The 72,089-nt window shown below is 36.0% G+C and overlaps 2 protein-coding genes across 2 annotated transcripts; one reads left to right on the top strand and one right to left on the bottom strand.

Annotated features, from left to right (window-relative positions):
* Positions 1 to 16,323: 16,323 nt before the first annotated feature.
* Positions 16,324 to 17,145, bottom strand: LOC125491936 (uncharacterized). Its single transcript, XM_057390814.1, has one exon. The coding sequence runs from the start codon at positions 17,143 to 17,145 to the stop codon at positions 16,324 to 16,326; it is 822 nt and encodes a 273-aa protein (XP_057246797.1).
* A 1,170-nt stretch (positions 17,146 to 18,315) lies between these two features.
* LOC104899318 (uncharacterized) lies at positions 18,316 to 23,018 on the top strand. Its single transcript, XM_010686487.4, has 8 exons — positions 18,316 to 18,606; positions 19,188 to 19,400; positions 19,491 to 19,682; positions 19,959 to 20,159; positions 20,546 to 20,626; positions 21,336 to 21,459; positions 21,929 to 22,021; positions 22,612 to 23,018. The coding sequence occupies exons 1-8, from the start codon at positions 18,502 to 18,504 to the stop codon at positions 22,680 to 22,682; spliced, it is 1,080 nt and encodes a 359-aa protein (XP_010684789.2). The 5' UTR covers positions 18,316 to 18,501; the 3' UTR covers positions 22,683 to 23,018.
* Positions 23,019 to 72,089: the final 49,071 nt, after the last annotated feature.

Raw genomic sequence — 72,089 nt, forward strand, 5'->3', positions numbered from 1 at the left:
AATAATAATAATAATATAATAATATGATAATAATGATGATAATAATAAAATAATGATGATGATGATGATGATGATGATGATGATGATGATGATGATGATGATGATGATGAGATGATGATGATGATGATGATGATGATGATGATGATGATGATGATGATGATGATGATGATGATGATGATGATGATGATGATGATATGATGATGATGATGATGATGATGATGATGATGATGATGATGATGATGATGATGATGATGATGATGATGATGATGATGATGATGATGATGATGATGATGATGATGATGATGATGATGATGATGATGATGATGATGATGATGATGATGATGATGATGATGATGATATGATGATGATGATGATGATATGATGATGATAGATAATATAATAATAATAATAATAATAATAATAATAATAATAATAATAATAATAATAATAATAATAATAATAATTGTTGTTGTTGGATCCTAGAAATGAAGGGCTGACAAAGCGAACACGTGGACCAATCAGAGGTGTCCACGTGTCCTTGAAATTGGAGGAGAACTTAGTATTTTCAACTATTTGATTCCCCTGATATTGTAAAGCCCACTTTTGGACGGAAGGAATAACCAAAGGTCAATTCTCAAAAAACGACTGCACATAATTGGCTGAAATTCAGCCTCCAATCATTGTCAGTCACTTGTCAAACTCTGATTGCAATGCCAATCAAATGCCCCCATTCTAGGATGACATCAAGTGACAACTTTCAGTTTCCAAACACCATAAATAGTTTTCTCAAAATTAGGTAAAAGGTAAATCATTGAACAATGTGACATTACTCAGCTAAAATATTCTCTCTCTTTTTATCTCAACACCTGATTTCATACCTAAACTAATTAAAGTTTTGAAAGGGGGAACCGCTACCCATACCTCCAGGGTTGATTCCTTTTTCTACAAGCTCGGAGTGCAGAGCTAAGGAATCATTGCACAAGTCTCTCCAAGAACATTTTGAAGAAAGAAGTTGCTTGAGCCACAAGTAAACAACAACAACAACAAGAACAAGAATAAGAAGAAGAAGAAAAAGAAGAAGATCAACAACAACAAGAACAACAACAACAACAACAACAACAACAACAACAACAACAACAACAACAACAACAACAACAACAACAACAAGAACAACAACAACAACAATAAAAAGAACAAAAACAATAAGAACAACAACAAGAACAAGAACAAGAACAGGAACAACAACAACAACAACAACACCAACAACAATAATAATTAATATTAGTATATTTATAATAATCATAATAATTAAATATAAAAAAATGTCAATAATTATCAAAATTATAATTAATATTAATTAATAACATTATGATACTACTACTACTAATAATTGATAATGATAATAATATATATTAATAAGTAATTATAACAACAGTTATTATTATTGATAATTAATATTATAATAATAAAAATAATAATAATTAGTAAAGATAATAATAATTAATTATGATAATAATAATTATGAAAAATAATCATAATAATAATTAATATTATTAAATTTTTAATAATAATAATGATGATGATGACGATGATCAGAGTCCGAATGAAAATCGGATGGAACTAGGTGCTATTTGGTACAAGAGAAAAACAACCAGAATGTAGTGAGCAATGGAAGATGGACTAGAACTTGGTGGTTAGGGCCTAGGATGATCAGAGTCCGAATGGAAAGCGAATGGAAATAGATGCTCGAGAATATCTGGAAGCAAAGAAAGCTGCTGCATTTCAACGGTCGACCACATGGTCTACACCGTATATGAGAGATCCCTCTTTGAAGATACTTTCTTGGACAGAAAGAAAAATTCTAGGTTAATTATCCCCTCCTTCGTCCAAGGCAAGAAAAAGCAGTAGTGCAGTCGATTTTCTATCGACGTGCTGCCCCATCAAACATTTCATCTAATCATGTTTTTAAAAAGTACCGTAAGGAGTTCATACCCACTAAAGAGCAGTTGGGAGCCCTCCGAATCAACTCATCAACTCCCTTCTCGGCAGATCATGGAGGCGCCCCCTTCCCAAAGGTTAAACTCCCTAAAATTTAGCCATTTGATGGAACGATTGATCTAGACGATCATCTTTCCGCTTACAAGCATCAAATGTATGTTCAAGCAGGAGAAAATGTTATTTGGTACAAGAATTTTCCGGCTATTCTGAAGGGAGTGGCTCGTAAGTGGTTTCGCAATCTTTCTCTTAATTCAGTTAACAATTTTACTGAACTTAGTTAATTATTTACCAATCACTTTGTAGCAAACCAGCAAGAACAAAAGATAAGCATTCATTTGGGTAAGGTCATTCAAGGTCCAAAGGAAGCTCTTTGGAGTTTTGTTAAGAGGTTCCATCTAGAAGCTTTGCACATTCAATATCTTAATGTTGGAGTGGCTTTTAACGCCTTTATAGAGGTCCACAATTTAAACTTAACCAGCAAAAAGCACGTGCACTGCTGAACTGTCTAGGCGGCTTGTTCACCAGGCCTGAAACCGCTTGCCCGAGCCCAACTGCTTTGGAAAAACCAGAACTTCTATGGAGGTAGGGCGCCCACCCGAGCCATAACACACCTGTGTGAGTCTATAACTTATAGACCCTCCAGGGTCTATAACAGTCACCCGCCCGGGCCTACTGATGCCCCCTTGGGCTTTTGTTGTTTGCCTTTGCTTCTTCGCACTTTCTTCCTTCCTTGCTTCCTTCAACATCTCCAATTAAATCGAAAAAATCTTCCACTTAGGAATCTGTTTAAGAAGAGAACATCCTACCCTAAATATGTGAGAACCATCATCGTCATCTCTCCATACATTGTTTACAGCCAAACTCGCTTCCTCTTCACCAAAGAATGCAACACCGATGTCTCAATCAACCCTGATCCGTCATCCCTCCAAACACGTCACGCTCATACTCCCACCTAGATGCAAACTCAAGAATTACCACCATGCTTCCACCTTGACACAACATCCTCCACGACTTCACATTGTTTTTACACCAAGGAAATGTCATCGAAGTTTACAACAACTTCGATAGAAAGACATCAGTCTACATCGACTTCGTTTCTCACCGGCAACACCTCCAATCAGTTGTACCATCTCAACAGAAACCTACACACCCTCCTACACAAAGATCAGTTTATCTAAAAGAAAAACACAACCAAATGAAGATCCCTTCATCCTCCATCCAATGATGATGAATCACTTCCTTTCTGACCAAGGAAGTACATTGAAGTCTCATCCAACTCTAACAAAACAATCACATGTTAATTTTTTTTATCTACTCTAGAAAAATTATAAAATATACAATTGCATTATTAATTAGATAAGCGTGGGTTAAGTTTTAGTACGAATTACCTTTATACATGATTCGTTTTGCAAACTGTAGAATGACTATAATTGCACCATTAGCTCCCTCAGCATTGATGTAATTTATCATCTCATCAGCATGTGTACCCCATAAAACACATGTTAAGTTGTCGTTCCTATTTCGAAATAAGAATACAAAAACAGCCTAATTGTTATATTAAAGCTACAATAAAATACAAACTATGGAAAAAAATTATATCCGAAACTAAACATCTATATATACATACTTTGTATTAACCAAATCAATAGTCATGCATTTCGGTTTAGCGGTCTTGGTTACTTCACCATATGCAGTCAATTGGCCAATTATATCTATATGTAGATAAAAAAAAGTTACAACTTAAGGTGTACATTTGAAATGAACTAAAAGTAATAGGAATAGAGAAATTAGTAATAGAACAAATTAAACATACCAATGAGATAAACATCAGAACCTTTTTTGGTCAAAATATCACCAAATGGAACAAATTCTAAACCATATAGTGGGATATCCGAAGGATTGCAATCCACTATAGATGATCCATAATTCATTGATATGGTGAACTTATGTTGCGTAGTTAGCTCGTATACACCATTATCACGTAGCAAAAAGTTTGAAATTTCTCTAAATCCTCCTTCCTCAAACCTTGGCCAAAAAGCAATAGTTAGGTTCCTTCGAATGCTAGCATGTATTTTTGTACCGTATATAATATAATTAACAATTAGTATTGTAAATGAATACGTATATAATATAATTAACTATTAGTATAATAAACGAATACAGATATTAATATACATCATATAATTACAGATCACATACATGTACATCCATCAAAATCATTTCAATGCTACCAGCTTCGAGATTGTTCATAAAGTTTGGCTTTTCATAAACCCAAATTATCCAAACTTCAATACTGATATACTTTGTTCCCTTAACCAAATCAGAAACGTTAACTATTTTCTTAACAGGTGCATCATTTCGGGATGCCATTTGTAAAGCAAAGATATTATATTGAAAGATGGAATAAAGTGGAGTAAAAGATGAATTAAGATTAGGGCTATGAGTGTGTATCTATATAAAGTAAAGTAAAAGATGAATTAAGATTAGAACTATCTTTTAAGATGCAGCTGTTTAAGGAAATGATTTGGTCCATGCACGTCCCAATTCATACCGTGATTGTAGGAATTAGTTACCTAAAATCTGAATCTTTCATAATCAATGACAATCTTAATATAATATATCATCGGATATAAGATTGCTGACAATAGTTTGTTACCTTAATTTAAATCCTTAAATCACTCAAAATCAGATCAGAAACTACAGCAATGAATAATATATCTATCCTATTTTAACTTCGAATAACCTATATATTCCTGAAATATAATTATTACGAATAATGGTATTATGATTCCTTCTCTATGAACGCTGAGAATTAATATATTTTCATATGTTAAAGATTATACGCCTTAAGTTAGCCATAATATATTCCCATATATAATAAATTAATTGAATATATTTCCTTAGTGATATAAATCTCCCATATAATTTCATACCCCCAAAGTCGTCATATTTTTTTATAGATATAAAATATATATTATAATGCACAATGTATCTTACCTAAATTGGTGTGATTATATTATTTGATTACCTTACTTACAATTACATATTCACTCCAAATCTACTACTAATTTAGCACTGAGAAAGATATTTTGAATACTTAATATACTAATAGATTACCATGTATATGTAAGTATATATATTCTGAATCTTAACTAAGCCAACTATAAAGAGTACACCTATTTGTAATGTAATCTCATGTGTTACAGATGGGAAGTTTAAGGATAACTATATAAATTATTGTGATTTAGGCTTGTAAATAATAACTTTGAATTAAGTAACTACAAAATATTAAATTTAAATCCACCATTTACATCGGTTACTATAGGTTGTTCGTGTAATCATTATGGGTATTATTTGCACCATGGTAAATTTAAATCCACCATTTAATGAAATGATCGCTAGAAATTAGTCATCTATAATCAACAAAAATAATAAAGATCAACTATATAACCTATATATAATTTATTAAAATGACATAATCTCTCTCAACTGCAAAAAGCTTTTAAAAATGTTTTGATACTATCACTCACCATGTATAGCGAGATAGATATTTTGATTCTTAATTAAGAATAAAATAAAGATTAGGCCTATATATAATATAATCTCACGTGTTCAAGATGGAAATCTTAAGGATACATATATCATAATTGCATTTAGTAAAACAGTATCAGAGTGAAAATATTAAATTCATAATAAACATAATTTGCGACAAAGTATTTATTATAAGTGTTTAATTAAATCTATGTGCTATACTTTGATAGGTGGACAAAGTGAACATAAGTTTCACAACACTAAGTATGCGTCCCTTGTTGTGTTAGTCTCATTTAAATAATATGCATAATAGTATTAACATTAGATATTATGTACTTGTATAAAGTATGGAAGATATATAATAATAATAACATATCTTATTGAAAATAAAAGTCTTATTATGAAAACAACCTTAATACAACTGAAATAAAACTATCAGTATTAAATAAAGCAAACAACTTAACATAACTATTTCATATCTAAAAAAATCTATTGGACCAATGATAGAAAAAATGCTGCTTCGCGATTACATAGGTATGCATCACATAAACTATTGAGATCATCGGCACCCAATGTGAAGTAATCTCATGTGTCGAAATTGTTGTGATATGCATGAAGGTGTCCCTTATCACACTTTATCACTTCATCTGATTCAGTAAAAAATTTATTATTTAACCAAGGGGAAACCATCATCTCTCATAGAGTTTGTCTTAATTCAACCAATTCATCTATTCCATGATGGCGAAAAACATTTAGTAATAAGGTTACACCTTCATTTTTACGATCTTCATTCACATTGCATATGAGCAGAAGTCCAAATAAATAAGTAGCCAAGACATTGCCCTTAGAATGTGCCAATTCGATGTTCTTCATCCCTTCATCTAACAACACATAGGTAAAATATTGTACCTATGAAAAATTAGTTAGTTATGTTGATAATGTAAATAAATAAATATACATGGCATAACATTTCATTAACTAAAAATTTACCAACTTTACCATGCCATAGCACAAAAGTGCTCCGGGGTTCTTGTATTGAAAGCACAGATCAAAAATTTTGTTCTATTTTCATCAATTCGCCAAGAACACATGTATAATTGTTCAAAAGACACTTTCTCATAAATCTTCTCATCATATGACATATCATTAATAGCCTTGCAACTGAAAAAAATAATACCATAAGATGACAACAAAATTTATACATGCGTCGAAATGATACATAATGTGTGAAACACTTATATAATTAAGAATTATAAAACTTACGTCAATTTGCATGCAAATAAATCAGGTGCATTTGCAGCACCGACGCGTGAAAAAATTTCAATAATTATCTCAGTAGGAAGGGCGTGAATAATGTTAGGCTTTTTTGGGTTTGGAAATGCCATGCTTGAGAGTATCTGAATTATAACTCTGTGGCGTAATTATAAGGGAGTGAGTAAATTGTAAAATATATGCATGTACTCCCTTCGTTTCCTAAAGATCTTCCCTCTTTCCGTTTAAGTGCATTTCGAAAATATCTTCCCTCTTTTACTTTATTCCTTATTTGGAATTTTTTTTACCCTTTTTACCCTCTCATGTCCCTATCATATGGTCCACCATTACATTATTAATTCAATTGTACTCCCTGTTTCTCTCCTATTTTAACCCATTTTTATTTGTTTATTTATCTTAACTCCTTTCTCTCTCCTACTTTACCCACTTCACACCCCACACAAATGGATCATCCTTGATATTTGTAGGAACAGTAACAAGGAAGATCTTTAGGAAACGGAGGTATTATATATAGGCTATATATAATATGTATGAAAAAGGCATGATTGGGGAAAATGGAAGGATGTGCCTTTTGGCAAAAAAAATTTAAAAACGAAAAGTAACAATTTAATGGCATAGATTATAAAATTTCATAATTGTCAAATTTAACATATATATTTCCCAATTAATAGAGTTATTATTATAGTAATTTTTACTAAATTCACTATACCATATTTCCCACTTAATATTTTTTTAAAAAAAACGTGACTAATGATTGGAATATTTTCTTTGTAAATCACTATTTATTTACATAATAGATTTGTGTATTAATGTATGTGTTTGGTAATGAATCAATGTGTAACAAGGTTAATGAAATCAAAATCTTTAATACACATAAGAGTATCAAACGCAGAGATTCTCATATTTGAATCAGAATAATGTACCAAAGAGAACAATAAAATATTAGTCACATTTTTTTTGATAGATCTGAAATAAGAAAACAATAAAGTAAATCTACTGTTTACCTATTTTTATATATACACGTTAATATATTATATAAATTAGCTTATTTAATTTTGTTTGTATTAACATTTATGAAACAACGAAGTGGTGGAATTATATGATTTTACAATGCATTACAAAAGTAATAAACTTACAATTTCATTGAAACAATTTGTAAATAAGAAAGAAAAAATACACAAACTTGAAATGCATAACAATTATGTTTTGTGATCCATTCATTTGCCATATGTAGGAAACTTGCAAGTGAATTGATAAGCACACTCTTCGGCCCAGTAAACGTGTGTAACATCTACAACTTCATGAACTTTTGATTTCAAACCTAGCAATGTCGCTTCAAGTACGAATACATATGCATCTCCAATATGGGCGATAAGTTTGTTCCGTAGGTTGTCCGTGAAATTAACCTAAAAAAACCATTAAATTATAATGCGAAACTTAAATTACAAATTGGTTGTAATGTAGAAGTTTATGCTTTTACATACATACCTCTTTACGTTTTTTTGGTAGATCAAGAGTGGACATTTGTAATATAAAACAAATTTGCTTGTAAGATAGTCCAACACATAATGACCCACTTATATCCTTAATTTTAATATGTATCGATAGGCAATCCGAAGTATGAACATAAATCTTTTCTATTCTCCCAATAACCCTATACTTGCATTCCTACAATGAAATAGTGAATCTCATTTTAATATAGTTATATAAATTAAAACGTAAAAATACCAATAAATGTAAAGAAAATATGAGATAGGACATACTCCGCTGTAGTTGTGAAAGTCAGAAATGGATAAACGCATTGAATTTGAGATGCATAGTAATCTATTGAGGGGAAGAGGAGTCCTATTTATCCATATCGTCTTGTGTCGAACAAATTGATCAGTACAAAACCTAATTTATACAAATAAAACATGTATTTAATTGAAGTTATAATTACGCACATGATTGAAAAAAGCCCAAAATGCATAAGTATACATAATAGCTTACCATTGCTTTAGCTTGCTTGCAAACTTTGTCCTAGGATTGATCATGATTTGTGTGCTTTCAAGGGCTAGCAAATAAATGCATGTGAAATATAGTGAAAAAACAAACAGTATCTGTAAGCATGAAAGAAAAAAATTGTAAACCTGTGTTACCTAAATCATTGAATTTATATGCTTACCATCGTCATTTTCAAAACCACTCCTCTTGCTAAAACAACCATCGGTTTATCACAACTAAAGTTTTCTACATGGTCAAAACAATTGTCGACTACACATAGTTTCATAGCAGTGTAACTGATATCCGTAGAATTAACAAATCAATATGCTTTAATGGCCAAAAAAAAACAACTACGATTACATGAAATATAAATCGCAGCAATATAGAACTACATCTTGTCAATTATTATGATATATTGTTTGTTGCATTGTCGATCTATTTTTGCTTGAACACGTCCCATATAGATGAGCACTCCAACAACAGCTAATATTCAGACATTTAAAGAATTCCACAGTCAAACACGTGTCTATTTCATATGTATTACAATAGTTAAATTAATACTAAAAAACGTGAAAAATGTTAAAAAAATATTGTTGCAACAAATGAAAAAAATATAAGATTTTAGATTTATTTAAGGGGGAAATATACAATATACATATACCTTTCTCCATATTGTCAACATCAACTTGCCCCTTCAAAGAATTTAGCAATGTGAAATCCTCTTTTCGCACCCTATTGGTATGAGGATGCATTTCACAAAAACTTGTGACATCTTAAGACAAACAAACTATCACAATAGGAACCAACTCCATGTTCAATATATATAAGACAAAGAATAACGCAAATAAAAGTATGATTCTGCTAAAATCAATTTTTTTGGAATAAATCAATGAAATTTTTTTTGGAATATTTGTTTGTAAATCACTATTTATTTACATTTTAGATTTGTGTATTAATGTATGTGTTTGGTAATGAATCAATGTGTAATAAGGTAAATGAAATTAAAATCTTTAACACACATAAAAGTATCAGACGCATTGATTCCCAAATTTGAATCAGAATAATGTACCAAAGAGAACAATAAAATATTAGTCACGTTTTTTTTATAGATTCGAAATAAGAAAATAGGCCTTGGTAAATTAAAATATTAGTCACGTTTTTTTATATAGATCCGAAATAAGAAAACAAAACTGAACCATATTATCTATTACATCATCTATATTAAACTAAATTCATGGCCATGAAAAATTAAAGAGAGATAAATGGTACTTATTATTTAATTTGAAAATTAAAGACAGTACATGAGAAAAAGAAAATAAGTCATTCTTCATTACAACATCTCATTTCTGGACTGCCATTCAAGCCAACACCTCTAGTTACATTACTGCTTTATTAGAGAATCCAAATACTCAACTGTTTTCTTAGCTTCTTTTGTAGCAAGTTCAATCTTATTACGAAAGGAGATAATCATACCAACATAACCCATGGTTTCTTTATCGATCTTCTTCTTCTTCTAATTTATCTAATGCTCGTAGAGAATTTGCAATCTGCTCATCAATGGCAGACCATGCTTCAAAGAATTCCATCATAGCCTCATTAACATTGTTGACATGTTTAGCATTTTTACGATCCATTGTATGAATTATTTCAGTTTTTCAGAAAATAGAGGTTTACTTAACTTTAAAAATTTGAGCTTGCAATTTTGTGAACCGTTTTTTTTGGTTTGGTAGTGCAAAAAACCGAATTGCAATGAATGCATTTTATAGGCATAAAAACGCCACTTAATGTCTTGCATGCATTAGTTGGTAGTTCATATTTAATGATTTAGGTTTGGTCAAATCAGAGGAGTAAAAATTGAATTGCAATAAATTGGCATAACATTTACTTTCTCCAACCGTGAATATGCAATTTCTGTTTTTGTTATATTAAGTTTGGCAATTAAATATTGTATTTGTCATGGCATTTATTTTGTATTGCAAATAAGAAAAACATAATACTGCATTAATATAAACTTGCTTGTAGACAACTTGAACGACAACCTAGCACAAATTTCCTAATCATTATTTGCAATATAACCCAACAAAATTTTATTTCTAAATCGAAGAAGATTTATGTCGACCAAATTCAATTCATCGAAACACTCATGGCACACTTTATGAAGCCTTGGAAGAGAACAATGTAGGTAGTACAATATCATATTATCACAATCCAAGTACGTCATAAACCCAGTTTTTGATGAATAAACGTCTTCAATAGTATGCCATATAAGCGAATCCAAACATATATCTTGTGTGAATTCAGTTGATATTTTATGACATGAGAGACGACCTGAACGGAACAGGGTTAAAACCATTGCATCCACATCAAGGAAATTAGAATGTGCCAATTTGGGGTGCCACCCTTCTTCACACGTTTGTCCTTCTGATTTAAGAGTCGAATCTTCAATTGAGGCAGATTGTGCTTCAAAGGAAACTTGATGACTTTCATGTTCAATTATGGACGTATCACATATATGGTTGTTTGATTTGTGTTGTTTTTTTATTTTTACAGGTAATTTCGTAAATATGCACAAATAAACTACAAAAAAATTGTTTTATGATGTGACATGGCCAACCTAAAGACATCATTTTTACTCTCTTCTAAATTCTTTCACTCTCAATACGCTAAGTTACTCATCCAAAGGCCATTACCAATCGTATTTATACTAATTATGTCCATGTATAATTAAGGTCTTTTTTGAATTTATTTATGTAATTTACTCACAATAATAACTAATTGTTTCCTTAATATTAGCCTAGCTAATTGGTTTATTTGGGAACCTAAATAATTGTTTACTTAATTATATCGATTATGTATCAATTACAAAGTGTGATTGACGTCAAGGTACACTACTAATTGACATTTTTTTTTGAATTAAACGTGCAATTTGATTGTGAATCTTATTGATTTCCTAATTTAGTGCAATCTCAAATCAATTATATGTTCAATTATATGTGTGATTAAGGGCAGATTTAATCTAATTGTCCGGTTGAGATTGTTCTTTGATTGCCTTGCCACGTGAACTATCCCATTGAGCTTCGAATCAATCTAAACAATGGAGCATGCCACATGGGCAAGAAAGCTCTAACTGAACGCCACGTGACCTGAAGGATTCTATTTTAAATATATATATATATATATATATATATATATATATATATATAGATAGATAGATAAGTAAAATTGTAGTATATTGAAATAAATTTGTTATATAAGATAATTTTTTGAAAAAAAATTCAAAGATAATTTTAAAAAAATTGATTATTGTTGTAAATAAACTGAAGAGAGAAGAGAGAAGAGAGAATCGTCTTGTATATCTTATTCCATGTAGTCCGGAGTATATATATATAATACAATAGTTAGGGTTTGCTTGGAGAACAAAACCCTAGAATATCCCGGATATACTAACGGGGGTATAATGGGCATCCATATTATATTTCATAGCACTCCCACTTGGATGTCCATTATACAAAATAAAAGTTCTCTCTTAAAATAAAATATTTCCTAATGCGCGTAAGATGCTGCCTCATTAAAAACCTTACTAGGAAAACCCAGTGGGAAAAACCATGGTTAAGGGAAAAAGAGTGCAGCGCGCATCTACTCCCCCTCATGTTACATAACTTGAGATCTTTGAGACGACGTAATCCAATACGGTAAACTAATTTCTTGAAAGTAGCGGTGGGAAGTGCCTTGGTGAATAGGTCTGCCAAATTTTCACTTGAACGAATCTGTAGAACCTGTACATCACCATTCTTCTGCAGTTCATGGGTGAAGAAAAATTTTGGTAAAATGTGTTTTGTTCTATCACCCTTGATGTATCCTTCCTTGAGCTGTGCAATGCATGCTGCATTATCCTCATACATAACTGTTGGAGCTTCTTTCCCTGTAGATATGCCACAATCTTCTCGTATATGTTAAATTACGACCTTAACCATACACATTCACGACTAGCTTCGTGGATAGCTAAAATCTCTGCATGGTTGGAAGAAGTGGCGCAATGGTTTGCTTCATGGAACGCCAAGAAATGGCAGTACCACCACTTGTGAACACATATCCTGTTTGTGATCGAGCATTATGGGGATCAGACAAATACCCTGCATCTGCAAAACCAATTAAGTCTCTTTGGGTTGGTTAGAAAAGAATAAACCCATATCTTTTGTTCCTTGGAGGTAACGAAGTACATGTTTTATTCCATTCCAATGCCTTCGAGTTGGACATGAGCTAAACCTTGCTAGCAAGTTCACAGGAAATGATATGTCAGGTCTCGTATGGCTAGCAAGATACATCAATGCCCTATTGCACTTAAGTATGGTACTTCAGGACCAAGGATTTCTTCATTGATTTCTCGAGGACGGAATGGGTCTTTATCAACATCAGTGATCTTACAACCATTGGGCTACTCAACGGTGTGTTGATCCAAATAAAACCTTTTTAACACCTTTTCCGTATATGTTGTTTGATGCACAAGGATTCCATTCTTTAGATGCTCAATTGTAGCCCCAAGCAAAATTTTGTCTTTCCAAGATCTTTCATCTCAAATTCTTTCTTCAAATATTCCACTGTGTGTGAAATCTCTTCAGGGGTCCCAATAATATTTAAATCATCAACATACACTGCAATTATTACAAATCCTGCCCCAAATTTCTTTATAAAAATGCATGGACTGATAGGGTCATTCTTATAGCCTTCACTTAATAAGTACTCACTGAGGAGATTATACCACATACGCCCTGATTGCTTCAATCCATAAAGAGATCTGTTTAATTTTATGCAGTAATGTTCTCGAGAATTAGAATTTGCTGCTTTAGGCAGTTTAAATCCTTCTAGGACTTTCATATAAATGTCATTGTCCAGTGGCCCATATAAGTAGGCTGTACTACATCCATTAAACGTAAATCAAGTCCTTCTCTTATTGCCAGACTGATAAGAAATCTGAAAGTAGTTGCGTCCACCACAGGGGAGTATGTTTCTTCATAATCAATTCCAGGTCTTTGTGAGAATCCTTGTGCAACTAAACGTGCTTTGTATCTCACAATTTCACCATCTTCATTCTTCTTTCGCACAAAGACCCATTTATGTCCCACTGGTTTTACACCTTTAGGTGTACGGACTACTGGTCCAAAGACTTCTCTCTTTGCAAGAGATTTTAATTCTGCCTCAATTGCTTCCTTCCATTTTGGCCAATCATCTTTGTGCACACTCTTCAATAGACTTTGGTTCATGATCCTCATTTTCTTCCATAACATCACTGCTACATTGCATGCAAAAATTTCATCGACGTCGATTTATTTCGGTTCCATTTTATTCCAGACATGACATAATCAGTTGAGATCTCTTCATTGTCAGGTACCTGAATTTCTTCCTTTGCCATGTCTAAAGTCTCTCCTGGAGATCCTTCAAAATTCTTTGTTTCCTCGGTCTGGCCATTATCAATTCCTGCTCCTTTTCTTTTCCGAGGATTCTTATCTTTGGAACCAATAGGTCTACCACGCTTCAGGCGTGCTGTAGACTCACTAGCAGTTTGATGTTTTCCTTCTGGGACATCAATTTTGATTGGAGCATTCACAGCTGGTATATGCGACTTGGTTACTCTATTTGGGTCAGTAAATGCGTCTGGCAATCGATTTGCTAAGCTTTGTAAATGAATTATCTTTTGGACTTCTAATTCACATTGTTTATTACGAGGATCAAGATGAGATAATGATAATTCATTCCAACTGATTTCCTTCTCCAGCTGTTTATTCTCTCCCCTAATGTTGGAAAAACTGACTCATTAAAGTGACAGTCTGCAAATCGAGCCTTAAATAGATTCCCTGTGGATGGCTCTAGATATTTAATTATTGATGGAGATTCATATCCAACATATATTCCTAACCTCCTTTGAGGACCCATCTTAGAACGATGTGGTGGAGCAATTGGAACATATACAGCACATCCAAAAACTTTTAGATGGGAAATATTTGGTTCCTGACCAAAACCAATTGTGATGGGGAGAACTTTTGATTACTCGTTGGCCTATGCGAATTAATGCTGCTGCATGTAATATAGCATGTCCCCAAGCAGAGATTGGGAGTTTAGACTTCATAAGCAGTGGTCTAGCAATCAACTGGAGACGCTTTATTAATGATTCAGCTAGACCATTTTATGTGAACATGTGCTACAGGATGTTCAACACTTATCCCAATAGACATGCAATAATCATCAAAGGCTTGAGAAGTGAATTCACCAGCATTATCAAGGCGGATTGCCTTCATAGGGAAATCTGGAAAATGTGCTCGTAATCTAATCAATTGAGCAAGTAGTCTCGCAAACGCCAGGTTGCGAGTTGATAGCAAGGATACATGTGACCATCTACTCGATGCGTCAATTAAAACCATAAAATATCTAAATGTTCCACATGGTGGGTGAATTGGCCCACAAATATCTCCCTGTATACGTTCCAAAAAATTGATAGATTCAAAATCTATTTTGGTTGGTGAAGGTCGTATTATCAACTTGCCTTGTGAGCAAGCAGCACATGAGAAATCATTAGGAAGAATCTTCTGGTTCTTCAATGAATGTCCACATGAATTTTCAATTATTTTTCGCATCATTATTGAACCAGGGTGGCCCAACCGGTCATGCCAAATAGTGAAATTATCTGCAAACTTCCTGTTTACTATGGCATATGTTTCAATTGTATTGATTTTAGTATAGTACAGACCAGTGGAAAATGCAGGTAATTTCTCCAAAATATTCTTAGTGCCTTGGGTAATACTCGTGATATGAAGGTATTCAACATTTCCTTCACTTATTGTCTCAATATGATATCCATTATGGCGAATATCTTTAAAGCTCAATAAATTTCTTTGAGATTTGGGAGAATATAGTGCATCAATGATTTCAAATTTCGTTCCCATAGGCAATAATATATTTGCTCTTCCGGAGCCTTCAATTATCTTGTACTACCTGATATAGTACTCACACTATGTTTCTTTCATTGTCAAATAAGAGAAATATCTCTTGCTTTTTAGTATGGTATGAGTAGTTGCACTGTCTGCTAGGCATAAATCTTCACCATTCATTGCTAACTGAACTTGAGGGGCATTCATATTCTTCAAATAAATGAAATAACAATAATATATAAGAATAACTAAATAACCAAAATTTAACAATATAAAATCATAGTACTAACAAATAAAATCTAAAATAAAATAACATAATCCAAACAAAAATCTGTAGTAATAACTTAATAAACGAAAACAAAGTTTTATTCTTTAAATGACTATAATCTAATCTAAGGATTGATTATTCCCTTCAGGGATGGTGAAGAAATCAGCAACTTCCAGGTGAGTTGTATTGCCACAATCAAAGTCACCTTCGCCATCTTCGTACACAAGATTTGTTTCTACTTTCTTTCCATTTTGCTTCAATGATTGTTGATAAGGTCAACCAAGTGTTTTGGTGTACGACACGTACGAGACCAATGACCTTTTCCTCCACATCTGTAACATACATTGGTCACGTTCTCATTTTTATCTTTCTCTTGTTTGTTATCATCTTTATTGTCCCCTTCTGGTGGGAATATGAATTCTGGAAAAGAACACCTCGGCCTCGACCTCGACCATATTCGTATCCACGTCCACGTCCACGACCTCGACCATGTCCGTATCCACGTCCACGTCCACGTCCTCGACCACTATTGTTGGCATGATATTTTTCTTTCCCATTATGGGATGTCGCATTCGCTTCAGGGAATGGAGCAGAACCAGTTGGACGTGATTCATGATTTTTCATCAGTAGCTCATTATTTTGCTCAGCCACAAGGAGACAAGATATAAGTTCAGAATATTTCTTAAATTCCTTTTCACGGTATTGTGTCTGCAGGACAACATTATTCGCATGAAAGGTAGTGTATGTTTTCTCTAGCATTTCTGCATCAGTGATTTTCTCTCCACATAATTTCAACTGTGAAGTAATTCTGAACATAGCTGAGTTATATTCACTTACAGACTTAAAGTCTTGTAGTCTTAAATGTAACCAGTCATAACGAGCTTTGGGTAGTATTACAGTTTTCTGGTGGTCATACCTTTCCTTTAGATTACTCCAAAGGACTTGTGGATCTTTCACAGTCAAGTACTCAATCTTAAGACCCTCATGGAGGTGGTGGCGAAGAAATATCATAGCCTTAGCTTTGTTTTGACTTGTTGCTTTATTTCCTTCTTTGATTGTATCACCAAGGTCTTTTGCATCTAGGTGAATTTCAGCATCTAGCACCCAAGACAAATAGTTCTTTCCAGTAATATCAAGAGCCGCAAATTCAAGTTTTGTAAGGTTCGACATAGTACACTATATACAAGTGAATATTGCGAAATTAGGACTTCATATCAAATTGTAATTCAAGTAGACTACTCAAGTCAATAAACGAAGGATCTCAAAGAGAAAGCAATAAAGGATCTCAAAGAGAAAGTAATTTCTACAAAATAAGTTGAATGGTATAATTTTCCATAAAAAAAAAAAACATGCAATGCCCACTTAACAGTGAATTAAGTAAATCGCATAAGGCTAAATAGATCGAAAATAGGTAGCAATCAAAATTCACAACTCTATCATAAAAATTAAGAGCAGAGACTAACATATAATAATCGTTTAAAATAGAACAATATATCAGTATGATATAGATCAATGAATATAAGATCCACATACCTTAACAATGATGAATCGGTGTAACGAAAATAATGGTCGCTAATATAATGTATTGAACCAGTTTTCATTTCAGAAAATTAACTACCAAATTATCAAATAAATAAACAGATTGCGGCACAATAATTACGAAGTACAACTTTAATAAGAAGTTGGACGTAGTGTACATGAGAGCGCACAGATATGATTTAAATATTACAACAATACAAGACTCTGAACAAAGTGGAAAATTAATTATGCCACATAGGTTAACGTGATTAAACCAAGAAACGCTAAAGTTAATCGAGTTCTATGAGAAAAATTATCGTAGACCATAGATATATAGTGAATAATGTAGATCCAAAATCTAATTTAGAAGTAGAAAGAGATCAAAAAAACATGAGGCAATACATTAATACAAACTAATCCACCGAACAAAACATGCGGCAATACAAAACCATAGTCAAAATTTTATACAGTTCCTTTGTTTATAATAATTAAAATCCAACAAATAAGGGTAGTCGCTAATAACAAAAGTGATAAAACTTTACCTCAACGATATGATTTTCTTGGTTTCTTGTTTGCTCAGTCGGCTAGGGTTTGGTGCTGATAACGTGTTGTAAATAAACTGAAGAGAGAAGAGAGAAGAGAGAATCGTCTTGTATATCTTATTCCATGTAGTCCGGGGTATATATATATATAATACAATAGTTAGGGTTTGCTTGGAGAACAAAACCTTAGAATATCTCGGATATACTAACGGGGGTATAATGGGCATCCATATTATATTTCATAACAATTATAAAAAGTCATTTTATGAAAATTTTCCAAAATATCAACTCCGTTTCAAGGTGTTGCTAGGATTCTAGGAAGTTGAAAAACCCCACCTAAAATCTTGAAGCTCAACGTTATAGGGGCTGGCCGATTTCCCCTCTTTTGCAATCAGTTTCGCTATAGCACCCGCTGCTGTAGCTAATCCCTCACACACAAAAATTATAGCGGAACAGTAAAGCGAAAATGGCGTTGTGGTTGGACTCGGGTGCAGAACCCCAAACGGAAAAGGAGAAGCTTGATTTAGAGGCCATTGTTGCCCTCAAAGAGTCTGCTGCTTTTGAACTTAAGGTTTTCTCTCTCCTTCTATTTCACTTCCTCCTTTTACTAATTTCTATAATTCTACAATTTCATAACATTATTTTTCAGATTCTGCAAAGTTTAATGATTCAGCAGTACTTTGTTTCCTCTTGATTTATCTATTTAAAGTGGTGACCCAATTCATTTTATGCTTGCAAATTTATTGTTGAGCCATCTTTGTCTCTTTTCTTTGGAATTTAAATATTGTGTTGGGTTGATATTTTAGTGTTTATAGAACAAGCGAACAACTTTAGTGTTCATATTCAACTACTTGAGATATAGGACACTTGAACTTGCAGTTTTCCTCTATGCACAGCAAAGTTATCTGAATTTATTAAAGCTTATCTCATGAGGTGTTAGAAATTATTAGAACTTATATGAAGTTATTAGGCCTATAACTTATTATTGTTGTGAAAAGAGCGCACCTTTATTTTGCTGAAGACCAATGCTGAAGTTAATCACAAAGACCAATGTTTGTTTCTTAGTTACAACTTCTGGTCTTATCTTATGCCATGTTAGAAAGTTGGGAGTTTTTTCTGATTTTCTTTCTTTTTCTATGTTGGCTGTTCTAGGATCAGGGGAATGATTATGTTAAGAAGGGGAAGAAGCACTACAGAGATGCTTTAGATTGTTACACTAGAGCTATAAATCAGAAGGTTTTAAGTGAATCGGAGACATCGATTTTATATTCGAATAGAGCCCATGTAAATCTTTTGTTAGGGAATAACAGGCGCGCCCTTGAGGATGGGGAGCAGGCCATTAAGCTTTCTCCAACAAATATCAAGGTTTGTCATCCCCTTGTTATTTTGCTTGCAGGAATATTTTGCAGTTATTCTTCTTGTTGAAGCTATGACAATGTGTTTAATATATGATAGGGATTTTATCGTGCTGCTAAAGCATCGTTTGCTCTAGATTTGGTGAAAGAGGCTATATCATTTTGTGAACAAGGACTTGAACTATCTCCTGATAATGAAGAATTTAGAAAGCTAGTGAGGCTAGCTAGTGGCAAATTGGCAGAACGTGAGAAGCATGAGGCTGAAGTTTCTGATTCTTTGAATGGCGCTAAGGTATTTAGTTATATTTGTAAATGTTGTGGGGATTATGGTACCCATGTCCAACACGGGTACGTGTCCAAGTGTCCGACTCGGCTATATTTTGGAACTTTTGCAATTTTTTGGCCCAAACCGAATTGTCCAAGTATCCCACCCATGTCCGAGTGTTGAGGATCCGAGACGGGTACTTGAGGTTAAATGAAGAGTCCGAGCAACATAGTATTTATTGCTTTTGGAGACGGGGGTAATTTCTTTTGACAGATCTTGATCCAGTTGTCCTTGAATATGCAGGACCTTCTTTCTGCATTTGAAGATAGAGGATTGAAAATCGGTGCAGCAATGTACCGGGAACCCACTGGGATGAAGAAACCAGTTATAGACAAGAGCAAGATTCTTCATTGGCCTGTGCTTTTACTGTATCCAGAGGTCATGTCCAGTGATATAATTGAGGACTTCTGTGAGACAGACATGTTTACATCACACCTTGATATAATATCCTTTCTTGCACTCTTATCTTTGTTATTTTAATTTGTTTCTAGCTTTTTTTACACATTTGGTGCGTGATGGAATCCATAATAGTGTTTAGGATAAGTTCGTCATATTCAAGTCATGACATAGATATTTCTAGGAATATCTGAGGGCAGTTTGTTTGTTTCTATGACGGATGATGAACTATGTTATGACTTACCCTCCCCCCCTTGGCAAAAATAACAACAAGGGTAAATGCAAAGCTTTTACTTCAATTTCCATGTTCTTATATTCAATGGGGGAATTCTCCAGTAAGGAACCTCATAATTCTACTGATGATGCTTTCGTGTTTATTTTCGCAATTTATCTTTCTCTTTCCATATGTATGATAATGTCCTTAGCATAGAAACATGTTTTCAGAAAGTTGTCTGCCGCTGCCATGGGATAAAGAAAATGCATACACCCGTGAAAATATTGAATTGTACTTTGAGGTATTATGCCCTTCCTGCCACTCTTTGATTTCATTGCTGTCTGAGGGATATTCCAATAAGTTGGTTGGCTATATCTTGAACCTTTTTGGTTGTTTTGGTTGTATAGGCAAAGTTGGGTTGCATATTATTATCCTAAGTGTTTCTAAGCTTTTGAGATTGGATCAAGTGCATGCTGGTACCCCAATGAACTTTGCAATTAGTTGAAATAGGATGACCTTCTTTATCAGAGGATATTACTGTGCCATTAGAGCTTTTTGTTACCTAACAGCGATAAGTTTCTGGACTTCATCTTCCTAGACCTTGGCTAGTTCTCACTGCATTTTGTATATTGTGACGATTTTTTATCTTTAGTTTTAGATTGATGGATGAGATTTATGTTGTGAAAAGTAGCACTTAAGAGTTGCTATAAGCTTCTTATGCATAAACAAATTCTAGTATTGGGATATATAATTTTTGTTTTGGAACTTGGTGTGCTTGGGAATTGGTTGTAGAAAAATCAAAATTGTGCAGGACTGCGGCATGCAATGTGGCAACTTTAGTGATAAAATTCACTTGGATTAGTGGTTGGTCACTTGGTCTAGTATGCATGTCCCTGAATCCTACAAACTGACATGGTTTCCGGCCTATTTTTTTATTTATTTATTTATTTTTGTTTTTTCAAATATTCAATTCTAGAATACCACTGACTCATAAATTTGTAACTCTTTAGGTTGGCTCATCAGTTTGCTTGTCAAAGACAAAGATTCTGCATTATATTTTGGAAGGCACAGTAGGTGCTGGTGCAGTGAGCGTTAGTGAAGAAAAGGATCCTCCAAATTATGGGAACCCTGCAGGTAGTGTGTACTATTTACGTTATATTATCTGATAGTTTGATGGATGTATATACTTTCACGCACTTGATTAGCAGAAATGTTGATGGTTGTCGATTTACTTAGTGCCGGAGTACATCAGTTCAGCTCTCTAACTACGTATGGACTATTAGCTAGGACATGAATTACTTCTACTGTAATGTAATGGCGATTTAGGTTGCCATTTCAAGCTTCTTTCATTGAATTCCTTGCAGTTCCTTTGCAGTATACTCCTGTCATTTTCTTTGGGGCTTCAGTATACCCTCAGAAGCTGAATCTCCTCTCCCTCCCTAAATGTTCAATTTTTGCTTGTTTCTGATAAATCAAATATGTCAATGCTTGCGCGGTTGCTCCACAACTCTGATTTATAAATGATCTACTTTTACTTCTCACATTTCTTTGGAGGATACAGAAAGCTAATGCCAGCTATCTTCAATATGTGATTGTTTGCCAGGTAGAGACCCTTCCAAATGGGTGAAAATCAATGAGAAAAGGACACTTCATGATGTTCTGAAAGAACCAAATCATGTCATTCCTGGCATACCAGGTACATTCACTCTCTATCTGCTACTTCCCTGCTATATATGATTGTGGCATGGTCGAGGACCACTACCCTGTCTATTGTGATCCTGATCAATAGAAATGGCAATCAAAATAGTTGTCCTATCGGGAAAGGTAATATTACGTGTGTCAGTTTATAACTGGTTAGACAACTAATGGCATAATAGTTCTGGAGCACCTGATAATTTTTCGGTAGATACAAAAGCATTCAGAATTTAGAGAATAGGGTTTGGCGGGTCCTTTCGGGGGTGGAAAAGAAATTTCGAATAGGCTTCTGAAAAGCGAGGACGAATATCAAAAGGTAGCATTGCTGCGTTACAGGTGGTCTTTTGTCAGGCAGTATGATCAGACGTTTTTGGTCTTACCAATTAATATTTTGCGTATTTTTACTATCTATGTATTTTTGTATAAATTTCTTAATAGACTATCTTTTCATCTTTTTGTGTGCTCGTGTGTGTGTATAACTTCTGCTGCTTTTTGTGTAACTAATACTTCGTCTGAGCATCAAACATCTGAATCAAGAATTTGCGGAAAAAAAATTCTCTGCCCCAGCTAATTTAATGTTGATATATGCAGTTTTTTACGTTGTGTCGAAGAGCTCTACCTTCTACAACATATTTAAATCTGGCAAGTGGACACCCCCTTAGTTGCGGGTTGAAGATAGCAACTGAACTAGGTACCACTCCAATAATGTGCTTGAGTTTTGATGAGATATTGGCTGCATGCAAGGAATAAACCTATAGGAGAGGGGCATCTAGGGAAGTGCAAAAGAATTCTGTTATAGGAGTTTCTTGCATAAGTGGAGAGTTAGAGAATAAATGCTATAAATAGAGTAGTATACAGGGGAATCATGATGAATATTTTGGTGTTTCCTTTAGTTTTCGTTTGTGAGTGAGCAAGCCTCTGGAATTTTTGCGTTTATCTTATGCAATTTTCCAGTATAAGAATTCAGGTCATTTTCATTTATTAATCATCTTCACTAATCTGTCTAAGCTATGACAATTCGTAGCACTGCATTTCTGTTGCATGAACCATCATATCAATGGTTGCATGGCTCGAGACATGTTGAATGAAGATGATAAAATGCCAAGCCTGTTCTAGTGTGAATGTCATTATGTTTCTTAATGACCCCAAAGCTTATTGATACAAGAAAATGCTTGTTTTCTGGAATATGTTGTGTTTCCAAAAGTTCGTGAGAATGTACCCTAGACACCTTAGTGGAAGAATATTGCTTGTTTTCTTCTGGTTAATCCTCCATAAAGGCTGGCTTACAGTGGATATTTGGTTTGAGAGATGAAAGAGACACAATGCCTAATGGAGACTTGACCAATACAATGACGACCTACTGTAGGCATAAATATTTTATTATATGCCACATCACACATTTAATTGACCCATTAAAATTTTAAAGTCAAATGTTGACTTTATTAATGGTGATCATCTAAATTAATTAATTTGTGCTTATTATTAAACATGACTTATTTTAATTAATTTATTTATTGTTGGGTCATTGACTCATTAAATGAAAATTGGACTCTTAAAAGGGTTATGTCCATTAGGCCCAGGAGGTAGGATAAGTGGAAATCCTAGGGTTCTCCTAACTCTATAAATAGAGAGCTCCTCTTTATTTGCCAGGAGAAAAACAGAAGATTAGAAAGAGAGGGAGATAGAAAGTTGCTCCAGAGTTCAGAAACTCTCTAAGTCTACACATCCAAATCAAATCATTCAACCTAGAAGAAGAACAACAAGCATCAAAGTTGTTCTGTTCTAGAAACTATACTTGAAGGAGATCAAGTCCGGAGGCCCTCATTTAAGAAAATCAAATCATTGTTGGAGATCGAATCAGTGGATATATATTAGTGATTGTAGTCAAATTTTTATATTAATAAAATTATCATTTGTTCATATCTTTTGATTCTATTTTGCAGACATCTAAAATTTGTGTTTACAAATTTTTGGTACACTCGGTGGGACTATCTCTATCACTCATCTCTTTATCCAAACAAAGTTCAAATCTTTTCCAAGCAATGGCACCAAAGAAAAACATCTCTCATCCTGATGTGGAGAACACTGATCAATTCCAGCGGAGATCCATGATTGGGTGATTTTATTGATGATGTAACCCTTGGTTTTCATACTAGGGGGACGAAGAACGCTGCTATTAGGAGTGCTGCTTCCAACTTGCAAGTGACATCTATACCTACCAAATTGCACACTAAACTAGGTGTTTCAACCACTTCAGAATCATCCACGGCGCCACTTTTCTTTAGAGCGCGTGAAGTTATCGTATTTAATTCAAACCCTTTCACACATGAGAAGTCAGACGATGCTCTGTTCGAAGGGTTCTCCTCGAATCCCCTCTTTCAACCATTGAACGTGGCCGGCGATGATGATAGTAACAATGGTTCCTCCTCTTCATCACACCTGTTAATTCTGCATTTGTTCAAAGCAATTCAAGAACCCGACGTTGCTACTGTCATGGTACAGAAGTCAAAACACTTGAAGAACAATTGGTCAAAATGAAGAATCTCATCCAAAGGATGATGAAGGATGGAGAAGAAAAAGATGTTCAGATTGCTGCCTTGTAGAAGAAGCTTGAAAAAAGCCCTAGCGAAAGTGATTCGGACGCCGACAACAATCGAAGTCGCGCATCCAAACATAGCTCAAAGGGTGAAAACAGAAGGTGATCATAATGTTCAAAGAATCCAGATATGATAGCCAGTGCGTCAAAATGCAATTGGTTGGAGATTCTCATGACAATCATCGTTATATGAAGCCATATACCAAGAGGATTGACAAGATCAAAATGTCAAGTAGCTATCAACCTCCAAAATTTCAACAATTTGATGGCAAGGGAAACCATAAGCAATATATATCACATGTTGTGGAGACTTGCAACAATGCTGGGACCACATGAGATTTGTTGGTTAAGCAATTTGTTCGTTCCCTTAAGGGAGTTGCCTTCGATTGGTACACAAATCTTTCACCAGAATCCATCAGTAGTCGGGAGCAGATGGAGGAAGAATCCATGAACAGGTTTTACAGTACACGTCGCATGTAAGCATGAACGAGTTAACCAAGACGACAACATGGAAGACGAGCCTGTTGTTGATTACATCAACCGATGGCATGCTCTGAGTATGGAGTGCAAGGATCGCTTGTCAGAAACTTCTGCTGTGGAGATGTGCATTTAAGGTGTGAAGTAATAACTTTTGTACATTCTGCAGGGTATAAAACCAAAATCTTTTCAGGAATTGGCAAAGGGCCCATGATATGGAGCTTACTATCGCCAACCGTGATGGAAGTTCTTTAGAGTATAAGAAGAGAAGGACTTTAAGAAGACTTATAAGCCTTTCAAGAGTTAGTCAAAGGAGTCTTTTGCAATTACCACTACGTCTGCTCCTGTGAAGATATTGCAAAACCAAAAGAATGAACAAAAGAAAGGGTCATTCAAGAATGGTAAGAAAGATAGACTCATGTTAAAAGAACTGCAGGCTAAGAAGTATCCCTTCCTGACTTAGCAGGAATGTTGGAAGATTTGCTCGAGAAGAGGATTATAAAACTGCCCAAGTCCAAGCGACCAGAAGAGGCGGGGAGAAATCTGATCCGAACTATTTCGTTACACGTTTGGTAAGCATCTATCGAGAAGTGCGTTATGCCGAAGGAGAAGATCATGCAACTTGCCAATGACGGGAAGATTGTTCTAGATCTTGATGATATGGCAGAATCAAATCATACTTCAGTCACTTTGGAAGCCTTCCCATCCAACGGCCAAATGAAGCAAATAAAACTCATTCAGTTTGGAAGCCTAGAGCCAGTCATGGTGGAAGTGGTGGATTTGTCATGCACATCACATCATGTTTATTCAAATTTGGTTCCTATGCATCATGAAAAAGAAGAAGAGGAAGTTTGGACTTTAGTCACAAGAAGAAAGCAGAAAAAGAAGGTGATGCCAAAGTCACAACCTCTTCGACAAAGAAAAAGACAACAAAAAAGAAACATCCAGACGCTCTAAGGCGAAAAAGGAGACAAAACCAACTAGTAAATATGATGTCTTACCTATTGACCTTCTTGATTAGGAAGCACGAATGCACATCACCTTAGACGAATTCTTTCCTCAAGAATACTTTGGCGAAATTTCAGTCAATATGGTGACCTATGACTTGGTGGAAGAAGAAAAAGAGCGAGGTGGACAAAGTCATCTTCCCAAAGACAGTCTCAATCATGGAAGATCCGTGAGGAGGCCAAAATTTTGCATTGTGGAAACAGTTCCTTCACGATGGGATGGCGACAAGCCCTTTCCCTCCCAGAAGAAATGCGATTTGCTCTTGCGCGCGCCATAGAAAATCTTACTCATTATACATTTAAGGAAAATATTGAGCAAGGAATTTATGAAAACCATCCTGATCCGTGTGCAGCATGTAGCGCAGCCTTAGCATTCACAGATGCTGATTTTATGTTGGGATCAAAACTCCATAACAGACCTCTCTTTGTTTGTGGGTATATTCGAAAATAAAGGATCAACCGCATTCTTATTGATGGAGGGTCCGCGGTCAATCATGCCTAAGGCTACTATGGAGAAATTGAAGATCACCAGGAAGGATTTGTCGAAAGCCGCTTGATGATACAAGGATTCAATTTACGAGGTCAACGAGCCATGGGAATGGTCATAGCTAATTTGTCTATAGGGGAGATGATGGAAACCACAGTCTTCCATGTTATTGACTCGAAGACATCTTATAACTTGTTGTTAGGGCGGCCCTGGATGCATGAAAATGGCGTTGTGGCGTCAATCTTGCATCAATGCCTCAAATACTATAGAAATGGCGAAAGAAAGGTAAGTGCAGATGTGAACCCATTCTCTGAAGCTGAGTCACATTTTGCCGATGCGAAGTTCTATATTGAGCAGCAGGAGCCTCAAGAGGTCATGCCAATAGAGATTGCATCTACGGGAAAGAGTGTCGTTGTCAAGCAAGAGCTAATCAAGGCGGATGTTCGTTCGAAGAAACTTGAGTAGCAGAGATCATAAAGATAGAAAACAAGGATGAGAAGGTCTCTTTGAAAGAAGACGAGCCAAGTCTACCTCACAACGCCAGTGCTGGCTATATCCAATGTCGAGGCGTAAGAAAGGTCAATCTCGTTTTGCACAATGTGGAGGCGATGAAGCAAAAACGAAACCTATACCAAAGCAAGGTGAAAGAAGACAAGTTATTTCTGAAAGAATGACTTTACCAGTGTAAAAGATAAATGACTTAAAAATACGCAGCGTGCCACTTCCAGGGTTCGAGAAATCATTAGAAATGCAAAGCTCGAGAAAAGAAGGCTTTGACCCTGTTGCTTATAAGCTTATGGAGAACTCTGGATATGAATTTTTGAATCCAGAGCCTATGGGGAAGGTCATGGAAGCTAAAGCTTATGGCCTCAACGAGACTCAAGAAGACCTCCAGAAGCAAGAAGAGCGTGTTTTTGTGAAAAAGGTTGGCCCGGGATTCACATAATCTAAGCGAGTTAAAATAACAACACGACGAAAACCAATACAAGCAACACAGTACATTGCAATTGAAGAGTTGGAGGAAAGTGAAGGAGAAAATACTTTGTCAGTCAGAATGGAGTATGTCTTTGACAGGATCAAGTAAGCCTGCTTCGATTCAACCACAATCTTCGGTGTTTGACAGGCTAGAAGGATGAGAAAATTCTCCGTCATCAAGTCCGATCTTTCAACTGTTAGCCGGAAGGCGCAAAGATGCAGCACCATGCAAAGATGCAACACCATGTTCATCTAAAAGAAGCATCTTCAATAGACTGGGGAAAGACACGCAATGTAAGAAATCTGTCTTCAGTCGGATTGGAAAAAGCAAAGTTAATCGCAAACAGCAATGGCGACGGAAGGATGCAGTAAAGGTGGAAGATGAATTCAAATTGGAGAAGGAGGTCAGAAGTACCATACCATCTCGAATGAAGCGTTTCTCAACTTTAGAGGTAAAAATGGGCAAGTCTCTTACTGTGCGAGGCCACACTGTAGTTCTCACAAATCAAAAGCCCTCTATTATCCAAAATGAAGGGTTAAATGAAGAAACGACTGCCTCTTGCAATCATGTCACAGTTTATGAAGTTAAGGGCCAAGATGAGGAAGTGGAAACGACCCCGAAAACACTTGAAGATGGAGGTCAGTCCACAGTAGTTGAGTCTTGGCACTCTAGATGAGCCACGACCAATTTTTGTCATTGCATTGCTCACCCCCAAATAAGAAAAAGCGTATCTTGAGCTACTCATGGAGTATAATGATGTATTTGCAAGGAGCTATAGAGAGATGCACGGGTTAGATCCAAGAGTGGTAGTACATCATTTAGCCATAAGAAAAGGGGTTTCATCAAAGAAGCAGCCTCAACGACGCTTTCGACCTGAGTTGATACCTGAAATTGAAAATGAAGTTAATAAGCTCATCGATGCAGGTTTCATTCGTGAAGTCAAATATCCTACATGGATCGCAAATATTGTCCCTGTGAGGAAGAAAAATGGTCAGTTGCGTGTATGTGTGGATTTCAGGGACCTGAATAATGATGCTTGTCCCAAGGATGATTTCCCGTTGCCAGTCACTGAAATAATGATTGATGCTACGACCGGCCATGAAGCCTTGTCTTTCATGGATTGCACTGCAGGATATAATCAGATCCTGATGGCACCAGAAATCAAGAAGCAACAGCTTTTCGCACACCAAAAGGCATATTCTGCTATAAGGTGATGCCCTTTGGCTTAAAAAATGCAGGAGCCACCTATCAACGTGCAATGCAAAAGATCTTTGAAGACATGATGCACAAGACGGTTGAGTGCTATGTCGATGATCTTGTTGTCAAATCAAAGAAGCGAGGCGATCATTTACTTCACTTGCGTAACATGTTTAAAAAATTGCGTAGGTATCAGTTGAAGATGAATCCTATGAATGCGCATTTAGGGTCACCTCTGGAAAGTTCTTGGGATTCGTTGTAAAACATAGGGGAACTGAGATTGACCAATCCAAGATCATAGCAATCCAAGACATGCCACCTCCAAGACTAGCTTACATCCGACGCTTCATCTCAAACCTGGTTGGGCGATGCCATCTCTTCAGTCAGCTTATGAAGAAAGGTGCTCCATTCGAATGGGACGAGTCATGTCACAAAACCTTCAAAAGTATCAAAAAGTACTTATTTACACCTTCGGTCTTTGGGGCACCAGTTCCAGGAAAGCCTCTCATTCTCTACATCGCGACTCAAGAAAGATCATTGGAGGCATTATGTGCAAAAGAAAACAATGAAGGTAAAGAGAAAGTTCTATACTAGCTTAGTCGAACATTGGTGGGCGCACAACTGAATTATTCTCCCACTGAAAAGATGTGTTTAGCTTTGGTCTTTGCCATTCAAAAATTGAAGCATTACATGCAAGCACACACCGTGCGGGTGATCTCCAAAGCGATCCCATCAAGTATATCTTGTCAAGGAGTATTTGTCCGGGCAATCGGAAGTGGGCAATTCTCATAAGCCAACATGACATTGTATACGTCTCTCAGAAGGCGATTAAGGGGCAAGCTTTGGCGGATTTCTTGGCGATCATCCAACCCCGTCAGATTGGGAACTCTAGACGATCTACCTGGAGAAGAAGTCTTCCTATATCGACATCTTGCCACCATGGGAATTGTACTTTGATGGCGGTGCACGACAAGATGGTGCTGGAGTGATTCTTATATCACCTGAAAAACATATCCTTGTGTACTCCTTTGTTCTTACCCAGCTTTGTTCCAATAATGTCGTTGAGTACCAGACGCTCGTTTTTGGACTTCAAATGGCTAAAGAAATGGAGTTCTAGAACCTGGATGTGTATGGAGATTCCAAATTGGTGATACATCAGCTGCTTAATATCAATTGCTTAATGATTATGATGTCAAGAAAGAGGATTTGATACCCTACCAAAGACATGCTTCACAATTGTTGGAAACATTTAACAGCATCAAATTACAACATGTTCCAAGGAGTGCCAATAAGATGGCAGACGCACTTGCCAACCTTGCAGCCACATTGGCACTGGGGGCAGAAGAAAGCATGTCAGTCCCGGTTTGCAATCGATGGGTGGTGACACCTCTTGAAGATGGAATAGAAGAAGGTGCCAATGCAGTATCAGTTTATGAAGAAGGTGCCATTGTAGTATTAGAGCATGGAAAGTTGCCAAGTGATCCTAAACACAAGACAGAAATTCGACGCAGAGCTCCACGCTTCATCTACTACAAGGGGACACTTTATAAACGTTCATTCCTTGGAACCTGGTTGCGGTGCCTTAGAGACGAAGAAGCGGTCAAAACATTAGAAGAGACTCATTCAGGAGTTGCGGTGCCCATCAAGCTGGTCCAAAGCTTCACGATCGGATCAAAAGATTGGGGTATTTTTGGCCAACTATGGTTCAAGATTCCATGGAATTTGCAAAAAGATGTGAAGCTTGTCAGTATCATTCCAATTTCATTCGTCAGCCTCCTAAGCCGTTGCATCCTACTGTGACATCTTGGCCATTTGAAGCATGGGGTCTCGACGTTGTTGGTCCAATCACACTAAAGTCCTCAGCCGGCCACCCATACATCCTCGCAGCAGGCGTAGACTATTTCTCCAAGTGGGCAAAAAGCAGTTGCTCTTCAAGAAGTTAAGAAGGAAAATGTCTTTGATTTTATTAGAAATTACATCTTTATCGCTACGGTGTACCTCGTTATATAATCACAGACAATGATACACCATTTTGCAATAGATTGATGACAAGTCTCTGCGAGAAGTTCAAATTTGCACAACGTAAGTCCTCGATGTATAACGCTCCTGCTAATGGGTTGGCTGAAGCTTTGAACAGAACATTTTGTACTTTGCTCAGTAAGGTTGTGTTAAAACACAAACGAGATTGACATGAGAAACTTGGTGAAGCATTATGGGCATATCGTACTACGTACAAAACACCAACTCAATCAACACCCTACGCACTCGTATATGGAGTAGAGTTTGTATTGCCATTGGAAACACAAGTGCCATTATTGAGGATAGCCATTCAAGAGGATCTTACAGCGGAAGAAAATGCTAAGATTCGGCTAGCAGAATTAGAAGCACTTGATGAAAAAAAAGACTTGAAGCACAACAAAAGTTGGAGTGCTACCAAGCCTGTCTGACGCGCGCATTCAATAAGAAGGTGAGAGTACGTTCTTTTCAAGTCGGGGATATGGTTCTTGCCGTGAAGAGACCCATTATTGTCTCTCGTAAAACACAAGTTCGACTCAAAATGGGATGGCCCGTATGTTGTTTAGAAAGTGTACACAAATGGAGCTTATAAGATTGTTGATGCTGACGGAGTTGCGCATAGGCCCTATCAACGGGAAGTTCTTGAAGCGTTACTATCCTTGAAGTTTTTCACCATGTACACTCCTAAGCAAGAGAACAAACTGCATATTCATATAATGATAATAAAAAAAATTAGTGTTTGATGAACTACATTGGCTTGATCTTGTGGAGTGAATTTCTTTACTTCACAGGTACATAGACAGCTTGAAGAAGTCATCTATACTTTAAGTCCAGCCACCAAGAAAAAAATTATTCATTGTAATACTCCTGGCCTACAAGAGTATAAACTGTGAACGGGAAAAAAAAAAAAACGTAATACTCCTGGTCCGCAAGAGTATAAACTATGAATGACTTAAAAAAATAAAATTAAAATAGAAAATAAACATTGAGGCGTTTGTCTTATAAGAGAATCAAATGTGTATTGCAAATATTCTTTATTACGAAATCAAATGGTTATGTGCTCTATTTCAAAAAAATGGAATCACAAACTTAGACAATTCACTAGTCTCTCAAATCAATACTAACAAAAAAGAGGGAAGAAAAGAATAATATATGGTTCCCATTGTAAGGTCTTCAATGCCTCGTGGACCTCATCAAGTCTCTTCTTTGCTGTCGATAACTCAATCTCCACTCGCTTGACATCGGCAACATTTTCCTCGAGAGAAGTATGTGATTTTGTCAAGTCTTCCACTGTTATTGCCTACTCCCCAAGAATGTGTTTTGAATCTGCGATGATTGTCACAAGATTATTCTCCCTGATAGTCAGCTCTGTGAGTCCCAGTCGAGTTTGGTTTCGGTGGATGTCTTTCATCTCTCCTTCAAGGGTCCGAACTCGTTCTTCTTCCTTGTGGCGACGACTCACACCACTACTCAAGTCTAATTCTGCCGTCAAAAGTTGCAACTCAAGCACGCTCAAAGCAGATTTCTCTGAATGTGTCTTTGGTTGAGAACGTAATCTCAAGCGACACTCTAGGTACTTTTCATCAAGGCCTTGTAAGAAGGATATATTGATACCTTTGTCCGTAATATATTGGAAAATCTCTTCACATTCCTGCTTTAAGTTGTGAATTTCGTCAAAAGGGGTTTCCAATAGCTTCTTCCTAATGGATTGTACCATATAGCTCGCACCATGTCGCTCTGCTTGTCAGATCACATCTCGAACATTTTGAGAGGGTGTCTTAACCGAAACAGGTTGGACATCAATAATGTCGCTGGACTCTCGAGTCAAAATGCAGACTGCAGTTTGGATTATGACAGGATCATGAGAGGCGTCAATCAACTCTTGATCTGGAGAAGCGAATGTATTGTTGCATGCTCGTAGCTCCTCGACAATGTCCACTTCACTCTGGTCATCCTAAATACACAAAGAAGGAGGTAAGATTTAAGAATATGCAAAGAAAAAGAAAATTTTTGGATCTCCAGCTCGCCAGACAAATCTTGGTAAAAACCTTATTGCCGACTAAACCTATAAGGGTTTGTACTGCTCAATCTCGTAGCAATTATCATGCCTCAAAGTTACAAAGCTAGATCTCATACTAAGGAACAACCCGACGATCTGACGAGATTGCATGTTATCATCGGTGAAATCTTCATCCGTGCCTCTGCTCACAAAAGTAGCAAGCCAAGCAATTGCCTTGTTAGTTTTGATGAGAGACCTTGCTTCAGAGCTATTGAAAGATAAGGCCGCTTCATGACTACGAAAATTGATCATACGGGCACCACTAGAAACATGTGCGGTTGAGCGATGCTTTGAATGTAGCTGGCTATCCAAGCGTATACAAAATGCGCACGAAACGAACCCTTAAGTTTACCTGGTGAAGAGGAAATACAAAGCTCTCCCAGGCCTCTGTAAATGCTTGCAAGGACAGGAACAACTAAGGAATTTCATGACCGCTTGCAAGGTATGATGCAGGTTTGAAGACGCCAAGGCGAATATGACGCTCATTTTTCAAAGGGAGCGCAAATCCAACATGAAAGAAAAGCTGCAAGATAGATTTCACGACGATGAGTTTCAGGAATGTCTAGGTCAAGAAATGCTCCATGAGTAATGTCACTCTATGGCCGAGGTTCCTAAATGTTATAAAATCTTTGTCATATACAGGATAATTCACCCTTTTCCTGGTGCTTTAGGTGGTGTTGAGTACCTGAGAGAGTCACGGAACCAAAAACGACACCAATTTTCAAAAGTGACACCTGACCTGTTAGATTTTGTTGTTAAGTGGCGAAAAGCTTCAAGCAAGTATGTGCAACTGTGGGGAAGACGTAGATCATGATCCGCTTCGGATTCTTCAAGCGCCCTAGTAGGGATCACCTCGTCATAAAGAAGACCAGAAATGGGCAAACCACCTAGGCATGAACACCCACAAGCTAATAGTCATCTCTCCCTTAGAAAAAAGTAAACTATTCGTTAGAGGGCACCATCATTCATTTACAAGTGCAACAATTCAGTTATGCAAACCTTCTGCGAATCCTAGTGCCCTATAACGAACACTTTGCTTCTTTTGGAGGGAGAGATGTCTATTAGCTTGTGGGATGTTCATGTCCTTGGTGGTTTGCCCATTTCTGGTCTTCTATATGACGAGGTGATCTCTGCCAGGGCGCTTGAAGAATCCAAAGCGGAACATGATCTACGTCTTCCCCACAGTTGCACATACTTGCTTGAAGCTTTTCGCCACTTAACAACAAAATCTAACAGGTTAGGTGTCACTTTTGAAGAATGGTGTCGTGTTTGGTTCCGTGACTCTCTTAGGTACTCAACACCACCTAAAAGCACAAGGAAAAGGGCGAATTATCCTGTATATGACAAATATTTTTTAACATTTGGGAACCCTTGGCCATGGAGTGACAGTACTCATGGAGCGTTTCTTGACCTAGACATTCATGAAGCTCATCGCCGTGAAACTTATCTTGCAGCTTTTCTTTCATGGTGGATTTGCGCTTTTGCCCTCCCTTTGAAAAATGAGGGTCATATTCGCCTTGGCGTCTTCAGACCTGCATCATACCTTGCAAGCGGTCGTGAAATTCCTTAGTTGTTCCTGTCCTTGCAAGCATTTAAGGAGGCCCGGGAGAGCTTTGTATTTCCTCTTCACCAGGTAAACGCCAGGGTTCGTTTCGTGCGCATTTTTTTATACGTTTGGATAGCCAGCTACATTCAAAGCCATCGCTCAACCGCACACGTTTCTGGTGGTGCCCGTATGATCAATTTTCACGGTCATGGAGCGGCCTTATCTTTCAATAGCTTTGAGGCAAGGTCTATCAATTGATCTAACAAGGCAATTGCTGGCTTGCTACTTTTGTGAGCAGAAGCACGTATGAAGATTTCACCGATGATAACATGCAATCTCATCAGATCGCCGGGTTGTTCCTTAGTATGAGATCTAGCTTTGTAACTTTGAGGCATGAAAATTGCTACGAGATTGAGTATTACAAACCCTCATAGGTTTAGTCGACAATTTGGTTTTTGCCAAGATTTTCTTGGCGAGCTGGAGATCCAAAAATTTTCCAGATAAGATCGCTTATTTAGCTTGTTCAGTTCGAGCATTCGCCTTGGAACCAACTCTTAGCATCCAAGCCCGGACTACCCCGGCCTTTGTGTCTTGGTGGAAATTGGTCTATTCTTTATGTTATTCCTTGCGCCTCCGACTTCTCCGGATGTCTCTAAAACTCGTGGCCAGAGTAAGTTAAGAAAAAGAAAGGTGAATGACTCTGCTAGTTCACCAAAGGAGAAAGCTGTCAAGATCCTTATTGAGCCTGATGAGAAGCGCAAGGTCAAGCTGACTAGTCATTCTGTCCCTCCCCTTCCGTGTGAAGTTGTTGCAAAAGGTGAAAAAGACGGGAAATCAGTTTTTGACGACATCTTCGGTAATGGCTATGATGAATCATCGGATCATGAGGAAACATAACTAAGTTGCTTATGTTCTACCTCATTCTCCTTTTTCTTTTTGTTTGCATATTCTTACCTCCTTCTTTGTGTATTTAGGATGACCAAGGTGAAATGGACATTGTCGAGGAGCTACGAGCATGCAACAATACATTCGCTTCTCCGGATCAAGAGTTGATTGATGCCTCTCATGATACTGTCATAATCCAAACTGCAGCCTGCATTTTGATTCAAAGAGTCCAGCGACATTGTTGATGTCCCTCTTGTTTCAGTTAAGACACCCTCTCAGAATGTTCGAGATGTGATCTGACAAGCAGAGCGACATGCTGCGAGCTGTATGGTCCAATCCATTAGGAAGAAGCTATTGGAAACCCTTTTGGACGGAATTCACAACTTAAAGGAGGAATGTGAAGAGCTTTTCTAGCTAGTATATTACGGACAAAGGTATCAACATATCCTTCTTACAAGGCCTTGCTGAAAAGTACCTAGAGTGTGGCTTGAGATTACGTTCTCAACCAAAGACGCATTCAGAGAAATCTGCTTTGAGCGTGCTTGAGTTGCAACTTTTGACGGCAGAATTAGACTTGAGTAGTGGTGTGAGTCGTCGCCCATAAGGAAGAGGAACGAGTTCGGACCCTTGAAGGAGAGATGAAAGACATCCACCGAAACCAAACTCGACTGGAACTCACAGAGCTGACTATCAGGGAGAACAATCTTGTGACAATCATCGCAGATTCAAAACACATTCTTGGGGAGTAGGCAATAACAGTGGAAGACTTGACAAAATCACATACTTCTCTCGAGGAAAACGTTGTCGATGTCAAGCGAGTGGAGATTGAGTTATCGACAACAAAGAAGAGTCTTCTTGAGGTCCCATTCATAAAGTAAACATTTAACTTTAAAATTTTAATGGGTCAATTAAATGTGTGATATGACATGTAATAAAATATTTATGCCTACACCTACATTTTGAGTTTTTTCATTGTTACGGACTTGAACTTTCAAAATTTATCGTTAAGGACATCATGTTAGATTTTAGTTATAACGGTTTTAAAAAGTTATTCTAGGTCCTTAACGATAAAAATTTTTATACTTCAAGTTGTTAACCATAAGTAAATCACAAATTACATTTTTTAAGGAAACTTCATTTCCATTATTCAATTTGTTTTTAAAAAATTATGACAATCTAGATGCGCAAAACTCAATAATTATTTAAAACTTTTTTCTGATGATTTCCTCATCAAAACCCCAAAAAGGCACCATTGAAATTTATCAAAGCCTAATGATCAGTCAATTAGCATGCTGAATTTGATGGCGGCTGCGTTTGCAACATCAATATTTGATTCGCATATAGGCTATCTTCTTTCCGCCTCTAATCCTTCAAATTTAAAACAATCCCCTTGGTAAATAATCTGAGCTAATAATAACCATTAGGTATGTTTACAACAAATCTTCAACACTGAAGCTTAACACATGAAATCAAATCAGTCAACTGCTTCATTTCATATCTATTGTTTTACAAATTGTTCCAAATTACAACATTACATAAAACTAGGTGATGTTATTATTGTTGCAAGAATCAAAATGCTACATTACATCATCACGTTTCCATCTCAAAAAAGTAGCAAACCATGAGAGATAGAGGTAAAATATCTAAAATTGACAAAATTCCGGATCAAGCACCTCAAAGTTTGCTCTTAGGTAGCACACAATCGAATATATACTGCTTGCATGAGAAGCAATATCAAAATCTTTGAAGATAATCATTCTCGATGAAAAAAGTTGAAATGATTGTGATGCACCTTCCTCTTTTTTCTATGACAAGTACCTAGCATATCAGATTGGAACGAGTATTATGTCAAACAAAGTTATTTTGTGCTCATATTTACTTTGGCAATAAACAGAGAGGAATAGATAAATCAGCCATTTGCCTAAAAATATCCAAACAAGAATTTTTATAGCGGCACAGTTTCATTTGAAGCATGTCAGGCCAAAAGTAGATAGTTGCGAATTGCGATGATGTACCATCCATCATCCATGATAGATTCTTAGGCGATATTCTTAGGACAATTTTGCAACAAAGTCACTGATAACATATATAGTGTATATATTCATGGCCATAAGCTCCTATTTGCTCCCACTATCACACAAACATTTAAGTAGGTACGCTTAAGCTAATATGGCGTAAAATCTCATCCTAATATCCGAAGAGAACACATTTACAAGCTAAAGACAAAATGTATAGAAATCTAGGACAACAAATCCTCAATTGCAATAAGCCCTCAGAACATACACGTTTTCAGGGCTATTTAAAAAAGCAAGGAACGTACAACGGTAGAAGCCATATCTCACCTATACCAAGTACTCCCACAGTTTGTCATATGCTTCAACATATACAAGGTATTCCTTCTTCATATGCACGTCAACCTACAGTATAACATGGATGCCATAGATGAAGGATTTATGTCCTCGATTTAAATGCAATTACTAATGTATAATGGATCATATTATAGACATAATAAGTTCGTTATATTGGGTCGTCTATACGTCTTGCTAGAGAAAGCTATAGAACTTCGGATTAGTAAATAAATAAACCCGAAGCCCAATGTAACGGATCCTACAAGGTCACACATTAGACTTGGATCAACAAAAGAAACCTAGAGCCCAAGAGGGCCCTAGGGTGGCCGGCCAAGAGAGGGGAAAAAAGGAGAGAATTCTAACCTAAATACTCTTATATATTTGGGTTAGGTAGAAAAGAAAATAGTCAGTTTATTCTCTTATTATTTTTTCTCTCTCCTATTCTCTTTTCAAAAGTCACGTTATACTCCAAGAAACCAAAGAAGAAGTTTTCTTCGTTTCCAACTAGCATTGGTGGAGTGTTGATCTGGGTTGGTGGACTAAGTAGAGGAATCACATCTGAGATTCTCAATCCGGGTTATTCAAGCTTTGTGGAAATCACGCTACAAAGGTTATTTCTAAACTTGTATGTGATCCTTAATTGTATATGCATATGATCCTGATTTAAGTGCTTATGAATTTGATTCATGAAATTCCGCTTTATAGTACTTATAGATTCCTACAGTGGTATCAGTTTTAGCCTCTTGCATATAAAATTTTGGTCATAAAGTTGAGTTTATGTATGATTAATTTTAATTTAATTAAGGGGAGGAATTAAATTATGGATTGAATAATTAATAGAAATTTGTTAAAAGGAGTTTTAATTACTTTCTTTCTCAATATTTAATAGCCGAATTTTTAAACCTCCTAAACCCTAATTTTCGAAATTTATAAAATTCTGATTTTAGATCTCTAAATTTCGAAAATAAATTCATGTTATTAATCAAACTTTCATGTTTAAAATCGTTTATGTATGAAAATAAATTCATGTAAAAGATGTTTTATATGAATAAGTGATTAATTATATGAATAATTTGAAAATTAATTAAAATAGAGATTTTAAAATTTAATTTTCTGTATTAAGCATAAAGAGTTATGTTTAATTTGATCAAGATCACTAAATTAATTTTACAATAGGTTGTAATTTTAATTTCCTTCTGTACAAGAAAAAAAAAATTTTTTATGAAGGAAGAAAGAAAAGGAGCAGCAACGGGTGGCTGCTCCGGTGGTCGGTGATCTGCCGGTGTGAAGTCGGGGAGGGAGTCGCAGACGCCGGCGAGCAGTCGCGTCAGCGAGGGAGGACGTGACGGCAGGCGACACACGTTTGACGTGCGAGCAGTGCTGCTCGCTGCAGTTGATGGATGCCGGCGTCCGGTGTCGATTCACGAAAGTGTGAATGGCGAGTCGCCGGTAAAGCAGCCTGAAGGGTTGCCGGTGAGGTGGCTGAAGGGTCGCCGGGTTTTGTTTCATGGCTGATTACGTGAACGTAGTTCATGGTTATTTATAATAATAATAAAAAAAAAACTCTTTTAAAACGTGACAGAAAATCTTCCCAGATTATGGGGAGATGCAGTTTTTTTTTTTTATTTGGAAATTTTTTTTTTTTAAAAACAGAATTTTGAGAAAGATAAGTAAATTTCAATTATGTTGACTTGGTCATAAATTTCAATCCATAATCTGATTTTTTAATCTAATTAAAATTAATTAGGCTAGTTTTAAGGGATAGAATCTTTAGGTGATTAGTTATTACTTAAAATTTATCCTCTTGCTTTAATTAAGAATATTTGATATTTTAATTGATTGGCAAGTATAATATGTGATATTATTATGTGGCTTTTATATTATGATATATTTGCTATGTATGACTAGTATGGCCCAAATTAAGATAGAAAATACGATCTGCGTATCGTGATTTTTCTTGTAATTTTAAATACGATCTGCGTATCGTTAAGTATTTTTGTAATTTATTTAATTTAGTTATTATTTAAATTATTTTGATACTTATGTAATCCAAAGAAGAGCCATCAAGAGAAGGCCCATGGAAAAGTGGATGGAGATCCATGAAGAGTCCAAGAAGGAGCCATTGATGCTTAGTTCTTAGGATTAGGGGCCATACTAGATCATTTTATTTTCGCATTTTATTATTCTTTAAAATGCTTATAAGTTTATTGTATGTTGGTTATTGATGCGCTAGAGTTCACTAATTCATAACAACATAATAAATTAGGCCCCGTAAATATTAAGGTTTGCTTTTCCAAACATAAAGTACTTATAAAACCCTTAATTAATAGTAATAGGTCATGCCTCCGCAGGGTGTTATCATTAATTTTGGGATATAAGGTAAAATTGCGAATTTTACAACTTAGTTTGGTTGTCCTTAACAAAATTATCAAAAGCGTTTTGAATTTTGAAGCAAGAGATAGTTAAACATGCGATGTTTATCCATCTAAACAAGAGTTATAAAGTGTTATAATTAGTAAAAGAGTTTACTTACCTTGATAATGTAACGTTAAGATAAGGCCTCCGTCTGCTTAGTGTTACATGTTGATAGGATCTTGTAAAACACTTATTCATAGGGGACTTTAATTTTGAATAGGTGGTCAACCTAGAAACCTTTTACATGTTTTAGGTTGCTTTATAAACATAAAATTGAACTTTGCCTTATTTTTCTGTCTGTAGATATCATGTCTAATAACAACAACAACAACTCCGGTTTCAACATTCGTCCTTTTCTGGAAAAGGACAGACTGAATGGTGAAAATTTCCTTAATTGGGAAAGGACCTTAAGACTCGTTCTGAGGTTTGAGGGTCGAGAGGACGTCTTAGATACCCCGCTTCCTGTAATAACTGATGAATCAACTGACGCTGAAAAACGTCGTGCAAAACAGGCTAGTGATAAGTCTATACCAATCACTTGTTTGATGGTAGCAGCCATGGAGCCGAACCTCCAAAAGAGGTTCGAAACCAAGGATGCCTACACGATCATGCAAGAGCTGCGGGCCATGTTTAAAACTCAGGCCCGAGTTGAGCGGTATGAGACTAACAGGGAGATCCTTGAATGTCACTTGAAGCCGGGTCAAGCTGTTGGCCCCCATGTGTTCGAAATGATGGGTCTTTTCGAAAACATGGAAAGACTTGGGTTCCCTTATAGGCTCGAGTTGGCTACTGACATCATTCTCCACTCACTACCTGAAAGTTTTAATCAGTTCAGAATGACCTACAATATGAATGAGTCTGAAAAGACTTTGCAAGAGCTGCATGGATTGTTGGTCAATGCTGAAAGGAACATCCCTAAGGTTGAACCAAAGAAAGAGGTTCTGTTGGTTCAAAAGGGAAAGGGTTTCAAAAAGAAATGGGCAGGAAAGAAGGACAAAGGCAAGCAAGTTGCCACTGTCGCTGAAAAACCTAAGCCAACCGCCAAGCCAAGGTTGCTGCGGAAAGCAAGTGCTTCCACTGTCACAAGATTGGACACTGGAAGAGGAACTGCCCGATATACTTGGAGGAAATAAAGAAGTCTGGGGCTTCTACTTCAGGTATATATGTTATAGAAATCAATTTGACTTCTACTTCTTTATGGGTATTTGATACCGGTTGTGGTTCTCACATAGTTAATGATGTGCAGGGACTAAAAAGAAGTAGGAAGTTGGCAAAAGGCGAGGTAGAGCTACGCGTTGGAAATGGAGCACGAGTTGCTGCACTTGCCGTCGGGAGCTATAGTCTACACTTGCCATCTGGGCTTATTTTAGAATTAAATAATTGTTATTTCGTTCCTACAATAACTAAGAACATAATTTCGGTTTCAGTTTTGGATTCTGAAGGTTTTTCTTTGAAATAAAGAACAAATGTTGTTCCATTTCTTACAATAATATGTTCTATGCCAGAGCTAATTTGATAAATGGTTTATATGTGCTTGATAAATCATTACAAGTCTATAACATAGATAGCAAGAAAAAGAAACCAAATGATAATAACCTAACCTATATTTGGCATTGCCGAATGGGTCATATAAACCAAAAGCGCATTCACAAGTTACAAAAGGACGGTATAATTCCATCATTTGATGTATGTGAATCATGCTTAATGGGCAAGATGACAAAATCACCATTTACTGGAAAAGGTGAAAGGGCCAGCGATCTTTTAGGACTCATACATACAGATGTATGTGGTCCTATGAGCACAAAGGCAAGGGGAGGGTTTAATTACTTCATCACCTTCACTGATGATTTGAGTAGATATGGCTATATTTACTTGATGAAACATAAGTCGGAATCTTTTGATAGATTCAAAGAGTTCCAAAATGAAGTACAGAATCAACTTGGTAAGACAATAAAAGCACTACGATCCGATCGTGGTGGTGAATATTTGAGCCAAGAGTTTGATGATCATCTAAAGGATTGTGGAATTCTTTCACAATTAACTCCACCAGGAACACCACAGTTAAATGGTGTATCTGAAAGGAGGAATCGAACATTACTAGATATGGTTCGATCTATGATGAGTCTTGCTGATCTACCGATTTCTTTTTGGGGATACGCTCTCGAAACTGCTGACACACACTAAATAGGAGCCCGTCAAAGGCTGTAGAAAAGACTCCATATGAGTTATGGAATGGAAAACCTCCAAACTTGTCTTTTCTTAAAATCTGGGGATGCGAGGTCTATGTAAAGCGGTTACTATCAGACAAACTCGCACCCAAGTCAGATAAATGTCTCTTTGTGGGGTATCCAAAAGAGACAAGGGGTTATTACTTCTATAACCGTCAAGAGAACAAAGTGTTTGTTGCTCGTGATGGTGTCTTTCTTGAAAAGGAATTTGTTTCTAGAAAGACAAGTGGGAGTAAAATAACACTCGAAGAAATTCGAGATGAGCAACAACTGGACGTGGCTCACACCATGTCAGAGACGGCCCAACAAGACGAAAGTCATGTTGAGGAGATAACGTATTCAACGCATGAACCTCCTACCGTCCCATTCGAAGTTGAATCAAGCGAAAATCTTCAAACTGTTGAAGAGAACGTTTCTCTTGATGCTCAGACCCCGCGTAGGTCTAGTAGACCAAGGATTCCAAACAAAAGGTTGGTTGATTTCCTAATGACTGAGAATTCTGAAATTATGATTTTGGAAAATTCAGAACCTACTACCTACAAACAAGCTTTGACGAGCCCAGACTCTGAGAAATGGCTTGAGGCCATGAAATCCGAGTTAGACTCCATGTCTGAGAATAAAGTTTGGACACTGGTTGACTTGCCTGTGGGGTTAACCCTATGGATGCAAGTGGGTGTTCAAATTGAAAACAGACAAAGATGGAAATGTCTATGTCTACAAAGCAAGACTGGTTGCAAAAGGATTCAGACAAGTTCATGGTATAGACTATGATGAGACCTTTTCTCCAGTAGCAATGCTTAAATCAATTCGGATACTTTTAGCATTGCTGCATTTTTGATTACGAAATTTGGCAGATGGATGTCAAAACCGCATTCTTGAATGGGTTCTTGAATGTCTGAATGAGGATGTGTACATGACACAACCTGAAGGTTTTGAAGATCCAGAAAATCCTAAAAGGGTTTGCAAGCTTCAGAGATCCATTTATGGATTGAAGCAGGCATCTCGGAGCTGGAATCTTCGATTTGATGAGGCAATCAAACAATTTGGTTTCATCAAAAGCGAAGAAGAGTCTTGTGTTTACAAGAAGTTTAGTGGGAGCAGCTTAGTCTTCCTGGTTCTGTATGTAGATGACATACTAATCATGGGAAACAACATACCAATGCTTGAGTCAGTCAAGGAATGGTTAAAAAGTTGTTTCTCTATGAAGGACCTTGGAGAAGCTGAGTACATACTGGGAATCAAAATCCATAGAGATAGGCTCGAAGGATGATTGGGCTAAGTCAAGAAACTTATATTGATAAGGTTCTTACAAGGTTCAACATGGAAAACTCGAAGAGAGGTTTCGTTCCCATGTCACATGGCATATCGCTTAGCAAGAGATAACTTGGGTGAATTGTAGGAGTAGAAATAAACGTAACTTTTTGCGGAAATTTAAACTTAAACGAATAAACAAGCTAGAGGAACACAAGAGATTTTTACGAGGAAAAACTTCTTGGGCCCAACAAGAAGAAACAACCTCGATCACTAGGGATTTTAAACTCAACTCTTTAACTAATTAGGCCAAACAACTTTGTTACAACTTAATTCTATTCTCGAGCCACACCTTGAGTTCCTAAACTCAAGTTCCTGAGCCACTGTTCCCTTAACAGTAGTTCCTCTCAACTTCACTCGAAGTTTTCTCACTCTTACTAGCTTTACTCAAAGCTTCTCTCTTACAGAACTTCACTCAAAGTCCCTTAACCCAAAAATAATAATACAATTGATCGAAATAAGCTTAGTGGAATTAGAGTAAGAAAGCAAAGAACAAATGGCTATTATGAGAGAATGAAGGCACTGACACTTAATTAGTTAAACTCACTTAATTACTTAGTCAGACACAATTTGGAACTTATTTAGACTTCAATATTTATAATGACTAACACATAGAACGTGGGAATTAAAATCGAGTTCATGTTAAATCCACTATCCCATGATGTTCCTTCCCTTAAGGAACACGTTCCTTATCATGTCCCATGATCCCATGATCTCATTTTGGACGTGGATATGTTTTAGCCACAACTCCTAAAGATTAGGAGTTTCTTGAGCTTTATCCGAAAATCAGTTAAACATCAAAACAAATTTATTATTAAAACTGAATTTTAATCTTTAAGAAAATATTATCTTTTAAATAAACTCTTCATAAAACCGGATAAATATTTTCTTATCTTTTTCGAAAAATAAAATCTTTTCCTTAAAAAGATTTTCTATCAAAACTGATTTTCACTTAGGTAAAACTGATTTCCTATTATTTAGGCATGACGTACTCAACTTCATAATCGTACCGTTATACTACTTCATGCCTAAGTCTAGTTCCTTTTATATATCAAGTTCCTTTAACAGATTCGTTTAGTGCCATTTAGTTTGTTCCTTAGAAAGGAACAAACTCTCATTCTCAAATAAAACTACCAATGTTCCTTACCATCCTTACTTTGTTCCTTTATAATGGAACTAGAAAATAAAACGTCTTGCTTTTATTCTTCTTGATCCAATGCTGCTCCAGTATCAACTTCTAGAAACATCTTATTTTAGTCTTTGAAATCCTCTCTTGACTTCTTCCTTGACTTCGTATTCTCCTAGTTCCTTTCATTGATACCTTAAAAATCATACACTTAAATAACTCATTAGTTCACTACTTAGTTTGCATCTTTGTTTCTTTGTCATCATCAAAACTAGGGTTCAACAATTTCCCCCTTTTTGATGATGACAACAAAGGTACAAACTAAGGAAATAACAAATATAAGTGAATGAAGACGATAAAACAATAAAGAAGAAAATGAAAAATAAAACAAGATTAAGTAACTTACTTAATGTTTGAATTTTGATTTTTCATTTACCTTAACCTATTTTTTGATTTTTCATTTACCTTTAACTTATTTTTGATCTTTTGATTTTTCATTTTCCTTAACTTATTTTATTTACAGGTTGTTCCTTAAATCTTTTTGTTGTTCCTTAAATCTTTTTCCCCCTTTGTCATCTTCAAAAAGAGTAGACTCTGCGTGTTGTTATGAATTGGTTGTAACACCTTAAGACCATAAGCAAGCACCAAATTTTGGTTAAGTTAGAATTGCAAAGGATAAACTTGCTCAAACATCAATGACAGAATACTAGCCATTCCAAGGAAGAAATTATGCATAAATATTCACAAACACAGACATAACAACAAAAGTCATTGTTTATATAGCACTTGTTCCACAAAAAAAAAAACAAAGAAAGAAAAAGAAAGAACTAAACAAAAGTCTTGTTCCTCGAAATGGAAACAGGAACTAAGAACTAAGAAAGGGAAGGGGGATGGTGTTCCTCAACAATTTCTTCTTCAACCACATCCTCAAGTTTCTTCATTACTTCTCCATGATTGACACCAACTCGCTCCTTCAACTCCTCCAAGGCTAGGGCCATAGTTTCCATCTTCTTTTGTGGCTCAATTACCGTATCACTTAGAATCTTCATAAGACCCAGCATTTTGTCAGTTTTAGCATCCAATGTCCAGTGTAGGTGATTATAGAATTTTATCATGTGTTGTGTAGGAAGACAGACATCATTTACCCAGCCACATCATCCGGAGAAGCTTGTTCCTCACCCTTGGAACCAGAGGCAGTAGTAGGGTTTGGTGAAGGAACTGGAGTGGGTTGGATTGAAGGACCATCAGTTCCGGGAGTGGAAACAGATGGAGAGGTGTTGTAAATGGGAGGGAGAAACGGTGGTGTTGGTGGAAGAGTTGTAGAGGTGGAAGAAAAAGGGTTAGGTCCAGTTAACTCATCCTTAATCTGTTCAAAACTGGAAGGAACAGAAAAGGATGAGGGAGAGATAGAGGTTAGTTTTGTGAAAGGAACAGAAGGTTTTGGAAATGTTGGTGGAGTGGGTTCCTTGAGAGTGGGGTGTTCCTATTCCTGCGCATCAGAAAGGAATAAAGGGGAGTCCTTGTTGGAAGGAACAGAGGCAGAATGAGCTATTTTCAATCGAGTGCTCTGCCTCACTCTCTTAGGAACAGGAGGACTAGGCTTCTTGGCTATGTGTTTACGCCTCGTTGGTTTAGATTCCTCCGGTGTAGGAATTGGTTCCTCCAGAATCACATCATCATCTTGTTCCTCAATAACTACCTTAGACAGTTTCCTCTTGCTAGAGGAACTGGGAGTTGTTCTCCCTTGAATGAGTACTCCTTCTTGGACAGAAAGATCCAAGCCATTAAGAGTTTTCTCATTCAAGATATTCCCCTGCTTAACCCCTAAAGTAGGCCATCCAGTTAATCTCACTTCAAAGTGATGAAGAAGAGATGTAATCAAGGCTCCATAACCAATAACACAGTGATTCTCGATACAGTGGGTAAGATGTTGGATAAAGAGAGAAGTGAAGTTGATTTGTATGTGGTGGTCTAAACAAAACATGTAGCACATGTCTAAGAGACCCACTTCATTCCTCTTTTTAGTGCGAGGAATGAGTGTTCTCCACACTAAGTTGAACAAGATTTTGTGAAGTGAAGAGAGTAGGTTATGATTTATCTTGTTCTGACCAGTAGTTCCTCCAAATAATTCAACAATTTTATCCTGAGGAAAATTAGGGAAAGAAACAGTTCCTTTCCGTTTAAAATACAAATCTGTTCCTTTGCAAGGAACTTCCCAAACCTTTCCCAATGTGGCTTGATTAAACTTAATTTTCTTTCCCCTAACTTCAGTTGTGCAAAGACCATCAATATTGGTAAAATTCGCACAGAATTCATCCATTGCTAAAGGAACCAGTGCATTGTTAAATGCAAATTCAAATAAAAATTCCATACCCTGTTCCTTTAGAATGTTTGTTAATTCATGAAATTTTACTTTATTTGCCCATTCTAGATCTACACAATAACCTAGCACATACCGTGATTCGCTTCTTTCAACCCATTTATTGGAAGAAGAAGGAACATTTCCTTTGGAAGGAACATGAGTGACATCTTCTTCCCCCTGAGTTTGTTCCTTTGTTTCTTCTTCATCATCTTCCCCTATTAATTTCCTTCTGCGCATACTCCTTCTTGGAGATTCTAACTGTTGCTCATTTATGGGTGTTTCTTGATTTAGGTCGATTTCTAGGGTTTTGGTAAGAGAAGGAGAATTTTCCATTTTAGAGGAGTTGGGAGTTTTTGAGTTTGGAAAAGGAGAATTTCGTGAGGTTCTTGCAATGATGTGAAGTTGAATTGGGGTTTTATGGGTTGTGAAGAGGTGTGAGGAGTTTCGTTAATGGCGAAGATGAAAGGTTGGAGGAACACGGTTTCTAGAATGATGAATTAAAGAGGGAAGTGCATGTAACAGTGTTTTGGACACGCGGGAAAAAATAAAACAAATAAAAAGAAAAAGGAAAAAAATGATAAATGAGAATCGAGATTTAATTAAATCTGATTCCTATATTTTTGGGATTTTTTTTTCGGATTTTTCGAATTTTTTATGAGTTTTTAATTTTTAGAAGGAAAATAAATACTAAGGAACTTGTGCTATAGAAACAACTAATGCTACATATCATACATGTTTCTTTACCTTATGAACAGTAAGGGGAGTATTATGAGACATTTGTGAGTTGTTTAATTCCTTTGAATTCATGTTTATGTTTTGTAACATTCTAATTTGCAATGGACTTAGGCAATTAAACACAATTATTTTTAGCACACAAAGTCACTCAAATTAATTCAGACATGAGGGAATGAAATAGGAACAATCACTTAATTTTTATTAACCCTAACTCAAGCCTTAATTTTTCATATCTATCAAAGGATTTTCATGACATCAAATATTTCCTCACCTTCGTCAGAGACACAAACCAAAGCCCTTGTAGGAAACTCTTGTTTAACATTTTCATCATCATACACAAGTTGAGCAACAGTAGTTTTACCCAACCCTCCCATTCCCACTATAGATACAACAAAAAGATCATCTTGCTGCTTATCATTATTGTCAGAATCTACCAACATATTCAAGATGACCTAATGTAACAACATATTCAAGATGACGATCCTTATCCTCCTCCCTCCCAATAATATCCTTTGCAATAACATAAGAACATGTTTGTTCCCTTCTTGTTCTAATAAGTCTATAATCAACATGTAACTTAAATTTTTTATGAGTATAGGCAACATCATCTAATCTCTTCATAATTTTCTTAACCTCATGAGACATTCTGTAGGCTTGACCTATCTGGTTCTTAGAAGAGAAAAAGCAACGAACTTTTTCAAAGAACACACCGCGCTTGCTCAATGGTTTAAGTTGTTCTAGCTCGGCAAGTGTGAGAAACTCATCGAATAGATCATCAGCGTCATAAATAGCATCCCTGAGCTTCTCTACGTAGTTTTGTTCTTCTTCGTTCAAGAGCTCCTGCTTGGCATCTGCAGACTGCAGCACGCAACACTTGCTGAATGGTTAGCACAGTTTCTTTGAGGTCTGTAAGTTGAGACTTGTAACCCCATGCGTCGCAAATCTCAGTGATGATCTTATTCCCAATTGCTTCTATGATATTTCAGCAATCGAGATTCCAAGATCTGCTATTGAAAGGAGTTTTATTTTCAGAAAGTTAAGAGATACTCCCTCCATCCCAATTTATTTGCTACATTTTGCCATTTAGGTGTGTCCCAATTTATTTGCCACATTTACAACTATTTCCATATATAGTACATAGGTCCTACACTTTATTTACAAATTTGCCATCACTTCCTCAGTTTTCGTAAATATTTCCATATATAGTACATAGGTCCAACAATTTACCTATTTGCTTTTTTGTTAATTCTTATTATGGCAATGGTCCCCACTCCCTCCTTGGTCTTTGTGATAAAGCAAATGTAGCAAATAATTTGGGACGGAGGGAGCAAATGTAGCAAATAGTAGGCAAAAGAAAGGAGTGTTTAGGTCTAGGTGTTACTTTTGAATGGGTGGTGGTGATGAGCTAACCTGGAAGTATTTGCTCTTTATAAATAATGCAAAGTGGGATGATGCTGGAGCGAAACTACAATATTTTTTTTAAAGAATAAACTACATTCTTTTTGAAATGCTACTTTATTCTACACGTTTTTTTTTAATCGGTTGTTTTTTCTATTTTTTTGGTAACACGTCACATCTACTTTCTCTTATTTTTCCATTAATATCAACAACTTTTTAATATTTTAACACACTTTTTAGTTTCTGTTTCACTTTTCAGTTTCTCTATCAACCTTTTTAGGGGGCGTTTGGTTCGTAGGTTGGTATGGGTTTGGAATCAGGAATCAAATAAGAGTGGTATGGGGCTGGAACTTGATTCCTAATACCATGTGTTTGGTTCAGTTCTGGAATCAAAATGATCCCCATACCTGGTGTTTGGTTTACAATGTCTCTGGAATCAAGAATGAAATTAATATTATTTTATTTTGTCTTATGTCTTGTTTTGAATAATTCAACCGTGATACTATAAAGTAATTCTAATATTTTTCAGTATTTAGACTTCTTTAATTATCCGAAATTATTATTGTAAAATTTTAAAATACTAGAAGATTAGAGCATATAATCTAAATAATAACCAATAAAGTTACAAGTAGCTCCTTTTGTCTCCTCCTCATTCTCAAAGCAATCCACATTCCTCCATTATTGTAAGTGTTAACTTTAATGAATTAATGAGGATAAGAAAAAATTTGAAATTCTACAAGACTAATAGTCATATATTACTAAATCATCTACTTAGAATTGCCACATACATAATATATATGCACTTATTATTCTGTCAAAAATAAAATATAGCACTATTATCACCAACAAATAATAGAGATCACTTATTACTCTGTCAAAAAAAGCATAGCATTATTATCACCAACAAATAATATAGAGCACTTATTATTTTGTAAAAAAAAATTACACTTAATATCAGAACCTAACACTCAAGAATTTCAGTATACTATGAGTTTAATAAAATTTGTAACCAATACATAACTGGAGAGAATTTGTAGTATACTATGAGAATTTGTAACAATACATAGCTAGATAGAATAATGGAGTATATGAGTTTACAAATTTTCAGTATATACGAATTACAAATTAATACGATGCTTATGAATCAACTATTATATCCTACTGTATCCTAGGTAGTTAAGTATGCAAAATTACAGTTGGAGATCGTGATTTCTAGTATATGAATTGTAGGTAGTTAAGTATGCAAAATTACAGTTGGAGATCGTGAGTTTTCAGATGTAGTATATGAATTACAAATCAACTATCAATATCCTAATGTATCCTAATAGACAAAAAAAAAATGCAGTAGAAGAAACTAGAGAAAACAATGGAGTACCTGGAATTATCACAGGGAGGAAGATGAAGAAGTATTATTTCTGTGCACCAATATATTTTATCTTAAATAATTTGATATCTAGGGTTGGTATGAGCCAAACCCACCTCCCCCCCCATGGGTTTCTAAACCCCATACCTCATGGGTTTAAGGTATTGGTTTTAAAATCAAAATTTTACTAACCAAACACTAGGTATGGGTTTAGCCCATTCTAAACCCATACCTCATACCTATATTTTGTGAACCAAATACCCCCTTAGTTTATCTCTCATACTTTTTTCACGTTCTCCTTGATTCTCCCCCAAATTGAAGTATGCATTAATTTGAAACGAATATAGTACTATTTAAACCTCATATTAAAAAGTTAATACCAAACAATGTTTGATCTAGAGCAGCAGGTGATAGCCTAATTGTGTTGACATCACCTCCTATTCTAGAGATTTTGGGATCGAGTCTCACCCAGTGGCGGATGCAGGGGGGCCTACCTAGGCCATGGCCCACCCCATGATTTTAGTTCTTTACTAGTATTAAATGTTGCAAATATTTACATATAATCATGGTAGTTCAGTTGGTTTAGTGTGTCTTTGAGTTTTGCTTAGGTCTTGGGTTCAAAACTTGTTGTAGACTTTTTTTGCAAACATTTTGCCAATTTTTTAGAAATATATTTCTTCCTGATTACTGTTCCAATTTTGAACATCTTCTCCCTTTAACTTCAGCATTTGATTCCTTGCTAGTTGCTTTCCTTCCTCTTATTATTTCTTTCAGATACAATATTATCTTTTTTTCTTTTTTAGTTATGTTAAACTATTCCTTTTCTACCAAAAACTTCTAATTATTACTATACTATGTTTACTTTCTATTAGGTACTACTATACTTACTCTGTTACATCTGCTTTTTTTTAAAACAAAGTTATATTTTTTTTTTTTGAGGGGAAAAAGAGAAGTGCATTAATCAAGGGACAAAGTGTCCATTAGTACATACGTAGCCACATCTTGGGGAACATAATTCTCCCAACATTGTTCTACTCCAAAAGGCACAACTCTAGCCATGTTATGGGCAACAACATTCCCATCCCTTTTAACATGGATGAAACTAATAGAATTAAAACCATTACTCAAAGCAAGCACATCTCCTAAAATAAAGTCTAGATCCGAGCAAAAGAGCACAGCCTTCGTTAATCTCGAGGTTACAACTTGTGAGTCCGACTCCACCAAAACGTCCCTCAAGCCATGAGCCTTAGCCAACCTCACTGCCAAGTGAATTGCTTTGCATTCCGCTATCTCGGGAGGCCACCAAGCTCGCTGTCTTCTAACGGCAGAAAAACAAACCTTCCCATCTGAGTCACGGGCGACAACACCTAGTCCGATCCAACCATCTTCTCCAACACACGCATCAGCGTTAACTTTAATCACACCTGTGGGTGGCGCGCACCATCTAGTGGAGCTGGAAGGTTGGGCTGGCTTCACCCCACCGTAGATGCGTGTGGTATACAAGGCAAATTCATCACTCTGTCGCATTGCTCTTTGGGCTATGATGGCTAGTGGTTGAGATTTGTTTTCGAAAAACCATCCATTCCTCTCGCCCCACAAATTCCATACTAAAAAACATCCGTTTTGCACCATCTTTTTATCAAGAGCCTCCCATCTCACCAAGGTATCACAAAACTCCTCCTGCTCTATATCTCTCGCCATTTCTTTGCATCCATAATTATCCCATATGCTTCGAATCTTTGGGCAGCAGAAAAACACGTGTTTCCACGTCTCCTCCGCGTTAGTACACCATGGGCAAGCAGCCTCATCAATGAGATGACGGTTTTTGAGAGCCGCGCGAACCGGTAGCGAGTTGGTACAAACCCACCATAAAAAATGGCGAACTTTCGGAGAAACATCCAAACCCCACACAACGCTCCAAGCTCTATGAAAATCATCCAACCTCCCTCCCTTCCCTAGCATGTAAGCTGTTTTGACTGAATAGATCCCATCTTTGGGGTAAGCCCAAGTTTTCTCATCTTGTAAATGTCGTGAACTCAATGGAATCGCCAAGATGCATCTTTGATCACGTTCATTAAAGTGCTCCTCAATGAATTCCACGTTCCACTCCTTCCTCCCTTCTTCAAACAAATCGCTCACTCTATTCACCCATTCAACTCTATCACTCTTGATAAATCTACCTTCTTCATCCCCCACCCAAGGCTCATTCCATATGTCAATCTCTTTCCCATCACCTACTCTCTAGATTATCCCCTCCATCACCAAACTCTTCGAACTCCAAATACTCCTCCAGGAATAGCTAGTAGAATACCCTAGCCTAGCTTTTAAGATATCACCATGAGGGTAATATTTAGCACTCAAAACACGGCCTAAAAGGGAGTTCTTGTTTCGCAGCAATCTCCAAACTTGTCTTCCCAGCAAGGCATCATTAAACACAGCAAGATCTTTAAAACCCATGCCCCCCATACACTTTGGCTTGCACATCTTTTCCCAACTTACCCAATGCATTTTTCTTTCTTCACCTTTACCTCCCCACCAGAAACGGGCCATAGCAGAATGAATTTCCTGAATAACAGCTACAGGGATCTTATAAACCCCCATCAGATAAGTAGGAAGGGCTTGAATAACAGCTTTGATCAACACCTCCTTGCCTGCTCTAGAGAGAAGTTTCTCTTTCCACCCTCTTAGTTTTTCCAAACTCTATCCAACAGCTCTCTAAATACCACCTTCTTTGATCTCCCGCTACTAGTAGGGATACCCAGATACTTTTGATGCTTGTCAACCTGCCTCATATGGAGAAGAGCCACCAAATCTGCTCTCTGCTCACAGCTTACACCGTTACTAAAAGACACCTCCGACTTTTCATAATTAATTTTCTGCCCGGATGCTGCTTCATATTTGTTGAGCATTTCAACTATTGATAAGCATTCCTGTCGGGTAGCTCTAGTAAACAGTAGACTATCATCTGCAAAGAGAAGATGAGAGATTTCTGGACCATTCCTGCTGGCTTTTGCGCCATGAAGCACTTTGGCATTCACCCTCTGCTGGATCATCTGAGAAAAAGCATCAGCCACTAATATAAACAAAAATGGTGACAAAGGATCACCCTGTCTCAAACCTCGGGAAGGAGCAACTGAACCACTAACAGCACCATTGATAACGAAGGAATAAGTAACTGTTGACACACAACTCATCACCAAATTCACCCATCTCCCATCAAAGCCCATCATCAACAACAATTTCCTCAGGAACCCCCATTCTACTCTATCATAGGCTTTACTCATATCAAGCTTCATCGCCACTAAGCCTTTCCTGCTATTATTCCTTTTTTTCATTGAGTGAAAAATTTCCAGTGCAATTAGGGAGTTATCTGAAATCATTCTTCCAGGAACAAAGGCACTCTGATTTTCCGTTACAATATCAGGGAGGAATTCTTTAAGTCTCATTACAAGAGCTCTAGAGGCAATTTTATACAACACATTACACAGACTTATTGGCCTAAATTCAGAAACAACCGTAGGAGACTTCACTTTAGGAATCAGAGCAATGTTCGTACAGTTAATATTTCCCGGACAAGAAAAATTATGTAAAATATTACTCACATAAGAAAATACCTCATCTCCGATAATATGCCAAAATCTCTGATAAAAAATCGCATGCATACCGTCAGGGCCCGGTGCCTTACATGGATGCATTTGGCTCAAAGCAATAAAGATCTCCTCTTTAGTATAAGGCCGCGTCAAAATCTCATTATAATCTTTGGTCACAGTTGTCCGTACATGTTTCAATACCTCTCGAAAGCTCTCCTCAGCAGGCTCAGAGGTTGTGAAGATCGTATCAAAATAATGTTCAACCTCCTTTTCAATATCACCAAACTCCGTCTTCCACACGCCATTTCCATCAAACACCCCCTTAATATAGTTGCGTTGCTTTCTTTGGGATGCTTTGTGATGAAAGTATGAAGTATTCCTGTCACCATCTTTTATTTCCGCCACCCTTGATCTCAAATACCAATATGCTTCATTTTTTGCATTTAATGCGTCAAGTTCTCGTTCGAGAATACCACATTTTTCGCAGCTAGCCTGCGAGATTGGTTCCTTTTGGGCCTCGTGCAATCGCCTCTCCACTTTCTCAATTTTCTTCTTTAGATTCGAACCCTCCCCCTTACTCCACATCCTCTAACCCTGCGCTACAGAGGCCAATCTGTCTTCTAGCTCCTCCCCCTCCGCACTACTCCAAGCCTTTTTCACCACTTCCTCACAATTTTCGTCCAATAACCAGCAAGTTTCGAATCTAAAGCCCCTCCTTGCCCTTCGTTGCTGCCCGTGCGGCAGGGGCAACAGTTTTCAGTACAATTGCCGCATGATCAGAGTTGTACCGCACAGTATGGTCAATATAGGCCTCCGGATACAGCCTTTTCCATGAGTGATTCACAAGAAACCGGTCCAACCTCTCTCGAATCCTCGTCTCTGGACTATTACCCCTCTCCCAAGTATACCATTGTCCAACCGACCTTAAATCTCCAAGCCCACAGTTCTCCACCACCTCCCTGAACCCCGCCATCGCCCTTGTTTCTCTATTAGCTCCCCCTTCTTTTTCAGAATAAGAAAGGATTTCGTTAAAATCACCTCCAATCACTACAGGACCCTCATACCCCTCACACAACGATCGAATCAAACACCATGTTTTATGCTTGTTTTCCTCCTCCGGCCAACCATAGATACCCACAAAACGCCAGCACAAACCCTCCCTACTCACTACCTCACCACATATATGGTTCTGAGACAAAGATACCAAAGTAAAAGAGATGTTCTCGTGTTGCCAATACACACACAAACCACCTGACCTACCAACACAAGACACACCAAGAGCACTAGAAAACCCAATTCGATCTTTAGACTGTTCTGCAATCAACTTTGTAACTTTTGTTTCCGACACAAACATAATGTCGGGGGTATTAGAAGTTCTTAGACTTCTCAAGCGACGAACTGTCCAAGGGTTACCCATTCCCCGACAGTTCCAACATATTAGATTCATAATGCCCGGCGGGGTTGGTTCAAACCAACCTCCGCCTCGACAATGTTATTATCACTGCCTTGGTAAGAGAACAAATCAGTTTTTAGTTTTTTAGTTCCGTTGTCACTACTCCATTCTTAGACTGAGTTGTAATTACTTCCGTCGTTAATAATTCATGTTTCCCTTGTTTTCGAACCTTTGCCTTTAATTTTGTTTTTTAAAATTTTGTGGCAAAACCACCTAACCCAACATCAAAAACAGAAGAGGGGGATGGACTTACACCAATGGTACCAGTAGACTCCACGGTTGCCGCAACAGGTAGAGGGGTCAAAGTGTCTTCTCCTCCCGCCACATTCACAGTCGTTTGTGGCTGATCATGAACAACATCTTTGAGTGCCACTCCACTCCCCTTCATCTCGCCATTACTACCCATAACACCCACACGATCTTTGTCATGAAAATCAAGACTACGAGCCCCTCTAAGGAAAGCCTTCGTCTCCTCTTCAATCTTTTGCCTACCTCGACGCGGCGAAGCCCGCAACCAAGACCCCCATTGTCTTTCTTCCTCCCTCTCCTCCTCTTGAGTGTTTAAACAATCCCTCTCAATATGTCCAAGAATTTCGCAGGCGTAACAGAACGTCGGTAAACGTTCATACTTGATTTCAATCAAAATCGAGGCCCCGTTCTTTAAGGATATGCGTTGAACACGTCGAAGGGGTTGCGTTACATCAATAAGAACTCTGATTCTAGCCGACTTGTCCCAACCTATACCGTCTGAATCAAGATCCAAAACTGTCCCCAAACACCCTCCAATCAAACGTACATGTGCATCCGATCGACTACGTAGCGGCAGATTGTATAATCTGATCCAGAAAGGGCATAAGTTTATGATGACATGTGAGGGTTGAATATCGTCTTCAATCTCCTGTAAAAGGACCAGACTTTGATCGAATTTCCAAGGCAGCCCCGCCAACACTTTATTTTTGTCTCGCAAACTAGCAAATTGTACCACAAATAACCCGTTTTCGATAGCCCGAAATAGCGTATTATAAAGCTTAATCATGGAGATAATCAAATTAGCATAACAATAATCAATAATATACAACTAAAATTATCTTTATTGTTATAAGAATATTTGATAGATTTTTGTAATCAAGGATAAAGAACTAAAAATAAAAAAAGTGTAACTACATCATATCTTCAATATTTACGTAATTATGGATAGTTAAAGTTATTTTATATTTTTATGATAAAAAGGTATATGTCGAGTTTGGCCCACCCAATCTAAAATTCCTAGATCCGCCACTGGTCTCACCACTTGTAATGAGGGATCCCCAATTTCCCATATACTTGCAACTTGCAAGGGACTTCATCCTATCTTGTTAAAAAAAGGCAACGTTTGATCAAATGGTAAAGGTGACCTCTCATCAGTAAATTTACTTACATTAATCTAAAAAGTGATGTGGTCTTGCAAAATCTTTGTCTTAAGGTAGTTTTACAGAATTACTAACAACAACCGACTCTAATAAAGATACGTCGTTTTCATTTTATAAAAATAAATTCTGATCCACAAAAATCAATAACTTTATATTAGCAATATAACATGAATAAATCAATTTAAAACAGTGAAAATCCATTTCAATAGTTCAAAACTATCATCTGAAATAGTTGGTTTTGTAAGATACCGTCAACATTTAGTTCATAAATTAAGCAACGATCTAAACTATATATGAAGAATTTCATATCAATTTTCTAAATATAATGAGTGATTTAATATTTTTAATGACCAGTTTAATCTACTTAGTGACCAATTTAATTTATTTAGGTAATCACATCCTTTAATAATTCATTTAGGGCGGATAAGGGCCTAGTTTAATCTTTTGAGTGACTAGTTTAATCCATTCGACAATATTGCTGAGTTGATTTTCACAATTGTCTACTGTAATTTGAGATTCAAAGGGAAATAAAGGAAGGATAAAAAAGAGATGACTAGGTTGGTGTGAAATATTTAGAATTATGTTGGGTTAGAATGAGATGTAATGTGCATGTTAGAAAAAGTATGGTTGAATTTATCTAATTTTATATTAGAATTATATCATCTATTTTAATAATTTGTGTATCTAAACTCATTTTGATTCTTTAGTAAGATATGAAGTGAAAACGTGAGTCAAGGCTAGGTCAAAAGCTGATGCCAAAGCCAAATAAGTCTAGGATCTTGTTAAACAACCTCCTAAAATTTCCTAGTAATGCCTTAAATACGGTATTTTTATACCGTATTTATATACTTGCATTTTTTTCTCTCTCCTCCCCTTGACTCACTTCCCTATTTTCTCATTTTCAGATTTTCATCCCTTCATTTACTTTCTCTCCCATTTTCTTCCACTCACCACTAGACACTGGTGCCGCCGCACCACCACCGCGTACCACCGCCGCACCACTACCACCGCGCACCACCACTGCACCACCACCGCCACACTGTTACTCCCGACACACCACCACCGCCATACCCCACCATCACCCCCTCTCTCTGTTTTTTTGCATTTACAGTGAATTTTAAAAAAATAAAATTAAGGGAGGTGTCCACCATGGACGCTCCACCACCGGTGGAGGCGTCCATGGCAGGCGCTCCACCACATGGTGAGGCGCCTGCCATGGACGCCTACCTTTTTTAAAAAAAAAATTCAAAAAAAAGGAGGCGTCCACCATGGACTCCCCACCACCGGTGGAGGCGCCCATGGAAGGCGCCTCACCCTGTGGTGGAGCGCCTTCCATGGGCGCCTCCACCGGTGGTGGGGCGTCCATGGTGGACGCCTCCTTTTTTTACTTCATTCATGATTGTGATGAAGTCTTCAATTACTAGTAACCTCTGCACTTTCTCCTCTACAAATCTGGTTTTTCAGATTTTGGAGTGCAATCACTTTCCACCATTTTTTCTATGTCTCAACAAAAAATAATTAATTTTATTTTGGATTGTCGGTGATAATGTCAAGCTCGCCGGAAAATTGATGATGGTGGGTTGGTGGCTCCAGTGGCACACTTCATAGTTCATAGTGGTGGTCAAAGAAGGAGGAGCAAGGAAACTGACTAGAAAAAAGATATAAAAATACAATATAAAATACGTATTTAGGGCGTAAATAAAAAATTTTAGGGCGTCATTTAGCAAATGAGAGGAGTAACTAAAAGGTCAACGGTACAAATGCTTAACAATAATGGAGTAAAATTTACACATACTGGACTATTGGTTAATAAGCTATTACTGTCTGTTATAAAAAAAAATAAAAAGCTACTGCTGTCTACTGATGAAGAGGACTGAGTGACTGAGTGACTGAGTGGGGTCGGGAGACTTGGTATTATCCCAAAATATCCAACCATTTCCACTAGGGGCTAGAAAGTAAATGTTCTACCTCACTTATTGTATTACTCCCTATAATGTTTATTAGTTTATCCATTGATGTACGATACATCTATCGAGACACTAATTTAAATTGTAATATTTTACCCGTTCTGTTTTATAAAAGATATGTTTGCTTTTCCATGCAATCCAACGTATTTTTTTAATCATTAATATTTTTAATTGTACACACATAAAAAATATAAAAAGTTAATAATTTGATAGTGTACATCAAGACAAATCTAACAAGATCCAATTCGAATATGTTTTTTTTTTATATAATGGCGATAAATTGAAATTAAAATTAATCAATGAATAGTGTCATTTCACCCGATGTTTCATTTAAAATAGAATGGAGTAAGTATCTCTAATTGTTAATAAGCAAAAGTTATAAATGTTAGTATTTGGATAATACTTATTGAGACGAATCTAATAAGGTTTTATGTGACTATATTTTTTCCTTAAGTACAAGTTATTAGAGATGTCAAAATCATATATATGAATAGTGTCAAAAGTCAAATTGCGTGAATTAATCAAAATACGAGGAAGTATTAATTATAGGGAAAATTTCAAAAAATTACCTTTCATAACCAAATCAAAAAACTACTTATTTAAAAATTTTCTTTCAAAAACTACCTTATATAACACATTCCTTTCAATATACTACCATTCTACGTTTATATTTAATACTATTAAGTAAATGACAGTCGTCGTAGGTGTTGTTGCCGATGGGGTGACGAGAAAAGAAGAGAGAAATGAGAGAAGGAGAAAGAAAAGCAATTTACAATGACTCAGTTATTACTGATTAAACCCCATTTATGATAAAATGGTAGTATATCAAAACAAATTTTTTATATAAGGTAGTTTATAAAAGAAAATATTTAAAAGGTAGTTTTGTGATCATAAAAGGTAGTTTTATGAATTTTTCCCTTAATTATATCACTATATATTATTAATGTACATCATTATATTTAAACTTCATTTTTTAAGAAAAATAAATAAAGTAATGAAACTTTAAAATTAACATTATCCAATAAAATTAACATTATCCAATAAAATTAAATGATACAAATAATAATCTACTTCCTCCATTATATTTCTATTACAACAATGAGATTTTACATTATTTACTCACCACTCTTTAATTATTTATTGTCTTGATATATACTTTCAAAATATCAAATAAGTATATTTTCTCCTAAAACCTAATTAAATATATTAACAATACAGTCTGTACATTGATAAGCATGAAAACTCAATTGTTGCAATATAATAATAATGCAGAAATTACATCACAAATCGTGAGAAGAGCCCCCGCTCCCCCTCCGCAGGCTGGGCTGGCTCGAGTCACATACAATAGTTAAATACTTTAACGGGCTGGGGTGGATATGGGTATGTCAAGCACAACCCAACCCAGCCCGTTGAATAGTCATACTAGTCACACATGACACTTGTAAATATCTAAACGTCATACTAGTTTCAGAGCCGTGAAAATTCTTTTCACTCATGTTTATATAAATTTACCATTCCAACTATTTTACAGTTGTCATAAGTTTTAAAGTTTTAAAAAGGAAAAGTCATGTTATCAAAGATAATGCTAAAAGTTGAGGAAATAAACTCTGGAGATCTTCTTTGTTCAAAAACATCTGCAAATGAAATCAAGACTTCATAACTGCCATAGATTTTTATTTACTTTCAAGTATATTACTCTGATGCAGCTAGCTTATGCTAGCTGGAATAATGCCACGTAGATTCCCACAGATGTAGGAATGGTGCTTGGGTTGCTAATACTAGAGGATTCCAGAGAGAAAGATGTAGGAATCAATGATTCCTACATCCGTCCCAATTTATTTGCTACAAGCACTTTTTCACAAAGACCAAGGAGGGAGTGGGGACCATTGACATAAATGGAATTAACAAAAAAGCAAATAGGTAAATTGTGGGACCTATGTATTATATATAGAAACATTTACAAAATTAAGAAGGGAGTGATGACAAATTTGTAAATAAAGTGTGGGACCTATGTACTATATATGGAAATATTTGCAAATGTAGCAAATAAATTGAGACACCTCTAAATGGCAAAATGTAGCAAATAAATTGGGACGGAGAGAGTAGCTATTATCAATCATTGATTGTAAGAGTTATTGAGAGAGAGAGAATTTATAGAGAGATTGGAGAGGTTTTCATTAATTCATCATGCCTTACAATGATTGATGTGGTATATATAGACTACTTACATCATAGAAATCCCACCTGAATATTTATATATTCAAAAGGAAATAAAAAGATATACTAACAGATAGTTTGGTATGTCACCATAAGACAAATTAGTGCCACCTCATCGGTTAGTTATTCCTCTAGATGCATTCACTAGTGAAAAGATAAGGAAGGGCTGCGCTAAAAAAGGCCCTTAGGGCTGCGTTTTTTGACAGCAGCCTTTTCAATAGCAGCCCTTCACTTTTTAAGTAGGGCTGCACTTTTTAGGTAAAAGCACAGCCCTTCTAAGCTAGAAGGGCTGCGCTTTTACCTAAAAAGCGCAGCCCTTCCTACCAAAAAAAAATAAAAAAAATAATTTTTTTTGACATGTTTTTTACTCATATATTAATATTACATTTTCTGAATTTTAACATTTGCATTAAACTCTATCCAAATCCAGAAGAGAAGAAATTATAGATCTACAATGCAACTAAACCCAAATATATAGAAGAGAAGAAATTATAGATCTACAATGCAACTAAACCCAAAACAAAAAAAAGCACGAAACGAAAAATGAAAAAAAAGGAACAAAAACTAATATACAGAAGAGAAGAAATTATAGATCCGAAAATACAAGAATATTAATCAAAACAAAGATTAAGAAATTATAGATCTGAAAATACAAGCACATTAATCAAAACTCGGATGTTTAAATACAAGAACAATAGTTTTTAAATACTAAAACAAAACCCTAATACATAATTAAGGAAATAATAAAATTCGAAAATACTTAAAATACCTATTTAGAGCCTTAAACGAACTCGGATGGCTTAAAAAGCCTATACAACACGGCATAGCCGTGAGTTTGACTCGTCGGCCCGTTCCGCTTCCGAAAAGGTATCACAATAAGCAATCGAACTCCGTCGGCATGATTAGTGCAAATCATTTCAGGCTTTTTGTCGCGTTTCTGGGAGTTTTTGAGAGAGAAGAGAGGATGAGAGAGAAGGAGGAAAGGGAGGAGGGACAGGAGAGAGAAGGAGGAAAAGGGAGGAGGGACGTGAGAGAGGAGAGAGATGGATAATATATTTGAAGCCCGCGAATTTTTTATTTCAAATTTTTTTAAGAAGGGCAGCGCTTTTGAAATTTTTTTTAAGAAGGGTTGCGCTTTTCTTCAAAAGCGCAGCCCTACATAACAGAAGGGTTGCACCTTTGAAGAAAAGCGCAGCCCTTCACTTAGTAGGGCTGCGCTTGTAGAAAAGCGCAGCCCTTCTGAGTGTGAGAAGGGCTGTGCTTTTCCTAAAAGCGCAACCCTACTAAGTGAAGGGCTGCGCTTTTTTAAAAAAGCGCAGCCCTTCTGTTATGTAGGGCTGCGCTTTTTAAAAAAAGCGTAGCCCTTTACTAGTAGAGCTGCACTTTTAGGAAAAGCACAACCCTTCCTTTTTTTCCCTAGTGATTGTTCTTGGCCTCTCCAATTGTAGCCGTTTTTTCCTCTCTCTTCCCATATCCCTCTCTAGAATATTCCAGCTCAGTGATTGAGACTGAGCTTGGATGAATGCCCACCCCTTGAAATGATCCTTGACCCCAAGGATCAAATGAAGGATAAGCTGCTTCAATAACTGTTGAAACCTCCTAAGTGGCATCTACTACAGCAGTACCTTGCCAATGAATGAGCCATTGCACCTGAGCATGATTATGGACTTAAAATTGCCTCTTGTCCAAAATAGTCAGTGGGATTTTTTGTGGTGGAATGGGGTGAGGTTTATCAGGTGTGGGTGGGGACAGAGGCTGGGTGGCAGGGGGTGGGCCATGGTAATTTTTTTAAGGAGGTATACATGGAAGTTGGGGTGAATTTTGGATTATGGTGGTAGGGTAAGGGTGTAGGCTACTTTTCCCACTTTCTTGAGAACTTCATAAGGTCCATAGTACATAGCTGACAACTTGCGATTTTGCCTATCAACAACTCGCTGTTGTCGATAGGCTTGCAACTTAAGGTAGACCAAATCCCCTACTACAAACTCTCTGTCAGACCTATGCTTGTTTGCCAATTGTATATATATATATATATAACTAGTGGAAAAAAGTCCATCTGATGTGGTCAAAATCGGGCTTACTGATGCGGTTTTAGTCCACATCAGATGGACTTGTAGCAGCTCCCAATCATTTACTGATCCGATCAAAATCATATTAGTATATGATTTACTGATGCGGTTCGTAGAGAAAACCGCATCAGTTAATTACATTAACTAATGCGGTTTTTAGAGATAACCGCATCAATTAATTACATTAACTGATGCAGTTTTCTCTAAGAAACGCATCAAAAAAAAAAGTTCAGTTGCATACCTGTAGGCCTACAGGTCTACCGCACTACCAAAATGAAACATCCACATTTAGTCCACATAAACCCTTAATACTATGTAAGAAACAAGTATACAAATTTTTTTTTGTTAGAACAAGGCATGTTTGAACAAGAATAACCAACCCACTACATGCACCTGTATGATTTAATTAATAGTATACTAACTTTAAACAAATCTATCAAAACCCTACCAAATCATATATATTTTCTATCAAAAGTAAGACAAAAGAAAAGGAAAAGCATCCCCTATTTAATTAAGCACAATATATTACACATACACACTAATTAAATCACTTTACACACTAATCTCAATCTAAATTGAGAAACACTCTTTCCTTACCATAATAACACCTGGAATTAATGCTAAATCATCATATAATTTTCATCGCCTTCCACCAAAATACATATACGAAACAAAACGAAAAATCAGATGCATACATCTCAAACTGAAAAAAAATGCAACTAAAAATTCAGCGAAATATAGCCACATTAATTCCAAACTTACAAAAATACAATCTACATACAAAATTGCAAAATATGGAATTAACGAAAAAGACCTAAAAAAACGAAAGACCTAAAAAACCCAAAAAAAAATAAGAAAAAAAAAACTGAAATGAAAACTAACGAAAACAAACCCAGATCTAAAAAATGAAAAAAAATGAAAAAAAAGGAAAAAAAAACTGAAATCAAAATTAACGAAAACAAACCAAGATCTAAAAAAACGAAACAAAAGGAAAAAGAACTGAAATGAAAATTAACAAAAACAAACCTAGATCTAAAAAAACTCAAAAATACAATCTACATACAAAACAAAAACTCAAACCCATGGAAGATATTTAACAAGACCGTTGTATGCCGCTAAACTCGTCTCCTCCTTCATCGACTCTTCTGGTTGCATTTGCGAAGGAGGAGTTGCATCAATGACGGTTAAAGTTGATGTTGGAGCATCAAATGGACTCAAAATTATCGATGTTGGCACCTAAAGGAAGAGATGCATCAACGCCGCCTTCATCCTCTGATTTTATACCTGAATCAATAAATACGATGCTCGCCTGCAAAATCTCAAGTGGCGACTCAAAAACAAGAAATTATTCTCTGGTTTTGTTTGGTTTAGGGTTACGGCGTCTTAAAATCAAGAGGAGTTGGAGAGATTTAGAGGGTTAGGAGAGAAAAAAAGGGCGAGTGAGAGGGTGAGAAATGAGGAGTTTAGTTTTGGGTTAGGGTTTCGTGGGTTAGGGGAGAGTGCTGTGGTGTTTGAGAATGAGAGGGTGTTAGGGTTAATGAGAGAAAGAGGCGTGAAATGGAGATGAAGGAGCTGGTGAAAACGCGAGTTTTAATTCAGTGAGAAATGGGCAGGTTTTAGTTTCGGGGGCTTTTATATTAAACGGGAAATGTGCTGTGCAATTGAGGGAAATGGGCCGGTGAAGGGAGGAAATGGGTTGTTGAGGAAATGAGTTTTGTTTTAGAAAAAAAAAACGAAAAATCTGATGCGATCCTAGAAACCGCATTAAATTATATAAAAAAAATCGCATCGGTTTTTTTAATCTGATGCGGTCCACAAGGGGCCGCATCAAATTTTTCTTCCAACTTTCCTTCTCATTTTTTAATTGATTTTCTGATGCGATTTTGTAAAATCGCACCTGTTACTAAGTGACAGACGAGGTTCAATTTGGATTGTTTTGGGCAAAAGTGTGGTGCAGTGTGAGTTGAAAAAATGTCAAATCGTATATTTGCGGATTGGTTTGGGTTACTTCCCACACCGCACCAACCCAACCGACAAACAGTTCTAAACGACACTGTCAAATCAGGCAGAGTACAAAATATAGATGGAGTACCTATTAGCTTATAATATAATTACTACTAGTAATATTGTAGCTATACTACATAGTATCAAAACTGTAAGTAGCGTTAAAATTCAAGTGAGAACACTAAAAGAATCCAGAGAAATTACTTAACGTTCCTTTACCTAGCTCACTTGGAATATTCAAATCAAAATTTTAAAAAATTGACCATATGTTTACATTAGTTATTATTATACATAAAAACTAAATTTAGAATAACAAGTTTTAATCAAGTCTAATAAACTTTAATTAAATTAGATTCAATCATGTCTAATAAGCTCAATTCAGATCTAATATGATTAGAAAAGTTCAAGTGAAAATAAATGATTCTCAATCTGCCGCGCATCAGGCTCATAACTTCAAGGCCAGGTCATGGGATCAAACCCCCAAGAGTCCTTATTATTGAGATTTTCATTACCATTCCTTTCTACTCTTATTTTATTGAGTTGATTTGCGAAATGAGTTTAACATATAAAATTGATTGATACATCTTCGAGATATGTCAATTTAGTAGGCTCTTTTTTCTTTTCTAAGTACTAGAAAGTAATTGAAATAATAACTAGATACGATAAAGATTTGTTTTAGTACAAGGATTCTTCTGCAAGTGATCAAATTGTATTTGAATTTTTTATTTTTTCCCATACTTTATGTTCTTCAATCTTTATTTATTTTGTCTCAACGAAATTTTCTAATTAAACAAAGGACAACTAAATTTGAGACAAAGGTTTTAGCAACTACGAGTATGAGACAACAGGTAAGAATCAAATATTATCATAGACTTAGGGCCTGTTCTCCCCAGCTTATTTTCAGTTCAGTTCAATTCAGTTCAGTTCAGTTCAGACCAGTTCAGTTCAACTCTTGACAATACTTTTACTCTCACATATCACTATTCATTTCATTTCAGTTCAGTTCAGTTCAGTTCAGATCAGTTCAGTTCAGTTCAGCTGTTTTATGCCGAAGAGAACAGGCCCTCAATCAGATGACATCCAATACTTTCAAGAATTATATTACTTCTTGTTTCGTTTTATTTTTACATCATAATATCCCTAATCAAGTATCTTACAGCAAACAAGTAACTACAAGAGAATCACAAAATTATTGCCGCCCTAAAAAAATAAAAATAGAAAAACTACGAAACAACAATATCCTCCCCGTCAAAAAAAACAAGATCCTCCAAACTAATTAACATAAAAGAATCATAAACAACTGAAAACAAAATCTACATACTTACTTTAAGGTACTCGAGTATCCACTAATTATGCATCTTTCTTGAAAACACTTTCACCATCAAACCAGGTGTCTTTATCCCTCGTATCCCCTACATTTGAGATGTTGGACTTCAATCACTTGGAATATTATGATGAAGTTGGAGTAGACATTGAGGTTTACTATGGTTGGGAAGAAGGCGTAAATTCTCCTACAAAGATTCTGCGTCTTCAGCTACAACAAGAACCGATACCGTTGCTGCCGTTTCGAGTTTTAACGCCAAGTAGTGGGTTGTATTTTCTTGGGTATGATGTTCTTGATCATATGTTTAATATACTTGAGTTTGTAAGTTATTTCGATGCCAATTTTTGTAATTCTTTTCTTGAGACAATCGGTAGCGACGAGACTGAGGGATCGATTTCAGAACGGGTATGGAATAAGGGCTACTAATGTTTATACCCCTCGTAAGATTATACATGGTTTGCAGTTGAAGATGGATAAGTATGGTAGTCCACCAAATGTTGTCAAATTATTTCTGGTCCAGTTTTACACTTTAACAGAGAGTTTCATGGCAAAACGATTATAGTTCATTACTGCTGGATTGGTGTTTTGCCTTATCTTCCCCAGTTCCCTGCCTCAAAACGCTAATCAATGCGACCAGTCAATAGTCATCATGAGCAGCTCCAAAGAATCACCAATCCAGCAGTAATGAAATACAATCTTTTTGCCATGAAAGTCTCTGTTAAAGTGTAAAACTGGACCAGAAATAATTTGACAACATTCGGTCGACTACCAAACTTAGCCATCTTCTACTGCAAACCATGTATAATCTTACGAGGGGTATAAACATTAGTAGCCCTTATTCCATACCTGTTCTGAAATCGATCCCTCAGTCTCGTCACTACCGATTGTCTCAAGAAAAGAATTACAAAAATTGGCATCGAAATAACGTACAAAATCAAGTGTATTAAACATATGATCAAGAAAATCATACCCAAGAAAATACAACCCACTACTTGGCGTTGAAACTCGAAACAGCAGCAACGGGATCGGTTCTTGTTGTAGCTGAAGACGCAGAATCTTTGTAGGAGAATTTACGCCTTCTTCCCAACCATAGTAAACCTCAATGTCTACTCCAACTTCATCATAATATTCCAAGTGATTGAATTCCAACATCTCAAATGTAGGGGATACGAGGGATAAAGACACTTGATTTGATGGTGAAAGTGTGCTCAAGAAAGATGCATATTAATGGATCAGAAAGTTGAAGTAATACCATTCAATGTCGTCCCTGGTTTGAGTGCTTGCTGATAAAAGAAAGTCGTTGAATATTTGGGGTGATACGAAGATTGATAATGGGGTTGTGGTCATCTATTCTTGTGTACTGAACAATGTAAATCCTAGATATTCATATTGGTTTTCCATCTTGAATCTTGATGGTGTGTTGTTAGAGGAGAGAGAGAAAGAGAGAGGATGAGATTGAGATGAGAGGTGGGAATGTTAAAAAAAGGGGGATTGTTCTAATTTTATAGAGGTGGTTGTTTTTTGAGTTTTCACAAGTTACGCTCTAAAGGGGCTAGTTCTAGTAAAAATGGTGAGGGATATGATATCATATGGAAGAACAAAGTTTGGTTTGGCGGCAAGCAAATTGGAAGATATCTCTATTATATAAGCCAAGGGAGGAGGTGTGGTGTCCTTTTTTGAAGTGACTAAAATACCCTTAATGATCTAATTAATGGAATGAAAAAAATTACAAAAGCAAATCATTTAAAAATTCTCATTCCAACTTGCCATTTAAAACAAGTTCATCAAATACTTCAATCAAAAATTAAATGGACAAAATATTTATACCTTATAAAAAAGATGGCATAGATAACGTGCACATGAAAAGTCTGAACATTCACTACCTTTGATACTCTTTAATTCTGTTAAACCAACTCATTATTTTTGTTCTTTCTGTTCAATATTCATTCACAAAAAATTAATGTTAACAATCACTCACAACCTTTTTTATTTTTTTTTACATTAGCGAATTAATATATCTAAATTCATCTAACTGTTGAATTTTTCACATTTAAGTTTAATCATAAATCAAGTACGAATGGAGTATCTAATAGAATAACAAATTTTAAAATTAACGCACGCATCGCGTGCATATAAAGGCTAGTAGAAAAGAAAAGAACCGGAAGTAAATTCAAGAGTACACTTTGCATGATGCATGATATGAAGTTGAGTAATAAAGTAATACTCCCTTCGTTCCATAATATAAGGGTCTGTTCTCCCCAACTTATTTTCAGTTCAGTTCAGTTCAGCTTCAATTAGTTTAGTTCAGTTCAGTTCAGCTTCATTCTTTTATAACCATTTTGTCAAATATTATTATTATGTTTGTATAATTTATTTTACTAATTACTCTTATTATTATTATTATTATTACTATTATTACTATTATTATTATTATTATTATTATTATTATTATTATTTATTTTTATATCATTACTATTAAGTATTATTATTATTATTATTATTATTATTATTATTAATATTATTGTTGTTGTTGTTGCTGTTGTTGTTTCTATATATTATTTTGTTTATTATAGCTTTACTCATTATTATAACTATTATTATTAGGAGGGACATGGTTTAATTCAAAGCACAAATAAACCCACGTTTTTTAGCCCATAAACCAATCAAATCGCGTCAAGACGGTTTATGATGTAATTTTCGCGGTCCAAGCCAATCATTATTTTTATTACTAAATATTATTATATTATTAAATCTAATTATTAAAATAGTAATATTAATTTACTTCTTAGATATTATTGTTATTATATATAATCATCAAGTATTAATATATTAATACAAATAATATAAAATAATTATTATTAATTATCATTATTATCCTTAATTATTATTATTATTTATTTATGACTATTAAAATTATTTATTTATAAATATAATTTAAAAATATCCAAAATACTATTATTATTATTCATTATTATTACTTATCATTGTAATTATTATTTAATTTATATTTTATTATTGATTAAATATTATTTATATATTTATTACATTCAATTTAATTCAATTTAATATAATTCAATTTAATTCAATTTAATTCAGTTCAGTTCAGTTCAGCTCCAATCAGTTCAGTTCAGTTCAGTTCATTTCAACTCCAATCAGTTCAGTTCAATTCAGTTAAGTTAAGTTCAGCTGTTTTATGACGAAAAGAACAGGCCTAAGTCTTGATCATGTTTTTACAGAGGAATTAAGGTAAAGTCGAATTTTATTTTATTTGAATAAAAGATTCATATTTATTGGGAAACACTTACATTGTTTTTGTCTTTTTAACCAAAAAAAAAAAAAAATAACATTAATATTGCATGGTTTTACAACTACGTCATGACTTACCCCCCTAACAATGAAGGAAAATAGAAAGCTTTTGCGTGCTTCAATTTCCATGTTCTTATATTTGATAGGGGAATTCTTCAATATCATAATTCCACTGATGCTGCTTTCTTTTTTATTTTTGCAATTTATATTTCAATTCCCATATGTATGATAATGATTAATGTCCTTAGCATAGAAACATGTTTTCAGAATTGGTGTCTGATGTGGCTGTCATAGGATGAAGAGAATGCATACACCCGTGAAATTATTGAATTGTACTTTTAGGTATTATGCCTTCGCTGCCACTCTTCGATTTCATTGCTATCCGAAGAACATCACAATATGTAGGTTGCTATATCTTGAACCTTTTTGTTTGTTGTGGTTGTATAGGCAAAGTTGGATTGTGTATCATTTTCCTAAGTGCTTCTAAGCTTTTGAGATTGGATTAAGTGCATTTCTAGTACCCCAGTGAACTTAGCAATTAGTTGAAATAGGATGATTTTTTTTTTTTTGATCAGAGGATATTACTGTGCCATTAGAGCTTTCTGATACCCGATAAGTTTCGGTACTTCATCTTCCTAGGATTTGGCAGCTTCTCACTTCATTTTGTACTTTGTGATAGTTTTCGATCTTCAGTTTTAGTCTGATGGATGAGACTTAACTCTTCAGGTGTGAAAAGTAGCACCTAACAGTGCTATGGGCTTCTTGTGGATAAACACATTCTAGTAGCACTTAATTTTGGTTTTGGAACTTGGTGTGCTTAGGGAAATGGTTGCAGCAAAATCAAAATTGTGCAGGACTGCAGCATGGCAATGTGGTGGCTATCTACTTGGATTTAGTGGTTGGTCTAGTATGCTTGTCCTTGAATCTGACATAGTTTTCTGGCCTATGCTAGCTTTTTTGTTCTTTTTTCTTTTGAAATATTCAATTTTAGAAGACTTGAATACTAATGACTCCTAAAGTTGTAACTCTTTAGGTTGGCACATCGGTTTGGTTGTCAAAGACAACGATTTTACTAATTTTGAAGGGACTGCAGGTGCTGGTGCAGTGAGCGTTAGTGAAGAACAAGATTTCCCAAATTGTGGGAACCTGCAGGTTTATTATCTACATTTTATTATCTGATTATTTGATGGATGTATGCTTTCACGCACTTGATCAACAAAAATGTTCATGGTTGTCGGTTCACTTAGTACCAAGGCACATCAGTGGAGCTCTCTAACTACATATTCTTAGCTAGGACATGAACTACTTCTGTAATGTTGCAAGAATCAAATTGGTACATTATACCATCATGTTTCCATCCAAAAAGAGTAGCAAACCATGAGAGATAGATGTAACCTATCTAATTTTGGATAAATTAACAATATTCCGGATCAAGCACCTCAATTTTACTCTTACCTAGCATACATTATAATATATATATATATTGCTTACATGAGAAGCAACATAAGAAAAATTGAAGATGAATACTTTCAATGAAAAGGTTAAATCATTGTGATGCGCCTTCCTCTTTCTTCTGTGACAAGTACCTAAAATAACAGATTGGCACGAGTAATTAATTAGACAAAGTCGTTCTGCGCTCATCTTTACTTTGGCAATAAACTGGAAAGAAGACAGAAATCAGCAGTTAGCTCAATAATGTCCCAAACTCGAAACAAGAAAAAGTACAAACTGACTAAATTTTGTTATGCTGATTAACTAGCTGAACTAAGTAAATACTAAACGCTTATAGCACAGAAGAAATCAAGTTCCTTTTTTTAGGGAGAAATTGAGTTCTTTTGTGGTATGTTTTATATACAATGACAAGGTTGAGATCTTGAGAATGAGTGTACTTCGTATAGCTCTTGATATGATTATTGAACTTTGAAAGCTAATAATCAGGTTTATGCCTTCCAAGATTTCGAACAAGTACTTAGAAACTCGAACCAATATATGAATTTATTCAAGAACACTCCAGAACCTTGAATAAAGACTCTAAACACCCTTAAAATCACTCCTGAAATTAAGTTGTTTAACACTAAGAACTAATCACTCCTGAAAAGTTATTAATGGTTTTCAATTGCAAGCATACAAGCACACAATTAAAGAAGAAGGAAAATACTCTAAAAACTCTAAGTTTATTGAAGAAATTCGGCCCCTAT

The sequence above is a fragment of the Beta vulgaris genome, chromosome 7, assembly GCF_026745355.1.
Source record: "Beta vulgaris subsp. vulgaris cultivar EL10 chromosome 7, EL10.2, whole genome shotgun sequence".
Taxonomy (NCBI): Eukaryota; Viridiplantae; Streptophyta; class Magnoliopsida; order Caryophyllales; family Amaranthaceae; genus Beta; species Beta vulgaris.

Coding starts and splice junctions, on each gene's coding strand:
- LOC125491936 (XM_057390814.1), bottom strand. CDS start 17,145: ATGTCGAACCTTACAAAACTTGAATTTGCGGCTCTTGATATTACTGGA.
- LOC104899318 (XM_010686487.4), top strand. CDS start 18,502: ATGGCGTTGTGGTTGGACTCGGGTGCAGAACCCCAAACGGAAAAGGAG. Junction 21,460..21,928: donor AAATTATGGGAACCCTGCAG/GTAGTGTGTACT, acceptor ATTGTTTGCCAG/GTAGAGACCCTTCCAAATGG. Junction 22,022..22,611: donor TGTCATTCCTGGCATACCAG/GTACATTCACTC, acceptor TGATATATGCAG/TTTTTTACGTTGTGTCGAAG.